The sequence below is a fragment of the Glandiceps talaboti genome, chromosome 20, assembly GCF_964340395.1.
Source record: "Glandiceps talaboti chromosome 20, keGlaTala1.1, whole genome shotgun sequence".
In the NCBI taxonomy this organism is placed as follows: Eukaryota; Metazoa; Hemichordata; class Enteropneusta; family Spengelidae; genus Glandiceps; species Glandiceps talaboti.
In genome coordinates, this window is record NC_135568.1 from 3,298,971 (window position 1) to 3,356,997 (window position 58,027).

Consider the following 58,027-nt stretch of genomic DNA (forward strand, 5'->3'; position numbering starts at 1 on the left):
CGTGATTTGCTCTTCGGCAACCATCGGTCTTTGCTTCTTTGTTTGGTGTTGCCGTGAAAAGCAAAGGCCGACGATAGCCGAAGAGCAAATCACAGTTTTCTCGGTAACCTTCGGCGTACATTTGAACAATAGAAAGCCTCGCAAACTACAAGAGACGATTACAGAGCTTGTAATCCACGTATGAACACATCGGAACCATACCCATTACCTCTAGGCTTCTATCTTTACTGTGGTGCTAACGGATACGTGTAATTTTCTATTTCATCGCCTCATGAATAAAAAAAATCAGAATGTCTTAAAAACTTCTCACGATTAGACTCTGACCAATACGTGAGGGCGCCCATTACAACATACATGTACTATACTGACGGCCCGAGCCGGGATGGGTTGATTCTGGTATCACCAGCTGTTGCTATTGGCAAAACAAAGAAACTGACATTTTTCACCTCTTACGTAATAAGTTGTTTTCCCTGTGCCCATGACCCAGGTCAATAATATTTTAGAAGTTTTTAATGCACAAACATAACATTTAGAATTGGTTTTTGATAATTTAAGATTAATATATATCTGCGATCGGAAATTATTAAATGAAATACAAACATGAATATAAGCTAGATGACAGTATACATGACGAAAGTCCATTCCTCCACGGAGGTAAACTAAAGAAAAGAAAAAAAGACGAATAATCTATCTGTATGGTTGGCCGTGATTGGGCGCCCTCGCACATCGGTCTCTTGTCGTGAGAAGTTTCTAGTTTCTAAGACATTCTGATTTTTTTTATTCATGAGGTGATGAAAAAGAAAATTACGGGTATCATTTAGCACCACAGTAAAGGTAGAAGCCTAGAGGTGATGGGTATGGTTCCGATGTGTTCATAGGGGGCTTATAAGCGCTGTAATCGTCTCTGGAAGTTTGCGAGTGTTTCTATTGTTCAAACTTACGCCGAATGTTACCGAGAAAACCGTGATTTGCTCTTCGGCAACCATCGGTCTTTGCTTCTTTGTTTGATGTTGCCGTGAAAAGCAATTTCCGACGATTGCCGATACATTTCAAATTTGAAACAAAGAAGAGTTGCACAGTTTTGGTGAAATACATATATACGTATAGCTCGACGAATTAAACGCTACAGAATATTTCATTTCAATCATTCCCTTGATATCCTTTGATATAAGTTTTGCTTGCTTTTTGCTTACTTGTTTGTTTGTTTGTTTGTATGTTTGTTAGCTTGCTTGCTTGTTTGTTAGTTAGTTAGTTTGTTTGTTTGTTTGTTTGTTTGTTTGTTTGTTTCTTTCTTTGTTTTCTTCTTAACAATTATTTATACATACCTTTGAAGTGCAGTACCCAGACATTCACTGGTGACCATTTTCCATCAAATTCTGACAAGTTTGAGTGTAAAGAAAACGAAGCTTCGTGCAGGGATACTCAAAACATCAAGAGATTTATCATGACATTTGATTAAATTCTACTGTGACTATTTATAATAATTAATATCAATCATTCTATGCATCTAAATATATAGAAGAAGAATAAAAGTCTATCAGAAAGAAAGAAAACTAATTATCAGTGATGACAGTCCAAGTGACAATGTGAAGATTAATCCGACTCTTTCTAAAAATACACTGAACGTGTATGGAATACTAGTAATCAATACCTGGTCTGAGGATGCACAGAAAACGTTCTTTAATGTCTCTTTACAACTGGGAGGAGAAACAGAGAAATTCCGTCACTGATCTGTTTATTCCTTGTCTGTGCTCCAAACTGATACCTGTAATTTTCTGTTTCATCGTGACATGAATGAAATAGAAAATCTTGTAACTTTGTCATGATTAGAGATCGATATGTGATCATTGTCCCATCACAGCGTACCTTGAGATTTAAATGTTTAACCACAGAGGGCGCTGTCCTCGTCAGGTCCACTGCCTCATTTCTGACGCTGATGGCGCTACACTTTCGTGAGTGTAGCGCCAGCAGCGGCAGAAAGGAGGCAGGGGACCAGACTATACGGGATAAACAGTGAGCCAAAATTAACATCTCGGATAGAGGTTATAGAAAAGCACTTTGGTTATTTATGGTAAGCATGCGACCCATTTCTCAGAAAGTTAAAGTTCTCTGGGAAATTAGTCAGTGACGACTTACTTCTCAAAACTGTGCTGTATGAAAACTTTCAGATCCTGTCAAAATGTGGGGGTTTGGAGGAAATATACAATGTTGTATTAATCGGTGTCCATTGAGTTTTAAAATGTTTTCATCTTATTTTCAAATACTTGTACTGTCTTGTAACCATGATTGTTGGAGAATGGGGTTAGAGTTTTAAAGATTTTCATTTCCACACTGCAAATGTTAAAGGGATAAAAAATATTAAAAAAACTTTTAGACACAGACATTAGTAGAAAAAATCCAAAATCCATTTTTTTTATTTCAAAGTCCAACAAGACTACAATATCATGATCTAGAATGGAAATTATTCAATAAAATATTCAGTTGAATATATCTACACTACGGTAACACTAGTGTTATTTTTAAAATCACAAAAACAAATTCTCAGGGGAATACAAGTAATCTTTTTGAAAATGAAAATATTTTTCAACTTCAAAACTAAATGATCTAACCCCCTAAGAAATAAACTGAATATAAGTGGAACTTCCTGATTTGTTGAATGGATCTAATCATCCAATTATTTGGCAGTAATAATCTGAATCAACCAATCAAAATGTACATACAAAATACTCAAATTAATTACAACCCAACTTGGATGTGCAAATGAAATGGCAATATTTTGGAATCGCGGTGAGAGCTTCTATTTGATGGGCAAATAACGGGCAAAATATTTCAGTTCTGGATAGATACCTGCTGATGATGATCAGTAATTGTATGTCACCCTGTGTCTGAAATGTTTATATCAGAACACCACAACAGACTGCATTGTAACATTGTAACAAAAACAGATTCCAAATTTGGGATGACATACCTTATATGGAAATGCATACCATATTTGGAAATGCAGGCTACATTTGGGAATGCATACCAGGTTTTGCAATGTTGACAAAATGTAAAACTGCACACCATATCTCTCAATTCACACTATTCGATGCCTACATTTGGGAATTTGTGTCAAATTGAAAACTCTATACTTAATTCAAGAATTCCTATAAAATTTGGGACAGCATCTTATATATGTAACTTCTAACAAAATCTGTGACTGACTACAGAATCACTTGAAAATTCCTCCCAATTTTGACTATACCATATTTGGAAAACTGCACTCTCAGACCAAAGACCATATACATGGAATGACTCCCATATTTGGACAACTGTACTTTAAGACTTGATACCATATATGGAATGACTCCCATATTTAGACAACTGCACTTTTACACTTCATACCATATATGGAATGACTCCCATATTTAGACAACTGCACTTTAAGACTTCATACCATATATGGAATGACTCCCATATTTGTGAATACATGTAACAGTGTGCAAGACATGCCTTCTTTTTTGATTAGTTTTCATTCAAAATACTCTTAGCTATATCACTATAAACACAGTCTTCGCTAATTGGAGAGAAATACACCTTATAAATACCAAAGTTAAATACATAATATTCTGAGTATAAAAAGTCTGTAGAGTTTTAGTACTTATACTATTTCATTCAAACAGTACAGTTATAAAATAAACACTGTAGAACAAATGGCATAAGACAGGCAACCAAGACAAATCTGTCAGAAAACCTAACAATTCTATAAATACAAGAAAATTCACATCTTTCTTTCTGTACTATACATTCCAGTACACTTTCAAAAAATATTTGAATGGAAAACAGAGAAGAAAAATTCAGGAATACCATACACTGAAGTAGAGTAAAAGCTCAGAATATTATCAATAAATATACACATACAAAGCTAAGGTATGGCTTCAGTGACATCACAGAATTATAATTTGCATGGCAATTGTGATTGGTTCAAATCAACAGATTTGCATATTCATATTACTAATGTTAGTTTTTATATAGCATTTTCCCACGCTGCTAAAAGCTCTTTACAATTATTACACTGGCATGGACCTAAAGTGGAACAATGTCCCTTTCTCAATTCCCTGGGGAGCATTAATCCGTTGCAGCCTCTTGAGTTCATAGGACTAAAACATTCACTTTGCAACTTCTATCCTACCAGGTCCCTAATAAAACAGTTGGGTTGACAGGGGCATAATAGTGATTCACATCTTGCCCTATCTGCACATGATATATTCAGAAGCAAACGGCTGCGGCAAGGCCCAAACCTGCAACCTGCATATTCCGAACCAGCCACTCTAACCATTTGTCCATCATACCTCCACATATTCATGTCGGTCAATCACCTTTCAGTACTTTTACACCTATTTGAATACCATAGTGACCTGTTACCTCTTAGTTAGCTTGATTTTTCTGACAAGATCTTAATTTTCAGATTGAAGGACTATGAGCTTAAAATGTTAGATTTGCATATGAAAAAAACCCACAACTAGTATATCACAAAACTATACACCAAAAGGTGCAAAGCGAGTAAAAATTTGAGGAACATATCAACCCATAAACTGAAGCATGATGTAGAGATTACATAGAAGGTAACCTTTCCACCCCTATTTCATCTAAGAATTAGAATCACCCATGAATAAACAATGGGGGTCATACCATATCACTCTAACAGTAGGGGTTTTTTGAAGGAAAACAATGTCTGTGTTGTCACTAAAAGATTACAAACATTGCATTGTCTTGGCAAACCATTAGGTAGTAGATTTAAGAAGATCTAAAACATGATTCACAGAAGATATTGCTATATTTCAGTTAGTTAATAATGATGATGACGATGAAAAATGGAACATGATTTTTATACTTGAAAATAATATTCCATCCAAATTATTTCTCTCCACAATTTCATAATCAGTGTTTACATATGATATTCTAACCACCCCTATAAATACAGAAGTGGAGTGATCCACTAATCTATTGACAACGAGATCATACCAATCAGTGAGAAAATGGGTGTAGACTGCTATGGTATGGTGAATGACAAATTCAGGTATTATAGAAAATTTGCTGGAAAACTACTATTGCGATATTACACAGTTTTGACCCAGGTTTAGAACCCTAGTCTTTGAGAGAATGAAATCTGTTAAATGTGTATGGTTTCAAATATGCTGCATCATAATCTTGATTGGGAACCAAAGGAAAATAGCATGTAAAATCAGTAAAATTTTGCAACTTGCTTTCCTAAACAAAAACTCTACTAACATGTTTGCAATTTACAGTAAAATTCTTATCAGGAGACATGATTTAGTTTCATTTATGTAATTATCAGATACCATTCAGCAATCAAGTACCAATAACTTCTTCTTTTTTTTGTTATTTCAACTAAAGTTAAACTTTGCAATAACTTTTCTTAACACCCACATAAACAAGGAATAAAACATACACATAAATGCCCTAAAAAGACCTCACATTCTGAATGAAAAATATACGAAAAATCCAAAATGTTAATAAATAAGAACATCCTGTAAAAAGATTTTAAGTTTTCAAGTGTCATTTCTTTTTGATGATGACAAACAACTTAGATTGGATTTTGAAACATGTACAAATACACTGTTAGTTATATCTATAATCTATCAAGGAAAAAAAATGCAATGAAACCAAGCTATCTTGACATTTTTTTGATAAATTTTTGACAGCATATCAATTTCTACTCTTTAGCTAGTTTGTCATTCTAGAATAATGCTATGGATCAGTAAGTGGTGTTGAAACTTCTGATCCCATGGAGTTAAAAGTAGTTTTTGTTATTACAAAGATGACGTTTATTACCAACATGATAAACACTTTTAGAATCATGTGTATTCACAAACATAACTTTCAGGTTAGCAACATGGTTATCTACAATGGGAGTCCTAATAGTAATACACCAAAATCTGGTTATCAGAAAAACAAAAGAATGTACAGTTTAGCCACTAGGAGTGCTGTTAGGCCATTTTCTCCCTACCAGCAAAAAACAAAAGATTGTGCAGTTTTACCACTAGAGGCGCTGTTCAAGATCAGGTTTCAATGATCAAAAAGGCAAATAAACACGTACTCTATGGAGATAGATAGCTTGATTTCACTGTCAACATGTACCTTACCCTGGTTACCAAATTGATTACTATCCTATATCTACTTCTACAACCGAATATCATATTAAAATGCTCCTCAAAATCATCACACGGTCCCTCCCTTTGCAAGGACATAAAGTGATTTGATTGTACTTTTCCTGTTTATCTGTAGCTATATCAAATATTACACAATTAAAAATGATCTTAGTAGTTCAATGTTTAGTTGAATTCCCCTGGTTTTAGTACTTCGAATACAATAATCCTGTATATATGGCTATAAAAATAAACCACTCTGAAAAAGCAACCCTTCCCATCCCTCTATTCCTAGAATGGAATGGTCTAAAATGAAGACCATTCCAAATAAGGAAACGTAGCAGTGCAAAGTTCAAATGTCATGTGAGGGTATATTTTTTAGCACATGTTGTTAGTACACCCAGTTGACGGGTACCCATTGCGGCTCAGTACTAAGCTGTTCCACGGCTTTGGCAAGCTGGTCGTAGGCGTCATCGATGTTTTCGTTCACTATTGTCAGATCAAAGAAGTGGTTGTAGAGGCGCTGGATACGTGCACTCTCTTCAACGGTTTTCTGAAGGTCAAGATCCTGAAAACAGAAAAGATTATTGTTTAACGAGAAAATCTTGTAGCAGTAGTTTTGCTACATACCCAAAGATACTAATCCATCCCCCACCCCCACCCCCACCCCCCCCCCCCCCCACACACACACAGTATCAAGGGACACATTATTTCATATCAAAACAGCAAATTCAAAATAACACTAACACGTTTGTCTTCATGTACACAAGACAGTCTTTTCTCATAACATTCTAAAGTCAAGGATGCCATCTCATCAAGTTCAAAAGATATTGTATGTTGCATGTGTGAGATATGACTTATTACAGACACAAAGACATATGGATGGATGGATGGATGGACAGAACCCATTGTAACAGTACCCAATTCAGGAGACAACAAATTCAAATGGTTAGCATAACAATATCGATAACTGTTTCAATGATTGTTTTCAGGAGAGAAGTTTGAAGAATTTGTTATATAGTGAAGTACGTCTACTTGGTCCCACATGTGGTAAAATATACCAAATTTTGGTAGGATACTAATCTTTTTATGGTCAAAATTTAAAACTGATAATTACCGTTACAGGTTTTGTGGTCGTTCCTTCTTTTTCTGCAGCTTGATGTAATGCTCTTAAAACTTCCAAGTCTGGGGCAGCAACAAACACAACAAATGACATGAATTCTGCTGATTTCAGAGTTTTCAAACACTGTAGAAAGAGTTAGAATGAATACTAAGTGAAAATATGGACTCAACAAAGCAAAACATATCATTTACAGGGGTGAACAAATCATTTTGTGAACTGGTGGTCCCCGGACCAGTGCCTTAAAAAATCCAGTGGTCCTGCTGAAAGAATTAGTGGTCCCAGGTCCCGCTAATGTGAAACATTAAATCTTACCTATGAATCTGTATATTCAGACGACTTTTTAACACAGTCATTAACAGTAAGGTACTGGTCCAACGGACCAGACAAAGTAAAATTTGTGTGGTCCGCCCCAAAAAATCACGAGTCCCGGACCCAGGACCAGTGGATTTGTTCGCCCCTGATTTACAAGGATTCAAGTTAAAATCTCAACACATTTTCAAATCACTTGCTGGGCATTTTGCAGATATACATATTATTTTTTAAGGAGTATTTTGCAGTACTGCATCTCATCAACTTGACTACTGAGTATCATTTCAAGTATTATGTCTTAAACTTGACTTTCACGTGTTTGGTCAAGATCATGAAATCTTATGGTAAAAAGTATGAAGAAAAATTCAATGTGTTATGCTAAAAACAACACATTTCCTTGTTTTGACAAAGAGGGCACTGTTCAATTTTGAAATTCAAAGTTTTGATATTTATGTAGCTATTCCAAAATATTGTAATTTTTTAGCAAAAGGATATTCTGAAATGGACAGAGTTCATATTTACAAGGAAATTATTGGAAAATAAAACCACAAAAGACCTGGAAATTCCTTGAAAAATCAATAAAACAGGAAAAGAAAGTGATCAGCCATAAAAAGTACAATTTACTTCAGATTTGTGATCTTGAAAAAACATGTAACATATGATTATATCAAAAGAAAACACTGCCCTCTATGGCAAATGCGTGAATTCTCTTGTTTTCATCATTTCTTACCTGTGGATTGACATCAAGCACACACATTTTACCAGATCTGATGATACCACGAATGGAGTCCACTTTTGTTCCATAATAGTTGTCTTCATATTCACCATATTCTAAATATTTCCCCGTTTTGATGTCATCCTGCATAACAGACTTGCTGACAAAATGGTAGCCTCTTCCATCTTCTTCACCTTCTTTGGGTTTCCTTGAGGTATCTGTAATGCAAACCAAGATAGTTACATTAGCTGATGAATATACAAAAATAAGCAAACAAGTCTTTGTAGAAGAGTCAAATACTTTACTTCTTTGTGACTAATGCATGAAAGAATTGCAGTGCATACATGCACATAACATACCAAGATGTTGCCACTGTCCTATTACCAACACACACACACACACACACACACACACACACACACACACACACACACACACACACACACACACACACACACACACACACACACACACACACACACACACACACACACACACACACACACACACACACACACACACACAACATGCATGCATGCACACATGTACACATGCACACATGTACACATGTACACATGACTACCAAGATGTCACCACTGTCCTATGACCGACCAATACACACAAATACATGTGACATGCATGACAATGTGTACACATGACATACCAAGGCATTACCACCACCATAATCACATTTGTTAGCCAGGGTTAATGTCTACAAACTTCTCTGATATGTACAAAATGTTGTCTACTGACAAGACATCACGGTTTAAAAAAACCAAGTAATAACTATGAACACAATATTATAAATTCAAGATAATCTTATCCTTGTCTACAAACTATAGTTGATTTTACGGTTCCAAGATTCATTGCAGCAGAGGACAGCTTTTGTTGTTACAGTTAGTCTTGAAATTAACATTAATCAGGAAATGACGGAAAGACATGTTGACCTCTTTGATTATGAGTGATTTTATAGAACAAAGACTAAACGCCATCAATTACAGAGAGAGATTTGACGGGTGAACCCAGGGTAAGGTTATGTGACAACCATCCCATTGAGTAGCATGTGCAAACCCCTCAGTGCATACACTATGTATGGCATTGTATAGAGAGACACGCAATGCATCTTGGAACTGGCAACATGTCTATTGACACTACTTACAAGGCATAGTTGTACCAAATCGTGTTGGGTCATCATTAATCATTTTGTTCTTCAATGTTCGCCGTCCAACACCTTGTGCTCCGATAAGTACAAGTGTTTTACGTTGGAATGGTGGCATGCGAGCAACCTCTTCATAAATCAATAACTCATGTCTGTCAAAGTCTTGGTTTCTACCAGCTTCATACATACTCTTCCTCTTCTTTTTAGTTGTGATGGTTCCACACACTGTTCAAATGACGATGACAAAAAACAAATATTATTGCCTGATTACCATTTTGGTCACATGACTGGACATACGGTACGAGATAATAAATATTATGGGTCTATTGAGGTAGCTAGGCAAAGTCTAAGTGAATCATTTTGACCAGAAAGTACTTTACTGCTTACTATATTTGTTCAAATTAAGCTGTGTACAGTATACTGTAAACCTAGATATTTTCACCATTAGAAAATTTTGCGATTTTATAGTTTTCAGCAAGTTCTCAAAGAATAATTACCAGATTGGTACATTGTGCCTATGTACAAGAAGACATTTTAGTCACTACTTATTTTTGCATATTTGTTGTTCTGTGAAATAAGCAAAAATAAGTCTTTAGCGAAAATTTCCAGGTTTATGGTATATGTTATACTAAAATTTTATACTATATGGACAATCTTAGGTTTGAGAGACAAGGCAAAAATTTCACAATATTGAAATTCTGGCTACAACAAAAGAAAGTCTTAGATTGAGAGACAAGTCAAAACATATTTGTGTAGTAGAAACAGGATTTAGCTGGACAAAATCACATATGGACAAGTCTAGCTTTCAATTCTTTACTTTATAATCACCATGGTTACTTGTGTACATATACATCCCTACTGTGTGAAGAACTTCTTTTGCATTTGTTATTGTTTGTGTGTGAAGACAAACACCTTGTCTCAGCAGTGAAACATCCGCAAGGCATCGTCATTTAACTTACTTTTTGTACCAGTGTAGTCATACACGTGAGGCACAAAGGCTTTCCTTCTTTCTTCTAATTGTTGACTTGGTATCAGACCAGCTGATGACGCCTCATCTAAATGGCGTGCCTGAAAAAAAAAAGTAGATAATTTAATATTAAAATTAGTCATTATGCAGAAAATCTATTTGTGTGTGTGTGTGTGTGTGTGTGTATTTGTGTGTGTGTATGTACATATGAATGTACGTACTTACATATGTACATACATATGTACGTACACACAGACATGCATACACCCTCGCCCACACTCATACACATGTACATGCCAGTGTGTGTATCTATACCTCAGTATATGCGAATGGCAAGTGTATGTGTATGTACATAGGACTTTTACAGACTTCATCAACTTTCCATTCTCTCATGTTGCTTTAAATCAACCAGCTCTGATTATGTCAAATTTTCCAACAGATTTCTTGTTGTAAGATTACCTGACATCTGCAGTTGTATCAAATAGAAGCGTTGTGACTTGCCTTTTTACTATCTATAGAATATCATGAGAGTTATGACTTACCTGCCACCAGTTAGTATCATCTTTGTCTACTATCTGTAGAATATCACCACGTTTGAATGCTAACCCTGCATCTTGACATGGACTGAGAGTATCTTTCCTGGGCTCATAGTTGAAATGACACTTGATGAAGACCTGGGTGAAAAATCACAAAAATATCTCTCATAACTTCAATGTGCCTGTAGGTAAGGAACTACTATTCTTCATCATAGTATTCCCAGTATCTCTTCCTATGTAATTCAATGTAGCCATTGAAACTACACTGTGATCATTTTCTGTATCAAGCTCTGGCACACTTTGAACAACTATTGTAAGTGGTACACATATCAATATTTGTTCATTCTGTGATTTGATTTGGATTTTTTCCCCAATACTTTACGTTTCTGAGCATAAAATAATGTCTCCCCCCCCCCTCATAGTTGACACGTACAACTACTATGTAAGTGTTACCTGTGAAAGCATAGGGTTTTCTTGATAACTTGGTAGTATTTTCAGTGTAATACTTCCTGTAGCTTCTTTCATAATCTGTTGAAGTCCTTCTGGATCATTGGTGACGTCAACACCGTTCATTTCCTTAATAATATCACCAATGTGTAATAAACCTAACAAACAAAAATATTTACTCGGTTCAATTTGTCTTTGTTACAGGACCATGGCAAAAGATGTCAATAAATGTCATTATAAAGTATTACCAATAACATGGTGGTCAACAGTTTACTACACTATACTTCATTTGCTTAAATTAAATCACAATATCCCACAATATAAAGATCAGATATAAAATAGGGAATTTGCAATCCAGACTGAGCATGCTCAGATGCAAAGGACTATGGGATTATCTGTGGTTATCGTAATACCTAATCTGGAGCTACTGATAAAATTAACCCCCCACAATGGTCATGGTGACTATGAATTGATTATTTGTGGTAAAAACCTATTGATTGTTATTTATTATCACATTTCCCATATCACATTCAACATGGCGGGTTTGCAAGTTCTCTATTAGTACAGCTTCTGTGATGTTTCTCTCTCTCTCTACCAATTCTCAGTACCTCAAATAGAATATAATACAAACACTGATAGCGTGCAAACATATAAAATGATACATTTTATCTCACTGTGAACGCAAATCAACATCACTGTCGTGGATGAAGCAAGGAAGATTGAAACACAAAGTTGTTTACTTGTGTTCACAGTGAGATAAAATTGAACATTTCATGTGTGCTCTCAATGCCTGTATTTTGTTTGTGTAATTCGTAGCAAAAAAATGTTATGTGAGTTTGATGTAAAAACACAATGTGCCAACTAATTGAGACGTACTCTATCATCTTTCTGGTTTGGTAGTATAAATTCAACTTTGAATGTTTGTTATTTTGAGTCAGACATACCTTGTTTGTCAATCACACTTCCCTGAAGAATTCTAGCAATCACTAGTTCATCATTTTCCTGTTTAATTGTTAAACCCTGTCAAAAAAAATAACATTTTATCAATTCACAGTAAGGGTCAGAAACAAATATAAATTTACAATATGGATATTACACTGAATAGAACAACTCTTCTAAACTTCTCTTTCCAAGTACTCTGCAAACAATTTGAAAGTCCGTACCATTTTTTCAGGAATTCACCACCCTATTAGCTATAACTGGAACTATTTCACATTGATTTTTGTTGTTGAATATATGGTTCATGGTTCCAAGAATCAATAGACAGTAAAATAGTTACTATTGTGTGATCAATGTCTGTAGTAGATGGATCAAAATGTCGTATAGAACTATATTTTACTCTCCTATTTACGTTGTACTCACTGAATCACACATGATCATCACTTCCAAAATCCTAGTAGAATATAACAGATTAAAGCATCCCAAGCTGACTTTGTAAGCTTTTTACTCGCATGAAAATACTTTGATAAAACCCACATTCCAGTATAATGTTAATGCATGTCTTCTGGCATTGATAGAATAGTTGACTGTATAGTAGGGAATTCCTGAACATTTGTTGATACGTATGATAACCTATGTCATTAGATTGCTTATGAGTTATATCCTAGTACCAGGTTTGAGTTCAGTCAATTACATGTGATGGTTAAGTATGCTTCAGTGAGTGGACACTAGAGGGCGGTATACTAATTATATAAATTACATCATCAGATTGTTTATGGGTTATATCCTAGTAGTACCAGGTTTGAGTTCAGTCAATTGCAAGTGATGGTTTAAGTGTGCTTCAGTGTCACTATCATCAGCCAATTACAGATGTTAAGTAGTTTGATGCCACTATATCTGTTGATCAAGGAGGCTGTCAACATCAGATGCTACATAAAATCAACAGAAACAGGGGGCAATGAACTACCTAACAGCTACATTGTATTATCAGCTGATCATACCGCCACCTAGAGGTCAATTGTAACTATGGAATTTGTCATTCTGATGACGACCATCAACAAAGACAATATGAAGTGCCCTTGCATTAAACCTTTGCATTAATTCATTAAATGTATTGTTCCTCATCTCTATGCCCTCTTGTAAATAAATTCTATGAAGACTACTAACTTACCAGTGGTTCATCTTTGGATTTACGGATACCAACCATTCTAATGGCATCACCTAGACCATTGAATGGTGGGTAAGGAGAAGGCAGTGGTATTGGTGATGGTGGTGGTGTTTCATAGGACCTGGCAGCCACTGCATCATGTGTCTCTATTAGTGACTGAATGGGAACACAAATCAAAAAAAGTATGTAATTGTGTGAAAAAACAATCCTGTTTTTCCCAATTTGTATTTTTTTGTGTACAGAGAAAAATTCCCCCTCCCATCCCGTTGAAGAGGATGAATTATAAAAATTAATGGGTTTAACTTTTTATTGCACAGAAAATTTACAATTAGCTCACAAAAGCTTTTGCCAGGTATTCACCATGGCTTCGTCAGTGTTTTCTTTCTTAAGTCACGACGCATGCATGACTTCACACAATGAATTATGCTGTCATGTGTTATACAAACAGGTTATAATATGCTATTTAATAACGCTCATGTCATAAGCAAACTGACGCAGCCATGCATCCAAACAGACATATACAAGTACACACACACACATGCAGTACACATACACATGTACACAGATGCATGTATGCATGCATGCATACATACATACATACATACATACATACATACATACATACATACATACATACATACATACATACATACATACATACATACATACATACATACATACATACATACATACAAACATACATACATACATACATACATACAAACACACACACACACACACACACACGCACGCACACACACACACACATACACATCCGTCTGTCCATCCATATATACACTCAATACAATGTCACACAACTCAAATTATAAAACACATGCATATCTCAGCTGACATCCATTCTTGAAAACCAACCTGAAAATGTGGTTCTGTCAGAAGTCCAGCTAACTCTGCAGCATCATCTTCTCCCCCTATGATTGGTTCAATATCATCGATGACATCCTGTACTAGTTCAGAATTATTATCACGAACAGCGGCTAATTTGGAATCCTCAAGTCTGTCATGTGCCTACAACATAAATAGAAATAAACAACACACATGTTAAATGGTGAACCTACAGTCTAGTGTGACTGACAAAACAATACAAATTTTATACCTACACACATCATCAAAGTTTCAGTCACCGAAATTTGAGACTTGACAAAATTCAACAAGCCAATGTACACGTTCGAACAGAAAATGTGGAATTTATGCCATGGTCGCTCAAAGTCAAAACAACAGATGTCTCCATCATTGGTTCTACAAATGCTCAAAAAATGACTCAAAACTTATAGAATCAGAATGTTCTTAAATTAAGCTGACACGGATATAATAATATTGTTCTCTAATATTTGTCTTTAGTCAGCTGGAAAATATTTGAAACCCAAATGTTTTGTCACTAGTCATCTTCGATGTGACAACCCCCCCCCCCCCCCCTATTTTAATTCACATTTTCCTTGGCTGAACTATGAACAATATTCGAGAATGATAATATTAATAGCTAAATACAATTTTGTGGTGTAATTTTATGTTACAACTTATTCATCACTCTGATAAATATTGCCAATGACAGTTAAATTGAGTTTGTGGTGGCAGAAATTAATGACAAAAATTATAACTACTGGTACATTCAATAATATTATACTTATCAAATATTTACAATTACCCTTTCCATATAACCCAAATACCTTGACTTATAGTCATAAATGTCCTGTTACCAACCACACCTATAATTGCCAATAAATCATATTAATTTATGATATTATAATAGTTATCAATTCTACTAATCTAGCACAAACTCAGCTATACATATCTAATTAGTCTAATTACTAGAATGGTTTAAAATTCCTCTCCTGAGGAGACTTCCGTTTTGTAAGTAGACAATTATCACTATCAATCATATAGTATTCCCTAGGCAATCTACAAATCATTACAGCATTTGATATATATAAATAATAAATAATTATATCAGACATCTTTCTGGAAAATATCACGGAGGCTTTAGATGTGAATGTTGACATGAAATAGATCTGAACAGAGTATTTCACTACTGCAGTTTATTTTTAATGATTTGTACGTATCTTGCACTACAACAAAAAACTGTATAAGGGGAATAAACATACATATTACATGCTCGCAAGCCAGAGTTATTATTTCTAAAATAAAATTCACCTGTGGGAGGCTCATTAAGAACGTTGCCGTAAAACAGGCCGTGGTTTTGCGACGATGACATATTAAGATGTCTAAGATTCTATCGGTGAAACCAGCAAAAACAGCAAAACACAAGGTATATTGGGATTCAAATGTATTAAATATTTGCATTTTCACCATTGCATTCACATTGTTTAGTACAGCACACACCATAACCCTTGCATACATTATTTCATCAAGTGTACAAGATACTGTTTACTACAGCACACACCATAACGTATACATTATTTTATCAAGTATACAAGATACTGTTAACTACAGCACACACAACAAGTATCATATATGCATTATTAATTCCGTCAATTCTAAAATATTTCATTTTGCACAGTACACATAATTCGTGTATACATTATCCTGTCAAGCATGTAAGATTTTGTTTTGCACGACACACACCTTAGCCCTGATTCCATCACGTATAATTAATGCAGTGAATCCCCTCACTCCCATAGTACAAAATGTAATGTGTATAATATTATCCAAAGAAGAATAGCATGTTTTCCATGAATTTAGACAATGCAACATAAAAGTACAGAACACAACACATTCTGTCTCTTCTGAGTTAAATACAACTACATATGTATTAGAATTGTACTGGCACGGCTGACGTTGATAGCAAAACTCTAAAACTTGTGTACTGACATTTCTAGCTGATTTGTTAAATGCATCAGATCCACAGAGAATACAGTGCAGTATACATACAGGTAGTATTTATGACACATTACTTTATACATCTCTTGTATGAACATTGCAACACGCTCAAAGTGACTACTACTGTCAAATATTATATTTTTGATTGTTTTTTTTTCCACTGAAAAGAGAAATTGTCTGTATTTCCTGGACCTAATATTCAGTATTTTCAAGTCACTTTATTTTAGCAGAAAACCACACAATGAAAACAGTGAAAATAGATTAATTCCAAGTGAAAATTTACTATTTCATAGTATTGTGAAATGATGTTACTTTAGCTGACAACCATGCAAAAGAAAACGCTGAAATTAAATTCAAAGTGAAATTTACTATTTTACTATTTCCCAGTAGTCAATCCAGCCTATCTTTTTTCTTTCTCTTCTTTCAAAGCTTTAAGCATTATTGTGAAAGATTCAATCTCCACTGCCTCATTTCAAATTTATCATCACTTGACAAATGGCCTGCAGCCAGACATATCTTATTTCCATGACAGTACTTGCCATGGCAACCGTAACCTTAACCAGTGATTTGGCATTTAGTTGTATATGCCAAATTTGACAATTTGCTCCGATTTACAATCCAGCATTGTTTATCAGAAAAGCTGTCATAACACTGTTGCCATAGCAATAGCAGTGTCCTCCTCACCAGTAATGTCATTCAATCTGAAATATCACATTCAACTATCTCTAGACATTACAATCTAGCATCAGAGATTGACGTATTTCTTGACGACAGTGTTGCCATGGAAACCATAAGCTGTACTTGCCTTGACCTGAAACTTGACAGTGAGGGTATATCTATTATACCTTGAGGGAAGTTACACTTGTCATCCTCCTGAATTCCAAACCCTAGCGTACAATGATAAATGTATTTCCTTGCTAACATCATCACCATGACAACCATAGGTGGTACTCACCTTAACCAGGGACTTGACAACTGGGCTATCCATCAGACCTCGTAAGAATATGAGATCGGTATCGTTAGCTCCAGCAGAGTGTAAATCACCAAGGTTAGCCATCACTGTCTGTACGGCAGCTGTAGATGACACAGGGAATAGAAATCACTTTGTTAGTTTAAGACTGTCAAACTCACAAATAAATCATTTATTTTCCTGGATATGAATCAGCAATACAAGCTGAGTTCATTTGGGACTGCTTTCTCTTATACATTACAAGTGGTGTTTTTGTTACAAGCAGCAAGTAAGACACCTATCAGGGATCGCTTAGTGTTTTACAAATACCACATCTATTGAAATTTTTCTGTACATGCCAAGTTGAATACATTCAAACAAAACATATGGGAATGATACCCTGGTCATTCTACATCATAATAATGCACATCTATGTCATTAGTTGAGGTGCTTGTAGTATGAATCAAAATGATCAAAATGGCCATTAACCTTCCTGATTTTTCATAAATTATGCTTATGCAGGTATACTGTAATTATATCATTCGCCTATACTTTTCATCATTCAGCTGGAAATACTCATGACCTAGGGGGCCTTGTTACTTCTCGTCCTAGACTCAAAGTGACAAGTCTCCTTAGGTCACTCATATTTGTTCTTATTGGGGAATAATATCTAAATACAGTTTAGTAACAGCACTGTTCCTTTACATTCTCTGTACATCCATAAAATCGGCAAATTATGAGCTAAGAGACTTAACTCTCTCAGCTTAACAATGCAGTATACTGGACAAAACAGATTGTCAAGTCAGTTGGCCACATCAATCTAAGCTAACAAATTATAGTCAAGATTAAATCAAGGCTCGTCTTAAGTACATTTCTTCTAAGAATCTTCCAATATAAAATAAGGAATAATAAGATGGTCATCAGCAATGCTGAAAATAGATTCTCTTATCTCTCTCTATTTCTTATTCCATTAGTCTGCCTCTAAAAGCTTTCTAAGTCTCAGTATTTCCTACATAGTTGTTTCTAAATTCTACCTGTACAAATAGAAATTACAAGACTACAATCAACTCAATGTCCTAAATCATCAACATCATTATACATTTTTTGCACTACTTTGTTTGGTTTTTACCTTTTTCAGCCATACTTGTATAATTTTTTTCATGCAGTACCTTTTGATTTATTTCAAATGTGAAGTGCCTATGAGCACTGTAGTGGATATATGGTGCTATATAAATGTTTTATTATCATTATTATAATATTACACAGAGCTAGACAAATAACTTTCCATCAACTTGCAATTTCTACCTTCCTTTAAAACCCAAGTACATAAAATTTCTGCTTTTTTTTACTAGTTACAAAAAACACAATATCACGCCCAAGTGGCTAAAACTTTTACAATATTTTACATTTTTTTATGAGTCGGAAAAAATACTAGACCATTCCTACAAACACCCTGTGTTATAGGTCATGTATTATAATTCAGTATAATTCATTAAAATTGCAAGAATGAACGTTCATGGACTATGGGTTCATAGTTAAATAATACTGAGAATTTCTTTAAATTATTTCTGGGAAGTGAATCCAAAATTTTGCCAACATCTTGTCAGTGTCGGCAACAATGTACCACAGCTATTGCCTACAATAGGCTATTTCTCTCAAGTTCGTTTCAAGTGTCTCTTCCAAGGCATGTGACAATAGCCCATTCCAGTAAAACCCTAATGATGCTGGCAAGACATCAACGAAAATTTTGCAATTCACATCCAAGAAATATTTTGACCCTGTGAGTAGAAATTTTCATTTACTCATTTTTTTTACCAACATCTAAGAGCAACATAATAACTTGAAAATACGGACAAAAACTAAACAGAAAAACTAGTTCCTCTTACAGCTACTTAGAATCGTAAGTGTATTTTAATGTCTACAAAGATTAGACAAGGAAGTGCTTCTTAAAGTGTACTAAGTAGAACAGTTTTAGGATTATTATTCGTTGTACATACATGGTAGATTTTCCATTCTAATTACAGATTACGCTTTGTAGTTGTAATTACAGATTTCGGTTTTATAACTGAAGTTTTGCCTTTTTTTTCTTCTCTACATTTAAATTTACTTCCAAGATGTGATCAGAATAATGTCCTCAAATTGTATAAAGTGATTGCAGTCTTAAATTTACCAATTCACTTTTCTCTTTCTGGTATTCTCACAACAAGGCAAATTGTCACTATGACACATACAAGCCAAGCTGTACACATTCAAACCAAAAATACACAATTTATATCCTTGTTGCTGTATGTCATGAGGTTTCTGTCACTTACTGATTCACTTTTCTCATTCTGGTATTCTCACGACAAGGCAATTGTCACTATGACACATATATGTACAAGCCAAGCTGTACACATTCAAACCAAAAATACACAATTTATATCCTTGTTTCTCTATGTCATGAGGTTTCTGTCACTTACTGATTCACTTTTCTCATTCTTGTATTCTCACAAGGCAATTGTCACTATGACACATACAAGCCAAGCTGTACACATTCAAACCAAAAGTACATGATTTATTATATCCTTGTTGCTCTGTCATGAGGTTTCTGTCAATTTGTCATTGGTGATGTGGAGCTCCAAGCCCAAATATAAGTCAGAAAATTCAAAAATATTTTCCCAAAATTCATAACTTATGTGTACAGATATATGTCACAAAACATGAATGTGTGCATGTGTGTGTATGTCACTACATGTGTATTATGTATTATATACATGTATGTTTATAAATGAGGTGAACTCATATTTTGAAACATTGAAATAAGCATTGATTTTATATTCCAATTGAAAGCATTCCAACAAAAATTTAACTCGCATACATGATTTATGTATTTAAATTTAATTCTTCGTAGAGACATGTTCATGATACACAGGGGAGATCTATAAGACATGAACATGTCACAATTTCTCTGTTCACTGTGAGAGTAGGATATCTTTATTCATTCAAGCGTTCAACATCCAATCTGTTATGGAAAGGCAATGACAAGATAAGTGGTGGCTCACGACAACTCACATCACTTCTAGCATGGATAGATGTCACATCTAGACAGCAATGTGCAATAATTCAGAAGCTAAGTACTAGTAACTACATTCTTCTATACTGTTTATTCTCAAATGGAATCTGTCAACGTTTACACAATAAACAAAAATATGTTACCAGACACAGCAGTAACTGAGTGTGTCCTAAGCCTCCTAACCAGAGTTCTCCCCACACCGACCAGCACTGTAACTAACACTCGTGAACCAACAAAGAATGTTCTTTTTTCTTTCCAGTAATAAAGGCAATTTTTTTTTTTAATTTTAAAAAAAGGGAAATTACATGTATATTTGTAAGTATGAATTATACACGTTAATGGTGGCCTACAATTGACAAAGTAAGACTTAATGAATTTGAATTCTCATGAATATTCATGACCATAAACCAAACCCTAGAACTAATTTACTTTCAAGTTCAACAAACACTATTGCGATCTTCCATCTATAATATCAACAATTTTTTTTCATAAAACTCCAGCGCTGCCTTGAAGTTGTACACATTTTTTCTGACATCTTAGTTCTAATTTTAATATTCCATCTCTGTGACCTGTGACCTGTGACCTGTGAACTGTGAAGCGCTAAGAATACAAGAAAACAACTCGTCCTTGATTGAACCAAATATACGTAGGTTCCCAGTTAGTCAGTCACCAAAGAAGACTACCAACTGCTGTGCTCCATGCTAAGAATAGTAACCATCACAGTTGTAATTAACATGGGTCTGTTTGGGGTCAATGTACATGTACATGTATGTTGACTTCGGCTTCATCAGCTTGGCTCTGTCACTGGGAGTAGTCAATTTTATCTGATCATTGACTATACGTCATAAAAATGGAACACATTGATATTTTCTCAATGCATATATTGCCCATTTCATGCTACTGTTACTCCTCACTGGCTCTGTTTAATACAAACCACACACGTTACACCATACGATAACAAGTGTATGAGTGAGTACAATATCATTTTTTCTAATGAAATGAACTAATGTGCCACCATGCAGACATCAAATGCAGGCATCAAAACATTGATGTGTGTCTCTGTCTAGTTACAGTACATTTAAATCTTTGTTTTTTTTTCATTTATACAAAATTAAAAAATTGCAATTTTGCTATCTTAGAGTGTAAAATGTGCAGTTTCTCATTGGTTTCTGTATGGTTGTTTCAAACCAGTGCCGGTGAGCACTAGCATGTCACAGGCAGTAGTTATACAGCTAAAGAAAGTGAAACAAGTGATCTGAAAGTGAATCTAGTACATTGATGAAATTCTTGAGTACAACTTTAATTGAACAACAAACATGTACAAGTAACTTAAACAGTGGATTTCAAAAAATGATTTACTTTTTTCTAAATTACCAATTTCTCAGTTTATACTTTGTTGCATTCCAGTTGTAGTTTTGCGTGTACATTTTTTCATCGTTGTTCCATTGTATGTTTTCACTTTCAGATTCCTGAACAAAGTCTCTTGTGTGAGACCGAAACGTCTGTGTACTTTCATAAATTTTTTTCGGAAACTCAAGCTTGTTTACCCACTACAAATTATTTTCTTTTTATCTATACCATATATTCGATAATAAATATTTAATGACACATTTTAAAAGTCAAGCGTTCAGCTTGTATTTCCAATAAGTGATCCCCTAAATGCTGGCTGGCTCTTAAAGATGACGAGATTAAAATTCATGCCATGATGAGTATTCACTTTTGATGTTAGTCTTTAACCTTAATCCAGCCAGACTGACTGCCATGAACTAGACCTGAAGAGGGTTAATAGAATATTAAGCTAAAACAAACTGAATCCCAGTCACTCTTACTGCATGTGATAAATGTATAAATGCCAGTAGCTATAATAATAATCAAACAGTGAAAACCAATATATACAAATGGGTGGGGCGTGCACACATCCAGCTGGTCATTTGACATTAGGTTTGCCCATACTCAAATTGATTCAAACTAAATCAATTCTGTTAAATCGGTTTTGAAATCGGTTTCTGTCCCCACTAGAAAACTGAGCAATACATTTGAATTTATAGAGGTTGGCTTTTGCATTGGTTCTTTCAAAACTGAATCAGTTTGAGGTCACTCCCTTGAAGAGGTTTTAGCTGATTCAACTAAAATCAACACAAATAAGTTTTAATGCATATGGGGACAGGAAAACTGATTTTGATTCAATTTTGAACCAATTCACAATTCCACATGGGGACAAGACTATTGTTTCTGCTACATGTCATCCAGTCATATTGTGATGACGAATCTTGGTAGCATGACTCCGCTGCACTGTTGAGATACATCTTTAGCTGGTCATACCTCCTACCTTTCATTTGACAAGCGAACGATTTATCTCAGCACAGTGGACAGGCTAGAACCTTGGATAAATTTGTGAGAAACTCAGATAAGTTTTACCAGCTTTAATAGCAACACGACAAAAAACATTGTCAACAGCTATATGTAACCACAATTGATATTCAGGCAAGATTCTGAAGAATCCTCGCAATCTTGATGACCCTGAGCAGTACAATTCTATACAACTAATTCACAAGCATAAAAAGCTTGTACTTTCTACAGACAAGCAGATATTTCTATTCACCTAATTAGCTATTGACTAGCTTGACAGGTTGGGTACATGTACCACAAAACATAACACTCCTCAGTTGACGTGTCAAGGTACATGTACCACAAAAGGCAGACACCTCAGGTGACATGTAGAACTCAGCATGCTGTCTCTATCCTGCTTGTATAAAACACTATACATATGTATGAACTATGATGCATCAATGTAGAAGTTTCTACACAAACTACTATATTACAAGAATTTCATTATTTTTAATGTGGACCTCCGCACGTAATCAGTGTAATACCACAGAGAGATAAAGACACATGAGTGAGTGTATGTGTGTGTGTGTGTGTGTGTGTATGTGTGTGTGTGTATGTGTGTGTGTGTGTTTGTGTGTACATGTATGTGTGTGTGTGTGTGTGTGTGTGTGTGTGTGTACATGCACATGTGTGTATGTGTATGAGTGTGCGAGTGCATGTGTGCATGCGTGTATGTATGTATATATATATATATATTTATTTTTGACTTAATTTTCTTCGTTGCGTCCATTTATGAATTTGAATTAATCTAAAATTGAATGTACGGGCCATGGACACGACTAGTTCTGCTGAACTATTTTCATGGTCCCCATTAGATAACACATGTATATTTCCATTTGTCCAATTTTTTTGAAAGTGTAATGTATTATTTATTTATTTATTTCTTGTTTTGTTTTTGTTTTCTGATGAAATAAATTTCAATTCAATTCAATTCAATATACAATTAGTCAATTTATTCTAATTTCATATATATTACCAAAATTGTTCACTTGCTTCTTCTGTATTGCAAAATGGGTTTTCATTGCCTCGGCACAATGGAATAGACATGCCAGTGTATATACAGATTGGTATAACATACACTATACATGGATACAAATAAATTAGCCAATCTAAGCACTACATTATAACATGCAATTCTCATTATCCCCAAATCCTTCACTTGCTTCGTCTATACTGCAAGATAGTGTGCCATTATTTTTCAGGCATACCTCAGCATGAGGTACATGTACCTAACACGACAGCAGAAATAAATAAAGCTAGTACACGGATATATGTAAATCAGTCCATTTATTATCATTTCATCCTATATTACCTAAATCTTTCACTTACTTCTTCTGTACTGCAAGATTACAAATTATGTTTCATTATTTTTTCAGGCAAACCCAGCATGAGGTACATAACATGACAGTGGATAGCTAGTACACAGATACATTGAAATCAGTCAGTTCATTCACATCTTATACAGTATTATCGAAATCCTTCACTCACAAGAATCAATTTATCCTTCTCAAACTTACTTAATTCCCACTATAAAACTGTGAATTACATTCAACAATTTAGGTCAAGGTATAAATGTTTTCACAATGTTCTTATTTTGTCTGTAAACTCTACAGATCCTTTTATTTCTCATGGAACAGAAGTTGGATTTTTTTTTTCAACCTAGAAAAAAAAATCCTTAACAATATAAGTTCCATCACAGAATACTATCATAACAATGTACTTTTTAAACAGTACATGAGTAACTGTAACCTAGATATTTTCGGCACTTGAAAATTTAATGATATCAGTCTTCAGCTAGTTCCCCAAGACTAATTTTTACTAATTACAGACTAGTGCATTGTGTTTATGTTCACAAAGGCTTTTAGTCACTACTTATTTTTGCGGTTTTTGTTTCTAGAGAAATCAGCAGAAATAAGTCCTCAGCGAAAATTTCCAGGGTGACAGTAATAGATTAAATATAGTGCTTGCATGAGGAAAGGTTTTCTTATTTCTTGGGGAGAGGGGGGGGGAGACATTTAGGAGACCTCGATATCATCAAAATTGTAGATTTTCACACAAAAAATGTGAACATGGGCACTAATTTGACCTTTGAAGAACCTAGTAAGAAATTATAAATAAACGACAATTACATTTTATCAATTTTCATTATCACCTTTGAACCAAGTTTGAATGATGTCCCTCAAGGAAATAACCATGTTTTATCAATGGCTATATGGACAATATGAACAGTAAAGTAACATGGTTACATTTATTGTACAATACCTCCTTCCTTCAGGCACTGTCTATTAAAAGCTAAACATGTCACTCTCCTTAATACTGTACAAGTCAGCCCTGAGCAAAATTTCCCCTCTCTGTCTATTTTTAGTTTCTTCATGAATAGCAGTAATATATGTAAAAGCATCATTTTCATCGTCTGCATAATCTTCATCATAAATGTAATTAATAGCCGTGCTTTTGCTAAGGTCGGGAATTCTAGTAACGTAAGGGGTAAAAGTTACATAGTTTCAAAGTTCATACTAGGTACCGGTACTTTGAACATTACACTCCTTAAATCTATGCTCTTTGAAAGTTTTCTGTCAATCGGCACACTGGTCTTGTCAAAGCAGTTGCCAAACTGGCCAAAATCCCTTCTTGAAGTCTAACTAAGTGTCAATATACATCAAACACATGCTACACAACAATCATAGAACATCATGCAATCTTAAAAGTGAAGATAAAACCTGTATGAACAGATGTTGAATTTCACGAAGTACGAATGGCCAAATTTTCCCATTTTACATTTTTGTCATGCGTAGTGTGCCCGAAAAGCCAATTTGAAATGCCGCAATTCTTCTGATGCATGAAAATTTGGCATTCACCTATCCTTAACTGTGTGGTAACTCATAAGAAAACCCTTCTGTCTATCAATTGGCGGACAAAAATACAACAACTGTCTTTTCTTAAGAGAGCACAGTCACCATTATGCAAGTAGTATTTGGAGTTTTCAAAATTGTTTTGTCAGTATAGAGACCATTTTGAATACAAACAATTTCGTTTGTCCCAATCCTTCATTTGAATTCTAGCTCAAGCTACAGCTCGCCTGCATGTCTACAAGACTATAACACTAGATCTATGACTCCTGTCTTCTATCAGCTTGTTAGATATCCTATAAGAAGTGTATAATATGATTTGAAAATATTCCTATAAGCTGCTTGCAACTAGTTGCAGTGTAGTGGGGATTTGAGTCAGAACCTATGTCAGACTGTTTGATTATTCAAATGAAGTCATTATGTAAATGAACACTCAGGCCTTGACCCAAAGTATGCAACGAATGAAATGTCATAATATAATAATTTACATATAATTTATATTTAACGTAATAACAAGTGAAATATGGGTATTCCGATAATGACTTTTGGGGTCACAGTAGCTAACTTTAATCAGTTTGAATGGCTGCTAGCATTAGGTGTGTAGCAAGCAGACAGTGAGTGCTAAAACTAACAGTGCAGAGATCCAGTTCTGTAGGCAGGCTACCCATTACATGTAGGAAGGCAAGCTACCCAACCAATCCTCTACAGACCAATTTGTATGCTTTTAGTCGTAATAGAAACAGACAATATGTAAACTTAAAAGTGAGTAAAATATTTGCCTAGACCTATGGAAGGAATTATTGCATCCATGACCAAACTATTGTCTATTAAATTCTCATTTCCGATGTTTCCAATACTGGCTACATTAGTATAACAACCCCAAATGACTTAATGCCGCAGTCTATATGTTCCATTCTGACATCCCTTCCTGTGACTCTACATATAGCTTTGTCTTATTTCCTGTTCTAAATCCTGTCTAGTCCAGTCTATTTCAGGTTTCAATTTCACTTCTACCATAACATACGCAGTCAATTGAATGTCTAATTTAACCCCTACGTAGGCCGTATTAATGTCTTCAACCCCTACGCAGGCTGTATTAATTTTGATGTCTCTGCGTAGGCTGTATTGTAATTTGTATTAATTAGTAGTAATGCAAATAATTTAACTTCAATTGCACTCAGAAATTTAGCCATGATTCTAGGCTATGTGAACCAAATCACCAAAAATGTAGACACTTACCTTTGTATCACTATCAAAATCACTTGATTTTACATAAGATTCAAATAAGTTATGAACCAAGCCAGAAGGTTTTAGCACCAACATGGAAAAAAGATCTGTTAAAAGCTGGGTTATCAAAACCACATGTATCTATTTAGCCTTCATATTAAAGAACTGCAGCTAACATAACGGAACTAAATGGTTTAGAGATAAGCCCTATCACACAGACAGATTTATCATTCTAAGCAAGCTTGGTATATTTACAACTCCATTTCTGTATGGTTCACTCACCGATTCATTCATTCAATCACTCCCTATATAGAATGATTTATCAATGAAACAAATTGCTTTCAGATCACAGATCATTATAAGCCTGGCTATTTCATATACACTACATACTCCAGATATAGAATCGTATCTAACAACGCTATTTGTACCGTGCACAAAGTTATCATCTTTAAACCAAAAATATGGGTTAAATACCCTGGTTATTCTATGTCATGACAACCTGTATCTACGTCACTGGTGCTTGAAATAGAAGTCACATGTTTCAAATCACCATTACTAGTATTTTGCCTGAGTTTTCATAAAATGTACATTTGTGTAATTAATTTCATTCTTCCCTAGCATTTTTCAGTTAAGTTCATTTCAGTTTGTCACTTACTACAAATGTAGTCTAGTAACTCATAGTGACAAGGCCCCTTAGGTCATTTGTATTTGCCAATATGGTCCTTAGTTAAACAAAGAAAAATATTGGGGAATAATGTAACAATGTCCTCAAACCGAGATACACCCACGAATGTATTAATAATACATCAACATAATAAATAATTTATAATAAGTAACATAGGAAGATATTCATTTCCTTTCACATAAAGTAAAATGTCATTGTCTTTTTCTATGAAAATTGAACAAAAACAAGTACTGATAAAGATGCTTCCTTTGAATATTCAAATAACATAACAGATGACGACATTGCCAGACATGAGAAACATACCTATGTGTACAAATGAAGTAGGTGTGATCCTATTAACATTATGGCAGCCAATACAGAGATTGTAAGGTTTACGAATGCATATATATGCACGGATATATTCATACAACGTATGCATACACAAGTTTACACATACATCATGCATGTATACATATATACATACATACATACATACATACATACATACATACATACATATATACATACATACATACATACATACATACATACATACATACATACATACATACATACATACACACATGTACATACATATATACATACATACATACATACATACATACATACATACATACATACATACATGCATGCATGCATGCATGCATGCATGCATGCATGCAAGCACGCACGCACGCACGCACGCACGTACGTACGTACGTACGTACGTACACACATACATACATGTACATACATACTGTACTTACATACATACATTTGTACATACATTTGTACATACATACATACATACATACATTTGTACATACATTTGTACATACATACATACATACATACATACATACATACATACATACATACATACATGCATGCATGCATGCATGCATGCATGCATGCAAGCACGCACGCACGCATGCACACACGCACGTACGTACGTACGTACACACATACATACATGTACATACATACTGTACTTACATACATACATTTGTACATACATTTGTACATACATACATACATACATACATACATTTGTACATACATTTGTACATACATTTGTACATACATACATACATACATACATACATACATACATACATACATACATACATACATACATACATACATACATACATACATACATACATACATACATACATACATACATACATACATACATACATACATACATACATACATACATACATACATACATACATACATACATACATACATACATACATACATACATACATACATACATACATACATACATACATACATACATACATACACAAATCACCTGCAAAAATTATACTCTGCACATGTAACCCATATAGAACAAATACCTCTATTAATCTGCTATTTTTCAATTATTCAATGTACATGTAACTGCATATACATGAATCATAAAATTTCACAAATTTGAATATTAGAAAGATAGTACGACATAAGTTGTTTAAACCACTGGATTACTTGGAAAAAGACAATGTACACTAGCTGGCTTAGGACATTTTATTAATGATAAGAAACACATTATTGGATTGAGAGAGATTTGAGAATTCAGAATACAAGGGATTTGAGGGAAGTCATTCCCCTTAAATGCCACTCTCATCAAAATTGACAAACCAAATCACAATTGAAAATAAACACTATTACTTGAATTTGTATCTCTACGAATATGAATTTAGAGTATTTTTTTTGGGGGGGAGGGGGGGGACAAATTTGAATTTAGAGTACTCTTTTGTGAGAGGGAAAGTTGAATTTGTCATAATTTCTTGTCATAGTCAACCAGATAACAATTTTCATTTCCTAGTTAAGTAGTAATTATAGGAATAACAAACATTTATCAAATATTTATTTTTTTAAATTCTATAAAAATGTTCATTTAAACATAAATTTGTGAAGTTGCCAAACCATGAATTTGGCAATATGTTAATATTTTGCTTATAGCACTGTTCACAACCTGTCAAGACTTCAGTAAGAAATATGACTGAAAGACAAGCCTTTGGGCTCTGATTTTTAATGGTTTTTATGAAATTTTGTCTATTTTTTCTCTCAAAATTTTGACATCAATACTTAATGACTGATAATTTCTATGACTACCGGTACATTCTAAAATTAAGATCAAATGTTCATAAAAAGTGACAAAAAAAATTGAATTTGTTCTCACACTTTTGGTGGGAAAATTACAGCATTTTCATACTGCTGCACCTTTGGACCTGTCAACTTTTCTTTGATAAGGTACGACAGAAAAAATATTGACTCTTACTGATGAATGTTTTGTAAATATAATCCCTCTCAATTTCAAAACTGATTAATAACCAATGATTATTTCTAGTATTCTAATCTTGAACAAAGTTGAAATGTATAAAAAAAAATTCACAAAAACTCATCTCAAACTTTCAGCAGGAAAACACTCTCATTGTCCTTTTTAATATCAAAATTTCTTTTATTCCAACCTAAAAATATGTTAAAATATGCCAAGAAGTTACTGAAAAAGTGAAATTTGTTCTTTAAATTTTTTGTGGGAAAATTTTGAGAGATGGAAATGCATGTCCTCATATTTTGACAAATTTAAAATCAATAAAGTTATATTGAAATACAGTCTATTTGCATATACCGGTACATATACATATACATTTGTACATATCTGTACACTCAAGGCCTCTTGGGTATCTGCAATATTTTCTGTGCATGCGTTTCCCGCCCACGTCCTACACGTAAATTGTCACTGCATTGATTAAATCACTATGGTTGTAAAGTTATATTGTGACTGTCATGGAATACTCACAAATTGATTTTGCAAAGTTGCTAGTCAGAATCAAATGAGAAATACATCATGTCGACACAGACGCTGTGACAAGGCAAATTGGTTGTTAAATATAGCAGTCAACCAACAAATCCCAGTCTGGTCATTCTTCAAACATAAAACCAACACTAAAATCACAAAATAATTTTGCAGGCAAAATTTTATACCATTCTTGTGTAAAGATAACAAATTTCTATCCAAAAATATTTGTGTTAGGCTACGTTCTGATACATATCTGAAATATGTTGATTGTCTGAATGACTTGCTACAAGTTTGTCAATCTGACTAGTTTTCAATATTTCTTGACGTTCAAAAATCAAAATTTTTCCATAAATTTTTATTTCAAATCTACAAATTTTTAGACTCCTAAATTCAGAAATCCTTTCAACTTAAAATTGACAAAAAATTATACGAACAAAAAACATCATTTTATAAATTTTTCCAAAAAATCACATCCATACAGTCACACTTTCAAATTTGGTTGGCTAGCTGATTAAAATTAGTAAAGTCTGAAAAATTTTGCCGATGTCTGTAATATATCTCAATTAAATTCACAGACACAAAAAACACATTACAGTTAAAACTAACTCTTTTCATTACTACATCTTATTAAAAATTTATGTATCAATGCATCAAAATTCAACAAAAGTGTACCGTCAGTAAAAATACCAAATGTTATTATTGCATCTTTTGTGGTAGAATCAGTGTTTACATACGCGACGCAGAATTGGTAGTGACATGTATAAAATAGCAACACCATCTAAATGTCACATTTATAGCAATAATATAACCCAGTAAAACAAGACTCACTCATAAATGCTTGATTTATTTTAGCTTTCACAATTTTCACAACGCATTTTTTTTCAATTTCTATCATCACCAGAATAAATACACTGATCATTATAGTATATCCCTACTTGGGAGTTGAATTTCAAGTCACAATTTCCTACAGCATTGAAAACGTATATTATATAACAAGGCAAAGCATTCAATGAACACTTACTACGCTAAACTGATATCGCCATGGTAATCGTTGCTTTCATGTCACTTCACACATTTGCGTATGAATGGGTTCCGTTAGACCGGCAGAAAATTCAGACTTGTGTTTGGTGCACACAATAAACACTAAGACATCTATGTTCTTTACAACCATGTCACTTCTTGAAATGTCAAACAGTTAACGACGAGGAACCCTACAGCAAAAATTTCAATTTTATCACGGCTGTACTGGAGAGATGCACATGTACTCATACATTTGTATACATCTGCGGGATAAGACATGAATTTTAATGGCAATAAAATCCTACTATTCTTCAACTAAATCAGTGTCTTACCTGATTTTTGCTTTCACTTTCTGACTGGATTTGTCCTCCGAATGAGAAATATCACAATATGGAGCTGCACTTTAAAACACAGCAGAGTGTACTGATATGCTGAGAAATACTGTGAAAATCTACTATTCCCTAGGGGGTCATGTCAACTCATCATGGCAGCCTTGCTCTTAGTAGGAAACAACCATTATTTGTGGGGAGGACAGAGTGATAACAGGGGTTCAAAGTAAGCATCACAACTTTGTCACTGGAGGGGAAATACTCATATATTGTAAACTAAACCCAAGTGATGAATGAAAATCCTGACCTTTCAACTTTGAACTGATCTACTTCCAGTAATTGATGATAGACAATCAAGTGAGTATGTATAGCAGTCAATGCAAACAACTGCCCATTCTTGAGCCACACTAAAAAGTGATGATTGACAATGGGTGTTACACATATAGTGACACAGCCTCTATGCAGTCTTCCTGTGTATCAATGACCTTGACCTGGTAAGTATATATGACTGGAGGACTGACATAACATCTTTGACAACACACAGCTGTTTACTGGCACATGTGGTCTTTGTAATCTGAGCTAGTATCTAATTGTCTCATTATCTTGTAATTAAAATGGTTCAACACAGTTAACGATAAAACGACAAAAATACATCTTGCTAATTTGTCTTGCATCGATTGTACTTAAGAGTTAACATGTACGGATGTCTGCAATATTCTTATTTCAATAAAACTATACAGAGTAAACTAGACAGAGTTAAAAACATTTCCTAACTTTGATATTTACTTTTTTCTTTCACAAGAATTTGAAAACTCCATTTAGTAATATTTCAAAGTTGTTATCCTTACATACATTCATCAGTTCGATACAAAATAGTAATACTTGGTTTTTGTACCACGACTTAAACAGTAAGGGTTCTATACTTACAAATAACGTACATTTGTATCGCCTGTTCAGGCTTTGTCAAACTGTCTATTTGCTGGCTTTACCGCTAGACAACATAGAAATTAGAATCCTTGGTTGCGATACAAGAATTATTATTACTTTCAAAGCTATCATTCGGTTTAAATTAAAGCAATAACGACATACAAGTCATCATTAATATAATCTACTTCATTTTTAAATTTTTTGATGGTCAGATTGTTGTCATCAAGGCAAATACATTTTCCAACATTTCTTAAACTTAACGTTCCCAAATATAATTTCATAATGCAAAAAAAATTCAGAGCTGGACATGTGTCTCTTACGAAAAGACTTGAAGAGACAATGTTACAGTGTAATTGAATGGAACACTGCTATAATACTTATAAATAATTACAACTATATATATACCGTTGGAATTTAATTATTCACATTGATATGCATGTATCAGTTTACAAAACCTAACAGTGTCAGAGTTTGTTTATTCTACAACCATGACAACGATTCTATTGCTAATTGATAAAATATTCATACTGCATATATCAGTTTACAAAACCTACGGGTGTTGAGTTTATTAACTGTACCACTGAAACAAATACTTTGCATTATACTTTGTTTTTTTATCAGTGCTTATGAATTACAATGTACATATATATGTTTGTTGTGATATATATTGTTGGAATGTTGATTATACAAGCACCTCCCCCAAAATGTTTGCCGATCCTATTTAACACGATTTCAAAATTATCAAGTTGGTTACAATCAAGCCATCTATATTTATACCAAAACTACTGTGTCATGGTTATTAATATTTTCACTCATGCATAGTCTGGATTGATGCCAATGTGGTCTCTAAACCACTGGAGGTATGTATTGTAAATGATACCGTATACTATAGGGACCAGACTAGACTCTCTCACAGTCCTCGGAGCTTCGCCTAACACATCAACAAAACGTTGGTTTCTTGACAAGTAAAATTAAAACATCTCCAAACCCCCACCCCCACCCACACACCCTGACAATAATTACACTATGAATTTGATGCATCATATCTGTTACTGTAGCTTATGATTTCAAAAATCCACATCACCAAATTGTTTTAAAAATAGCATACGATTGCTCATCAAATTACCCTATAAAACATTCAATTTATAGCAAATTTTATCCACAATGTATCATGAAATAATGTACAATTGAATTATGTACAACCATATTCTGTCTCAATATAGTTTTCTTTGAAAATATTGATGACTTTTTGTCATAAAACATTTCATATCTTTCTACTAAAGACAACAATACATCCTTTGACATTTCTATTTCCATGGTTGAATAGAAAAATAACAAAGAATCATATCTCGTTCCATAATATCAATTTTCATTTCTTTGTTCACTCTACAAGATTTCACTTTTCAAAAATTACTAGCTCGATATTTCATAAATTATGAATAAAAATGTCATCATGATCACAAATATATCATGCACACTATCTATTAAAATGATAGCAATTGTTTTATTACCATGGTAACATTGAGATCATTATGTAACCGTAAGCAAGCAATCTTAGTAATTGCTTGTTCTCATTAAACATTTAAAGTGCAACTGTCATAGTGACCTGAATAAACAAAAGTATTATTGCATTATTTGGTTGAGGGCGCTATCACCTATATGACTGAAAAAATGTCAATGTAACAACTATATAGTCCTTGGATAAAGATTTGAAAAGTGAAACATTCATTCAATTATTTTCCGACTTCATAGAAAATTTAATAAAATATTGTGTAAAAAATTCACCATACATATTTATATACAGCATACATCTGAGTTGTATTGTACTGCAAACATTAGATTGGTCACTTAACTTGAATTGTTTGCTGTTGAGTATTTTTATATATATCCTTAGTTTACACTTGTGAACAGTATATGTTTCCACCTATGTAGATAATCAGCAAATCTAATTCACCTGGTTTTCCAGTCATTTTTGTTCATTATTATTTACTCGTTTTATGTAATGTTTTGGCATAAAGTCCAGTGTCTTGGCTATTTGACTTGACAGTCAATTGCCAGAGTCAGTACATTGTATGTCGCACCAGAACCCAAGTATCTAGGCTATTACTTGCACAGTCCAAGATCTTGGCTATTTGTTGTTTGACAGAGTCAGTATGTCAAGCCAGAGCACCAAGTCTCTTAACTAACAACTTTATAGTTTGTTGATGAAATGGCTGACCATTCAGACCATTTATATCTACTGTTTACACACAGACATCAAGCTAGTGTACAGTACCACCAATAAATATAGTTACAGGTAATACACAACCAGTACAAACATATCAATGTCAGTACAAGTGTTAATATTCAAATAATGGCACATGACCTCTGAACTTACCTTGGCCAGAGTCTTCAGATGCAACAGGCATGTTTGGATGTTATTGTGATCAACAACTTACAAGATTTTCAAATCTAGTTGCCAGTGGAAGACAACTCCAAAACCTATAAATAGATAAAAACATGAAATTTAGTTTTAAAAACCTTAATATGTACTGAGAACATTAAACATTAGACCATAACTAATATTGTATAACACTGTGCACGATTAGAGTTTTACAGCATCATAGGGTTGGTTGGCTGCCCTCTATAGTCAGAAGTTGAAAGTCAAAATATCGTTTGTTTTTACTTGTGTTTACAACAAGAAATGTATGTGCATCCAAGGTATCCTTTGATGTGAGAGTGGTTGTAATGTTTCCCATATTCTGAAATCACATGCACGATTTTGTGCCAGGTTTGAAAGAAATCAGATATTGCATGTCTGAGAAATGACAGACAGACGCACAGACAGAGCCCATTGTAATACTTGGACTAATAGGCTCTCCTTCAGGGACTAAGAAAACAGTTTCAGAAAAAGTTCACGTACAGTTTTAATTTTAATTAAACTTGTACACATTTTGATGAATTCACTGTATAAGGACAACTCAAAACCAGTATATTCAATTTCAACAAAATAATATTTTCATAATTATCACTAAATTTTACTTCATATTCCAACTTTGAAGAATATGCTGTTATGTACACACATGTAAGATACTATCACCTCGTTAGCTAACAGACTTTGCTATCTGATACAACAGATAGACTTTTCTAGCAAATGATCATATCAAGCCTAACAGGCAAGTTTCTGGGTAGCCTGAAATCCATGCGGATGGGGATTTTGAATTTGTTATTTCCCCATGGGAAGTCAAAATTCAAACCCCAATCGCCTAGATTCTACGATAGTTTCTGGATTACTTAATGAAGAACTACTTGATGAGAGTAAATTTTTCTAGAAGGGCAACGATATAAAATCATGTACAGCTCAGTTACATACTGTTTGTATTATGGCTAAATGGGATCTCCCTTACAATGTATATTTCATGATTTCATGCAAATTTTGTTGAATTCACGATCAGTCATGTACATGTATTAGTGTTTTCCTTTGCCAATTCATTAACACTAATAAATGCTGTTCTTACTTATTTTGATTTTTCTATCGTCCCAAACCTCATACAAATCTATTTCACAGACACTAATTTATTGATTTGTGAATGACTCCCAGCTTTGCAGTTTGGACCCTTAACTTTCAGACTTTGCATCCCAATGATCCCCCCCTCCCCCCCAATCCAACCCACCATATACAAATAAAATACTATAATGAACATTCTATTAAAAGAACCTCACTTTCAATACATGCTTCACTATACAGACCATCTCATTATAACAAACCTTTTACATGTCTCCCAGCGTGTTCATTATACAGAGGTCATAGCAGATTATTTGTTCATGGAAAACCGCAGGAATCGACTACTGGCATACAACGTAACATTTGACATTTCTTTGTATTCATCCAAACTCAGCAAGGATAAAAGTATTGTCAGTTCTGGTGCACTTATCGTCTCCAACACAATTTAGAACACACTGAGTGAGCTATGGGAGTTCTGGCTTTCTATGTTGTCTAGTTCACTCAAGTCAGAGTTGAGTAAGGTGCAGCTACATGTCTTAACAATGATACCTAAGGGCAAGCTAACATCACATGTAACAGTGTTCTAATATACGTGTACCTACAATGTAGCTAGCTACATGCAGAATATTGAATTTCCAGAAAATTAAAATCAGACAAAGTTAATTCAATTTCTACTCTACCCTGAATTTTTAACTACATGTAGTTAATATTATCTTTTTTGTTTTAAAAAAATTCTTACAAAATTGTCTTTCTTATTCTTAACCCTTTCCTTGCTTGATGAAATTTAAATATTTAATTCAACAAGTTGTCATCTTCCCAATGATTGATTTGATTTATGACTGTATAGTGCCAAATTTCACCATCTATATCATCAGAATTTTGCTAAAGAGACTGAGTACTCGGCAATGACAGGCAAACATTGTAATATTGCTAAAATATATTTTTAATATTATATGTGTTATCATTTCTATTATACTGACTTCTCATTATGACTTGTGAATTTCATACTTAACTGACTATTTCAAGGTGGAAGTCAAATGAGTCTTTTTTGGACTATAAAAATAGTTTATCAAGTAACATGCATTGCCTAACAAGATGTTAAATATCTTCTATCATACACATCACCAATATTCAACCCTTTTAATAAATAGACAAAAAGTAATAATACAAATATTATATGATTAAGTGAGTAGAAATAGACTATAGGGTGATTGCATATCACAATACAAATATTCCATCCCCAATACATACACAGAATATTGTTATTACCCTAACAGGTAATCTACTATCTATCAATCACTAATTATACATTACAAACACATCTCAGCTGGCGGCCATCTTGCCGTGGAGGTAAAATACAATAATTGCGTCTACAGAAAACAAGCAATTTGCTAACTGATTTATTATACATAAAGAATGTTTTCATGGCATAGTGCCATCATATAATTGTACAAAGACATTGTATCAATTAATCATACATATATCTTATATTAATAATTCACTCCTACTTAGTAATTTATTATTAAAACATGACAAATAAGTATACCTAAATATATATATTCTATGGTCGGAATAGGCCACGTCATTTGAGAGTTGGGTTTCCCTTGAAAATAACAGTAAAATAGTCGGTAGTGCCTATTTACTGTGAGAATAATTCAAAATGCTTTAAAAAGTCCATTCATGGTGCGAAACTAGTCAAAGATTCAAGACATTTTTGCACTGATTTACTACTATATATACTATATATATATATATATATATATATATATATATATATATATATATATATATATATATATATATATATATATATATATATATATATATATATATATATATATATATATATATATATATATATATATATATATATATATATATATATATATATATATATATATATATATATATATGAGAGTAGTTGAATTAAATAGCCAGTGTTCTCCCCACTATAGAGAAAGCATGGTATAAACACCGTCCTTGTCATCTAGGTCGCCATACTTGACAGGTTTCTGTCATGCTTCAAAAGTGTTCTACCATCCTTGAGCTTTAGTAATCTTTGATTTTTTTAAATTTTTGCTCATCCTTCACGAGCGAAAATTCAAAGAAATCAAAATGTCAGTTAGGATAACAAAAATATTGAGGTAGTGTTAGTCCTATATGTCTATAAGTAGCCTAATACATATTAAAGTACACAGGAAAAGATATTCAATACGATAATAAAAGTCAATTTGAATAAAACTTTGAAACTATAACTGTCAATATCCTATCATTAATGTCATAATTACCAACCTCCTGAAGTCAACCTACGATTTTAGACAACAGGCGATGTCACCATGTGCAGTAGTGACCTAAGAACAGACATGCTTTGTACTTGTAGTTGTACATGTATATCATTTTATGGCTGTCAAATTTTAATTTTATTTCTAGAAACGCACAATATCGACACTGTACATATCCACGCCACCATGACCTGTGTTGTATGTAAACTATCGATGATTATGACAGCTGCTCTTATCATGTCCTCAATACAGAAATATTAGAATGATCAATTGTTAAATGATTACCATATAACATGTAATCTGTTCTAAATAATCCTACATGATATCAGTAATATGTCACTATTACATATGTATATTATGTAACCTTTGACCCCTGAGTGGCAAAGAACAAGCCATGAATGTTTGCTGGTATTGTTGGGGTTTTTTTTCAATCCAACACAATATCAATAGCTGTTTTTTTCTTTCCAATCCAACATTTTTTTTTGCTTTCCAAGACAACATAATTTCAGGCACAGTTTGGAAACTATATTAGATTTTCACCAGCGGTACATGCTATTTTCGACCAACAAACTGAATAACATACCCCAAATGACAGCACAATGTTTACGTAAAGTGCAAATAATGGTACTCAAGGTGACATGTGGTTCTCTTGGTAGCAATCATGTGTACGTAAAGGGCAAATAATGGTACTCACACTGCATGTGGTTCTGTTGGCAGCGTAATGTGTATGTACAGTGCAAATACAATTTGCAAATACAAGTGTAATGGTACTCATGTGTCATGTGGTTCTGTTATTTTTGCATTATAAAAAACAGCAAATTTCCTGAAAAATCATACTGTGCAATCACATCATTGTGCATGGAACGAAGGTGCCCCTCATTTGCATATCATTTGCATACATGTATGCAATAGTGATTTTTTTGGTATTGTACTGCCAGTGGAAATATCACTAGTATGAGCACTCACCAATGCAAGTACCCATTAGTACAGGTAGACAGTAGTAGACAAAATGTACATACAACTGCCGACATCAAACCATGGAAAAACAAAAACTATTGCAAACAGGGAAAGTAAATAAGTGAATTGAATTAATAACACTTGACACAACATGTTGGAACAACAGAGACTTGTATTACATTTCATGGTTTGATAAGAACAGCTTTATGGCCTCTTTATGTGTACATGAAATGCCAGGGGAACTGGAGATTTGTTTGTGAAACTGAACTATAATGTAAAGTGGTCATAAAACTGTCTTATCAAATGAGGAATGTAATACAAATCTCTGTACTTCCAACATGCTGTGCCAAGTGTTATTATTAGTTGTTTACTCAACCTGTTTGTAATAGGTTCTGTTTGTCCACGGTCAGATGTCACCAGTTGTAGTTTCTGTAGTACGTGATAGACATGACGTATGTCGTGTTGTACAACTACAGGATCTATAGTAGACGACATGTCATCATAACCAGGAAATCTCATTTCCAATCCCATACATTAATTTACAATGCTATTTGCATGATTGATAACTTTCCTGTTTTCTACATTCAACGTAAGAAAGAACTTCTTTGACAGTTACATGACATGTTTTCCTATCTGTCTGGTAAATTGAAAAGATTCAATAGACTGTTTGGAACATTAATGCGATAATAAAATGTACTCTTCGATGGTCTACTGCACACACCTGCTGTGAAAATCTAAAAACATACTTTATGTTTGCATGGCAATGCATCAGCTGGAATGCAGTGAAAACCTTCCCATCAGTAAATGTTGGTTGGCACTATTTATAAATACAATGAAACCATTCCCCTCTCCCTCAAATAACTGTGATTGTAAGATTCTTACAGACACTCTCCCAATTCAACTTGAAGGACATCAAAATAATTTTCCCAAACAACCACAATAATACTCAGCGTTGCCATAACCAATTATTTCAACTGAAAAGTTACTGTTTATAATTTGATCAACTTTCAGTTAAAACACGTTCCTTTGAGTTAAAAGTGGGTATTTAGTTAAGTGTTGCACAAATCAATATTTTCATGTCCTTTCCTGGGAAAGAATTCATGGAAAATTTTAATAATGATCTACTGTTAATATAATTAATCGATATAGTACAAAATATGAATTAATATCCTGTAAACCCGAAATCTTTTGCTAAAAACCTATTTTGCTTATTTCACTGAAAAACAAAAATGCAAAAATGAGTACTGACTAAAATATTTCTTTGTAAACACAATGAACCTGGTCAGTAATTTGTAAAAGTTAGTCTTTTAGAAATAGTTAGACTGTAAAATTGTAAAAATTTCTAGTGCCAAAAATATCTAGGTTTATCGTAATATGTATTTCTATAGTATGTGAAAAAGAATCTTGATTTAAACTGATAATATATTGTAAACCTGGAATTTTTTGCTATAGACACATGTATTTTCGCTAATTTTTTTGGAAAACTGAAACGCAAAAATAAGTAGTGATTAAAATGGCTTAAATACAATGTACATATACAAGTACCAGTCTGGTAATTTGTGAAAATTATTTTTTTGAGGACTAGCTGAAGACCGTAAAATCACAAAATTTTCTAAAAGTGAAAATATCTTGATTTACAGTATGCAGAAGATAAATAATACACTATCATAATCTAAGTATTCAAAATATTAATACATTATATTTTACTAAGAAATTATAATCAGTATGCAGAAGATGAATAATACAATATCTAAGTATTCAAAATATTAATACATTATATTTTACCAAAGCAATTATAATCGTAGCAATCTATTTAAACTGTTGAATGATATCTGGAGATGAAGACTCAATAGTGGAGTAGTATTGAATATATCACTCACACCGTGACAACTTTACAAGAATCCCTGGTGATGGACATCCCTTCAGGCGTGAAATAGGGTATCTACCCTTGTGACCTACAAGGGTTAAGTCACACACTGCTCTGTCATCTTTGCAAATGATTGCAATAAAAACTGAACAAATAAATTGTTCTGACAAAGTTGACTTCACTTTGTCAGAACTGATGTACAAGTTTTTCAATTTAAGACGTGTTTGCAAGTCAGTTTTAAGTGGCAGCTGATGATAGCATCGGCACAAATGTCATATCTTACAGATGACAATCTTCACTACCAGAGAGTTGCACAAGTTTGTAATTCAATGGTGCATTGTACACATGTATATGTACATGGTCATGTACAATATGGTTTCAAAAGATATACGTTATACTTTGTATTAACAAACTATTATCCCGGTAAAAAAAGTAACAATTTGTCTGGACTGGTGTCTGGTTAATATAATTTTTTTCATGAGTGTTCTTTTCTTTACAGAAAGAGAATTAAGAAATGCAGGTGCCCTTTTGTTCACGTAGAACGTTCACTATATTATCAGAACTTCCTCTAGGGAAAACCATTGGTATGGATCCATTGTGAGCAGTTCCCCTTTTATGAACAATACATAAAGTGTGTGTGAACTACACAAAACTGAACTATACTTGTCCCTTCCACAACATCAGCTTTAAATTCTACTCAGGCTCTGTCCTCATAAAATTTTAATCCCCAGACTGTATCATATACAGAACACCCTGTATATAAATTAATAATACATAAAGTAAAGTCTGGCCTTATTTTACAACCTACTGTTCTGTTACCAGACATTATACAATCTAGGGACCTCTGAATGACCCTGGATAGGATGTCCTTTGATATTAAACCTGTAGGTTTCATAACTTTCATACACTAGTCTTCAAGTGGTATGTACCATATGTTTATTTAGCTATCAAACCACAAGTAACTGAACACTTCTGTCAGGGTTATTGATTACTTCCACAATCTCACCACTTGACAACACTAAATCAACTCCTTCAGTGCACTGAATTACAATTCATTCAAAATGTCATTTAAAAAAAATCGATTTTTTTTTTCGAAGCTTTGTTATACACCTTAATTCATATTTGACAAGTCAAACAAAAAATTATTTAAAACTTAAATCAACAGAAAGATTCTTCAATTATTTTGGAAATTTTGGTTCACAATTATCCTACACTAAATACTACCCAATGACATATTTCCCACCAGCACAGTTCAAATAACAGTTATTGTTTGTCTGTATATATTACACCTGATGTATGTGTGTGTGCAGTTATTAATGTGTAACCATTTTTTAGCCTCTCACCCTTCAGAAAATCTTAATATGGGTAAATAAAGATTAAAATAGGTATAATTAAACACTAGCAATAAGCAAAATATTAAATTTAATATAAAAATTGCATCAATTTTTATGTTGGCACATATTCCTTTGTGTTAGAAGTGGTATTGATCCAGTGTTATACAATTCAATATTGTACATCCTTACCACTGTACCAGGGATGATAATAATAACATGGAATTTACATAACTAAAGAACATATTGATAATGTATATATTGTTAAAAATCATACGGTGCTGACCACTTCACTATAAAAAAGCCTGACGAACACACCACACGATATCTCATAATTATTGATAGTCAAATCTATTTTCTTATTATATCTACAGAATACTACAAACATGGAAATTTTTCGCTAAAGACTTCCTTTCGCTTATTTCGCTGGAAAACAACGACATAAATAAGTAGATACTAAAATGTCTTCTTGTACATGATAGAATGTAAGTCTGGTAAATATTACCGTAGTAAAAAATAGACTTTGAGAATACTAGCTGAAGACTGTAAAATCACAACATTTTCTTGTGGTGAAAATATCTAGGTTTATAGTGTACATATAACACAGTGCATTTCTGTCACTGTGACTTCTCAATAAAGGGTATAACATAAAGAAAAGCATTACAATCGTTGCCTTGTTATATTAATCCTAACTGGAAATCGTGCTCAATTATAGAAATGTCCTGCAGCACAAGTTGTCTATCAACTTTCAAGCTATGTTGTGTAAGCCCAAGGGCATTTCGAAATTTCATTCAAAAACCCTCTATAATTGTCGGTTTTTCTTCCCCTTTCAAAATGTCTACATCAACTAAGTCTTACATTCATGATTGTAAAATTGAGTCACATCACCCGATGCTCTTTGATAAAAGATTAAAAATGTTGGCATTTTAAACTGTGATAGTATCAGGTCTCAGAATATTAAATAAATGTTAATCAAATAACGTATACTATATATCCAAAAGACGATTACTGATAACAAATGTCAGCAACTATCTTACATTCTTTTTTGGAATTTAGTACAAAATGAGATGCAATCTACAAAAATGTATAATTCCCCAAAAATTTTCTGATAAAAGACACTGACAATAACTTGTCTAATTTATTGTTAATGTTAGTTCTTGACAAATCACTTTAAAACAAAATTAGATGCAACTAGGTTATCTACATTTCCAAGAAAAACAAACCCCATGAGCAAACTGCTCATTTTTTTTTCAATATATTTTATGTGTATACTGTGTTACTCAAATTTCTCTGACATCAGCACTACACTATCCATTCCTAATGTGCTCTTTTTCTGTATCTAGGCAACACTTACATGTGTATGATTTTATACAATATTCTCAAAAAATCGAAGCTCTGGGGGATCAATCATGTTGTTATCTCCTTGTGGTCTATTTGTAGATACACATACGAACAACTCATTTATCAGCAGTACTTTTTTCTACAATTCTGGAACCCTAGTAACAACAGAGAGAATGCAAATATGATTCAAATATACAGCTACATTTTTCATAATTTTTGTTAATATTTTACAAAGTCTCCTTGCAATATATCACTCTGGTGAAACATGTCAAGTATCCATATGTACACGTATATTACAACTGAATGAAAGAAACACACTCCCAGGAACTCTTCATGACAGTTACATTGGAATTTACAAATGTGTCACAGTGTGAATTGGAAATTTGTTTTGATTTTTGTTATTATCTCATATTTGAATTCATTCTCAGGATCCAACATAATTTTTTTGTAATATCACAGACATCTATGGTTATATAAATGTATGCTAGTCATTACTAACATCATTTTTTAGCTTACCTGTATGTAGACTTGAAGGACTAACACTACTACACATTATTTGTGTTATCCTATAACTGACATTTTAATATTTTGAATTTACACTTGTCCTTCCATAAGGTAGGCTAATCATTTCCAGCTTTTGTGATAAAAGTGTTATAATGCTGTAGAAAACATGACTGATGGTCTTTATATAAAAAGGTCAGAATTAAGCATGCATAATTTTCACATAATCAGATTCCATCATAAAATAAACCAAGTCTATGTAATTTACAAGTCTACATAACACAATTCATATTCTTCACCTGAGCCCCTAGCTACATGTAGACCTGGGAGCAGTACCAGTAGCCAACTCTGGTAGGGGTGTGTGGCCAGTGCTGGAAACCCCAGGCCCCATTTTAGACCCACTTTGACCAAAAATCAAGACCCCATTTTAGACCATTACAGGTTTCTAAAAGATGAAAGTTTAGACCTAAATATATTTTCCTCAGGAAGCAACATTTTGGGGCTCTACAGCTCGAAAAAAAAGACCCCCATTTCAGACCAATGATTGTGTAAAGTAACACACTACTGCACCATGTGTAATCAATGTATTTGATGTTATTAGCTCAACTTTACTCCTCTCTTTACAAATATAAATACAATGTATAACTAACCAAAAATCTATCAAACACTTACTTGGAACAAGTAGAAGAGTAGATGTTATGTCAGCAACTAACCAAACTCTAGGTCTGTGGTTTACATGTTATGGTTGACATTAAACAAATACTCTGTGATAAAATCCTACCACGATCTGACAGACAGCAAGCCTTCCAGGCCTGTACTGTATTGATTTATTCTTAATGGATGTATGAGAGTTCATCAAATATTTTACCTTTTAAAGGGCACAGCTGTCTCTGGAAATATTAACTTGTCATTCCATGTTATTTTGAGACCATACTGCTATCGTGAAATGCACTTTAATAGTTTATTCTGTGCTTCTTTCACAAATTGTCAAAATTTTAATATTTGTTACAGATTTTTATTAATTTCAGTACAAAGAAAACAAAAAATTTGCAAGTTTTTTATGTGTTCATTTTATATTAATCACACACACTGTAAGGTTTTACATGTATTATTCATATTCATGATTAATATTTAATAAAATATAAATATCAATTCATTACAAATATGAAACTGTAAATCAAACCGAGTTTTCAATTTCATCTTTTTGTAAGTGTGGTTCTCAATCAAGCCAAAAATCTCATGTAAAAGTCACTACACAAATACATGTCCAAGATATTTTTACCGCAAGAATTTTGTGATTTCACATTCTTCAACTAATTCCCAAAGACTAATAATCAGAACAATTTTCTTAAGTGTGGTACACTATGTTTATAAATTATATACAAGACCAAGGTACATTTTTTAGAATTTTAGCACTACTCATTTTCACGTTGTTATTTTCCTGCAAGAGTGAAAATATGTCATTACGAAAAATTTCCAGTACTTTGAACACATCAACTTTAAGCCCGGATAATGGAATAAATCGAATCCATACATTTGGCATCCATTCTAATCCATGATTTGTACATTTCTACACAGCTGGACGGATATAAGAAGGAATTTCCTGCCACTCAATACATTCAGATCTTAATTCCTACACGAGAGTCAACCTAGCATCATATTTCGTTTTGCATTAACATTCTTTGTGAAAACATGACTAATAGTACATGTATATGTACCACTGTATATTTAATACACCAGTACATTTTGTACGTGAATATGTACAAAGTTAGAATGATTTCTTTGTTAGTTTGTATATCTAATTTTCAAAACGTTATCGTGAAAAAAAATTCCTTATCAAATTCACAAATTCATAACATCACAGGCTTGCATCATCTTTCTTTGTATATTTACATTTCTGTTGTGAAAATGGAATTCCACTGCAGATTCAATACACAAGTTTCTCTACTGAACAAAGTTTGAATAATTTCTTTAACATGTCTAATTTTTAAAATTTTATTGTGAAAATATAATTCCCTAGCTAAGGACTACAAGTTTATCTTTCACTTAATTTGCCAGTATGAAAGAAATTGGGTTATAAACGAGGGAGATTGTAGATTTTATTTCCCACTCTTTACTTCTGCAATCCAACATTATATGAGAGAGAGATTGACTGGGTGTTTTTATCACTACTTTACATTTCAATTTAAGTTTCTTTGTTCAGGAAGGTATGTAATTAGGGAACAGGTTCACTTGGGGTCATGTATGTTAACCACTATAATTTTCTATACACCGGAGGCAAACAATCATGGGAATAGTGCGATATTATTCGTCCTTGTAATAGCTACAGGTTCTTGTTACTTATTCAAGTTATTGGTCAATTCACAACAGATGCAGCAGCAGAATCGAGGTTGGTACAGTATTGCATTTCACTGACGTATGTGATGTTTTTTTCCATGAAGGTAAACACATTTCAAAGGTACACCAAGGCACCAGACACACACACACACACACACACACACACACACACACACAATAGGATCCTTAGCTCTTATATATACGATGTGGGGTTCCAACTCATCGTCTCTGCTACATGATCCTGTACCTAATCACAACAAGTGATAAGCATTGTTATTATTTCACAGTGTTGTAGAAGCAGGCTTCTGCTGAAAACATTACATATATGGCTTTAATGATTTTAATGGATTCTATTCATTGTATAATAACAAACATGGTTTTCATTTAATAAAGGGTTTATTACTAGATTTTATTACTTAATTAGATCGAATCATAAAGCTAGAGTAGTAGTAAACCTTTACTTTTACTACACCCACATGTACATGTACACTATTTTTAGGGCTACCAACATGTTGATCAATGGTTGGCGCAATGAATTGTTCATGTGCACTTTGGTATTCTAATGTGCAGCTAAACCTCTCCACTGATAAGTTGTGACATTCTCCCCCACCCTCGTCCATATCATTATGCCCTGTCAATGAAACTGATGAACCATCTATGCACAGCAATTTCTGGTGATCCATCACTTCAGCATTCATTTTGCCTCACGACAAAAACATTATCTTTATTTGGAGGCATACAACTATCCTCATGACAAACTGAAACAGATTTTTATTTTTCTCCATCTTTACTTTGAAAACAGGAACATCACCCCATTCTTCACAACAGTCTGATACTACATGTAGTCTAGAACCATACATTTGCAATAAGGTTGTATCTGCTATACAATTGTATAGGCAGATACGACATTACTGCACTGATGTGATAACATATGGTTTCATTTCTACGATCTCTCTCTCTACCGTATAGTAAAATGGCTTTCTCTAGCAAGACATTCCATTCTTACCACCGACATGAATAATGATATTGGAGCATTTATATAAACATGTTCAAGTTATCATGTTGTGATGTATTTTAAGACTGGAGTTTGAGTTGTAGTAAACTGAATGAAAGCCTAGTACAACCACCTGTCAGTGTGTGTGATGGATTACGGCTGACATGCACTATTCACTCTTTCCCCAGCAGGAGATTTGACTAGATTTTTGGCAGTATTTTTCCATTTGAGTATACATGGAGAGGGAGAGATTGTAGAAAATGAGCCCACACGCCGAGTTCTACACAAGTCTGGAACATGACTCCTCCTAGATAGAGTGATTTTATTTGTCTACATCACTACTTTGTAAACAGATATCTCTGCTTTGGATTCCTCCAAGGATAATGTGATCCTTAAAGTGGTTGATGCATTTGTTTTGACTAATAACAGTGTGTTGATATTCACATCTCTAGGGGGAAACTGTAGACTTTGTACAATATTACCAAACTCTCTGTCAATCAATGCTAAGTTGTGTGTAGGAAGAGAACCTCTCAAGAAAACTAACATTGTTAATTAACACACACAATAGACGTGAGTTGTTCCATCAAAAGGAAAAAACATCACAATCTATCAAAAAGGAAAAAAATCTCAGAAACATTTCATTCAAATTACTCTATTAAATTACATTTGTATATTTATATGGGGATGCCAATGTAATTACTGAATAAATGTAATGATGGTCGCAGTGCACTAAAAATTATTATTTCATTATTTATTTCCCAGAGAACACTTGTTGTTGTAACTTACACAAATTGTATGAAGCCAATAATCCTTAGCAGTTGACAGTGCAGAACAAAGACGTCATTTTTTGGAATTTGGCAGGTTATATTTATCAGAAACCAAAAATCAATATCTTTATGAGTGTTATAGTAATACTGAAGTACAGGATCAATTTACATTCCTGTTTTGTCAAGCATTTGAATACATTACTATATGACTAGTATGAGTTGAAGAGAACAATAATCTTAACTTGTTACTATATCAGTTGCACAGAAAATAACAATTTTAATATGTTATGATACGGATCCAACAGAGAGAACAATATAATGTTACTATATCAGTTGAATAAAAAAATAATCTTAAAGCTTATAGTGGTATAGATTTGATAATTTTAGCTTGTGGTGTAGATGTGACAGAAAATTGAAAAAAAAAAACTATTTTAGTGTGTACATGTAAGTTGAACAGAAAAACAGTCTTAGCTTGCTACTGTAGGGATATGACAGGAAAACATGAACACATTTCTAATCACATCTATATTTTAAAAATGCACAAACTAATTGATTGTGAAAAAACAATCCATTATTTGCACAGTGACAATATCGATGACAGGGTACATCGTGTTAATTTAGTGGTGCAGTAGTCTGGATGCTAACTGTGAAGGTAAAAATTGTAAACGATACTGAATAGAATCAAGATTAATGGTGTAGGGAAATCGTCATACTTTGATACATGTGTACCTCCAATTAGTGAATTACACCATCAAGGGGATATATGTAAGTTATGCTATCTCCACTTGCACAGATGTGATATATCTATACTGTATTATTACATATGTACCACAGAGATTACTTGCACCAGTGCACACAGACACATACATGTACTAGTAGTGCAATATAGAAAATATTATTGCATACCCCTGCATGATGCAAATAATATGCAAATGATATGCAAATGACAGTATGATCATTCCTTGTACACAAATGTGTATGATCGCACGGTATCATTTTTACAGAAATTTGTTGTTTCGGATAAGCAAATATAACAATAGCACTTATTAACAGGACCCAATGACATTCAAGTTCCAGTGTACAATGTAGGTATCTTACACTCATGTTTGCAGTGTTTTTTGTTGTACTCCCACTCATATACAGCCACAGAGAACAACACAAGTGTTGATGCAAATATGGAGGTCTGGCTAGCATCCATTTTATCCAATAATGGGAATCACTACATAGTATATCTAGACTTTGCTGCTATCAGTAGAGATATAACTTTCCTTTCAGATGTCTTAGCTTATGAATGGTATTATCTGTAACACTTAATTTCACAATAAAGTCAACTTAATCCCGGGTTTATTACCCTCCACTAAATTATTTTCCATTCAAAGCACTACTATACTACTCACTTAAATGCAACCCCTCACAACCCAAGCAAACAAAATATGCATGAAATATTAATACCCAAAATAACAAGTGCTGGCTTTATTAAGAATATGGTGACCATGTAACGCTATCATAAATTTAAAAATGAGTAATATCAACGCTATATTTTACAGTGACTCATGTAAAACACATTTTGTTTATCAGACCTATTTTTCAACATATCGTTTTTAGTTTTGAAGCAAACAGTGAGATAATCGTTACAGTTCATATTTGTGTTGCATACATTTCATGACATCTATGTACTTAGTTGTAACATTGTATAAATTACACATCATTTGACATTTCCTAGAACAGGATTTGAACCAATGAAGTCCAGTAAATCAATAATATCTACTATTGACCTTTGACCTAAAAACCAGCTGATTCACCCAGTGAAAGAGTTCAACATTAATGTGAAATATTTCTATTTTGATGGTCTGATATCATGCTACTAATATCATATAATACACTCTATGTTTTGGCTTGAGGCAAACTTTATATAATAATTTCAAAAATTGGTCATATCATATTACCATTCTCATAATAATTTTGAAATTATTAATTTCAGTACTTTATTTTTATGACTAACACTGACTTTAACAAACTTTGAGTGAAAAACAAGTAATTTCATTACATTGCACTTCTTTGAAATCATTCCAAAAGTCTACATCATATAGACTCATGAGAACTTGCTATCTGGTGTGTCAATGTCTTGTTGAGCCAACAGTAATGTGTAGACAGAATACTGATATAGCCAATGCTTGGGGCTATTTTGGTAGACAATCTCACAGGCTACTTTTTAATTAACATTTCATGGTGGTTAATTACAGAGGTGCTGATTAGAAAACTGCTACACTTAGTTAGTTTCAAGCACCTACCCAATGTATGACACTAGCAAACAATTAAAATACAGATAAATCACCTCTTTATGCAGTAGGAAGGGAGCATATGGATAGAAATACTCACATTAAACTGATGCTTACCAAATTCTCATAATAACACAAAATCGTAAAAACTAGCATTAAGAAATTTAATAATTCTGTGTTAAAACAAAATGATGCCAGCGTTGACATACCAAAGAGGTCAATGTAAAAATAGTGTATATACATGTAATCATTTCAAATTCTGTTTCCATACACTGTACCACTACCAACACACCTGTGGCAGAGTACGGACGGCTGTGCACAAAAATGAAGTACACGCGATCGCGCGATGGTTTTCTTCTAAAACTGAACACTGAAACTAGCCGTAATGTCGTACCATATGTAAACTTCGAGTCTGCCTGATAGGCAACGAAATTACTTAGTAAATATTGCGATTAGCGTAAAGTTTTCTACCATTTTGTGGCAAGTGCAACAGTGTGTAGCTGTGAGGGCGAGTCCTAGATCCTCGCGATCGAACGCAACTCTCATCTCAACGCACTATTTGTGAGTTCGTGTACTCGCTACTACCCCTGCTAATGCATATCAGTGGCGTGCCATGGACTTTGTCACCCTACAATATCCTACGACGACCAAGCGTGCAGGGCCCAACTACGAAGTAATCCAACAGGTATTTACTACGGTAATGCACATCCGCCATGATTGATTGACAGACACTCCGAACTCTAGTAAATTGTACACGAGATAAGGGAAAATCACATCCACTTTCACACCTAACGAGGTAGATGCAAACTTTATTTCATCGCCGATGATGATTTGCAATCACTCTAGTGTATCTAGTTCGAGAATTTAGAAAGTGAAAGTGAGCAAATAAAGAATATACTTACCCACCAAAACAGAGAGCAGATCGGGCGACGCCGTCAGAGGGTAGCTATTATGCTAATTACTGTTACGTAGAAAGCGGCTCTCTGATTGGTCAAATGCAATACGAAGGTCGTCCTGGACATCAGTGATTTTTCACAAATGTAAGGCTGTATTGCAACTAAAATCATAAAAGCTTGGAAAATTACATTTTTAGTGATAATACCGAGTATAGGCATTAAAATGTGACTTTGTTCTATAAATCTACTTTACTAAGAACTTTTTTTTTGCGCACCTGATTCAACCAATGACATTGTTTGTCTTTCATTTACAACTAAGACCACTTTCATTCATTTCAGATCACGTGTTACGGGGATAATAAAGGTGCGCGAGTGAGGCGCATAAACTGGGTCATGCATGAGGAAAAGATTCGCCAGGTGTGACTGAATATCAGATATCATACTGCACCCTCTACTGATATCACATATACCGTTTTACTATCGTCAACTCGGAGGAGCCAGTAATTTAAAAAGTGTTCCTTTACTTGAAGAGTTCAAAATTCCCAGTCTGATTAAAATCTGATGTAGTGAACTTGGAGCAATTTCTTTATTTACCTTCTACAATGACTTTTATTGTTTTTGTTATTTTTTGTTCTATGAGCGCCTTGTATTTAAACAATATTGACAAATTCAATAACATTCATAAGTAATATTTTAACGATTTTAATTATGTTTATTTAAAACCTGAAGTAGTGCAAGTGACATACACCCTGTAAACTGGCAGTCGAACATTTGAAACGATAAATTCGTAAACTACGTATACGTATATACTATCTTGTACCATATAAGCCTTACAAATTTCACTGAGTTTTCTGATATGTCCTCATAAGCGTATAAGTATGCGCCCTTATTGAATTACTTTTAGTCAAGAGTTAATGCTGATAAAATACCACGATTTATGATATCGACAAAGGTGTACAACTAAATACAATTACATTGGACATTCGAGAACAAACAGGCCTATTAAAAATGCCATGAGACAAAGACCATTATCACCGGTACCAATCATTTATGGTAGCCATGGTGAGTCTTATTTATGGGCACCAGACATACCCGAATAGGGTAAAATAGTGTCAACTTTGTTTCGTAACTAAACCACAGGAAAACAAACTTTCTTTAAAAATAAAAGAAGAAAATAGGATTGATTGTTTTAGTGCAAGCATCATTCATGTCGATAGCTATATAGCATGTAAGGGTTTTCGCTTGACCACCAAACAACGTCTGGGGTTTATAAAGGTGAAAACATCAGAGAGGTTGAGCGACAGAAACGAACATACCTACTAATATTGACGTTGTCGGCGCTGTGTAGGTGTAAATCATCATGGGTTGGCAATTTAGTCCAGTTAAGTTTAGTCAGCTCACACAGACAGTGGATTTGACATAACATGGACACCTGAGATTTAAAAACAAAAGTCAGCTAACTGAGATCATTGAAGTGTCAGGAAGGATCATAGGCAGGCAACAACACCGACTAAGCTTATTTGAACTTTACAATAGGAAAGCATTGGCTATCCGGCACCGACTACCAGAGTCTCCCACCCTCTGCATTCTCAGTTTGAATTATTGCCTTCAGGAAGGCGCTACAGAATGCCACTTGCCCTCAAGAACATTTTTAAGAAGTAAGTTTTACCAAGCGCAATAAACATTTCTTAATCCAGATTGATAATCCATTGGTATTTAGATTTAACGTATCAACATCTTATTGTGTTGTCGTTTAATTCTGATCTGAATCACTTTTCGTTTCAAGTTTTGTATGTAGACTTATACTCAGTATTTTGGTTTTCAGATGTGTACATTTTTTGTCAGTTTGGGGTGACGCAAAAGATAAATTTCCGATGGGGATAAAGGTTAGGCCTAATTTAAAAAAAAATGTGTGGTTCCGATTATGCTCAATTTAAGAATAGGTGGGGTCTATATATGTATTTTATTTTTATAAACATTTGTTTGTTCATGTGTGAGTATCTAGTTCATGCAGGTAGTCATGTGTTCCATTATTTTCCATATGGTCTCTGTGTTATTGGTTTCTTCTCCATCAGATGTACAGCCATTACAGATTGGAAGAACACTTTCCGCATCCACCATTTCTTGCGAAACTTCACAATTTTCAAGATATTTTTTTTCTTCTCAAATCTGTGAAAAAAAAGTTTAGGTGTGGGTCGGGTAACCGGAACCAAACAATTAACTGTTATTAGGCCTTATATACAATTGAATTCGATACTATTTTTTACCTAAATAAGGGCTTATAATATATAATTATCCGTGGTGGGAATACTCCCACAGTCTGGTGTACGTGGAAGTGACGACCAATGTTCCTGTTGAAATCATTTATGTCCTTGGATAAAACAACATAGTCTGGTAAAGTGTTCCATACTACACGAACAGGAAAAGGTTCTTTCTGGTGTAGTTTCAATATAGAAGATTTCTAGTGTGATTTAGCTTCTTATATGATGCATCTCTCCAGTGAAATAGAGCAGTTGTCAGTGTTTTAATTTATTTAGTCTACCTGTAGACTTGAACCACGATCGCTACTATTCCGCTAGTCCAACTGACTGATTAAAAAAAATCAAAATGTGCAGTAGCGATCGTGGTTTTAGTCTCCAGGTAGGCTAGTGTTTTGTAGACCTGCAGGGTGTCCCCTCGTATCCGACGTGTCTCGAGCCTGATTAATTATAATATCGATCATGATTGAATGCACATGCCATTTTTAACACTTATGAAAGTCGATACGAAATATTACATTACGAAACACGGCGAACCCACATTAAAAAACGATTACGACGCCAACAAAATTTGTTCACCGTAGATGGCAGGATTTTCAAAATGGAGGTCAGCGTATCACAAAGCCAGGCTGAGGGTAAATATTTGTATTTTTACAATTTTTACAAATCTCGGAGTGTAACAGAGATATGTCGGAGTTATCCTAGTTCATATATTTCCAGAGCTACATACTGTAGTGCCAATAACAAAACAAATCTTCCCGAACAGATCCATGTTTGAGATCGTCTTCACGTACAGTCCTCAGAATGAGCAGGGACGATCTGTTTATACGTCCCTGGAATGAGTGATGCCGTACTGGCGGCGCAGCAGCAGAGGGAAGTAAATGTGCCAATGTTTATTTCACTTCTATTTTATTCTTATCTTAAGAAGCCCTCTACTCTATATTGCAGAGACCTACTTGAGATAGTGAACACCCAATCTGATTAAAATCCGATGTAGATGTCGGCTATTATCGTTCATTGCTATTTTACCTTCGTTATTTTGCCTGAATTGACCTTCTTGCTTGGTACATAAACATGTTTACAGGAGGCGATCAGGCTAAAAAATGCAAACATGTACCAAGAAGGTCAATTCAGGCAAAATAACGAAGGTAAAATAGCAATGAACGATTAGCCGACATCTGCATCGGATTTTAATCAGATTGGCGAACACCGTGGATGTAAATGTAATGGACATTTGACTACTATAGTACTTAACATATACAAATGTACATCCATATGGAACACAAAGACAGGTGTCTGGACTATATTTGCCATTGTAATTACAATATGCCTTATGTTAATGAGAGCATACTCCATGATCGCAACACTGACAGTTTGCAGTCGGAAGACATCAGCTTATTACACGTAAATTATGGTCTGTGTGTAATTTGTTTAAATTTCTAATCTCTTCCATGTTTTTTGTATATTCAAAACAGATGAATTCATGACAAATTATTGTCATCATGGTCATGTGACATTGAAGGGGACCCAAATTGCAAATGAGGAAGTTATTGAAGTATTGGATACTGAAAATAGCAACAGAATACAGCATTTTGATGAGGTGGAAGGGAACCACTCAACAATATTGGATATAGGAAATGCTGAGAGGACACCTAGCTTGGATAGGATGGAAGGGAATCACACACTAGTTGAGGATGTTGAAAACCCTGACAGACTAGAACATTTTGAGGAGATGGAAGGAGAGAACATGAGTAGTTATCTGAAAGAACATGTGTGGACCAGCACAAACAAAAGACTATTTGTATGTAAGGAATGTGGTCACAGTTTCGCTCGTAGTGGTAGTCTGAAAGTACACATGAGAATCCATACAAGAGAAAGACCTTATGTATGTGTAGAGTGTGGTAAAAGTTTCACTCAAAGCAGTATTTTGCAAACACATATGAGAATTCACACAAAGGAAAGACCATTTGTATGTAATGAGTGTGGTAAGAGTTTTACTACTAATGGCCATCTGAAAGTACACATGAGAATGCACACAAAAGAAAGACCTTTTTTGTGTACTCAGTGTGGTAAAAGCTTTATTCAGAATTGTAATCTTAAGATACATATGAGGTCTCATACAAATGAAAGACCCTTTTCCTGTAATGAGTGTGGGAAATGTTTTATTACTAGTGGGAGTCTGAAAGTACACATTAGGATCCACACAAATGAGAAACCTTATTTATGTAATGAGTGTGGTAAAAGTTTTTCTCAAAACTGTGAGTTGAAGGTACACATGAGAAGTCACACTAAAGAAAAACCTTTTGTATGTAACGGTTGTGGTAAACGTTTTACTCAGAGTTGTCATCTTAAAGGACACACAGGGCGGCACACAAACGAGGGACCACTTGTGTGTAAAAAATGTGGTAAAAGTTTTACTCATTGGTGCAGTCTGAGGGTACACATGAGAAATCATAGAAAGGAAAGATCATATCTATGTAAGGAATGCGGTAAAAGTTTTTCTCAAAGGTGTGACCTAAAGGTACATATGAGAATTCACACAAATGAAAGACCCTTTCCATGTAATGAATGTGGGAAATGGTTTAAACAAAGATGTGAACTGAAGGTACATAATAGAACACACACAAATGAAAGACCATTTTTATGTGATGAGTGTGGGAAACGTTTTATTAGCAGTGGCCATCTGAGAGTACACCGGCGAATCCACACAAATGAAAAACGTTATTTATGTAATGAGTGTGGTAAAAGGTTCACTGGAGGTTCTGAGTTGAAAATACATATAAGAAGACACACAAACGAAAGGCCATTTGTTTGTGATGAATGTGGCAAAGGTTTTATTGTCAGGAGTAATCTGAAAACACATATAAGAATCCACACCAAGGAAAAACCCTTTTTATGCCACGAGTGTGGTAAAAGTTTTACTACAAATACTTATCTGAAAGGACACATTATGAGAATCCATTCAAATATTACAGTCAAACCGTTTTCATGTAGCAAGTGTGGTAAAAGTTTCACTGCAAGGTATGAACTGACGGTTCATGACAGAATCCACACAAACGAAAAACCATATATATGTAAAAAGTGTGGTAAGAGTTTTACTCAAACAGGTAATCTAAGGAGACATGAAAAGATATGTAGAGTTAATATAGATCATGTAAGCACCACAGATGTCTGCTAATATAATAAAACTCCAAATTTTCTTGTTTATTATCTCAAAAAGACCAGGAATAAGCTTTCATATGACAAAGCTTGGAGAGGTTTGAATGATTTCGATATCACTCCACTTTAACATAGCATTTTATGTATGAACAATTTCTCCATTTCACAGATTAGCAGTTAATTATATATTCATTCACTATGTAAATGGAGACTTCAGGTGATGACATCACCTTTCAATGTGATTGGCCATTACAAAGGTACTGAGGTGTTACGAATGCACTAGCTTCGTTATTTAAATGTTGCTGATAATGTTGATATTTATTTGTAATAGCTGAATTATGCTTCTTTTGTTGTAAAGGCGATGGGATGGGGGTTATGAAATAAATGTGTATGAGTTGGCTGGTAACCAATGCAATGTAAATATATGTGTATGTGTCTCTTTATGTGCAAGGTGAATGGGTATAATGATATAATTATATAAACTTTGTATTTTCCACCAATTCAACCACTGCCACTACCAAATCCCATCACTGCCACACCCCACCACTAACAAAACCCATCACTGCCACACTCCACCACTACACTACCAAACCCCATCACTGCCACACCCTACCACTACCACTGTTGTTCCATAGAATGTCTGAATGAGAACATACTGTCCTGTTAGCTGTGAGTATACAAGTGATTGTCACAGGAGAGAAGGGGGAATACAGTGGTAAGGTATTTGGGATAATGTCATGGAGCAGGAATGTTCACTTCAGTCCAGGCAATGTTGATGTCACTCTTGTCTAGTCTTTTCAGTCTGGCCTTCAGTTGCACAGCACAGGCTTATTAATATAGTACTGATACCTTCACACAAACTCTGTGGTGGTAGTAGTGGAAACATATGCCTTTAACAATATGGTGGCAGCTGTGGGATAGAGTCCTTACCAGTCTTGGTCTCGGTCTTCATTTCTGACAGCATTTCAACTTGTATTTTACATATTTGA

At 34.0% G+C, this 58,027-nt stretch overlaps 1 protein-coding gene across 1 annotated transcript; it reads right to left on the minus strand.

Annotated features, from left to right (window-relative positions):
• Positions 1 to 2,409: 2,409 nt before the first annotated feature.
• On the minus strand, positions 2,410 to 51,665 carry LOC144450460 (protein PALS2-like). The gene is made up of 13 exons (XM_078141070.1): positions 51,628 to 51,665; positions 34,963 to 35,066; positions 17,324 to 17,442; positions 14,386 to 14,538; positions 13,516 to 13,668; positions 12,350 to 12,425; positions 11,412 to 11,563; positions 10,965 to 11,096; positions 10,415 to 10,523; positions 9,456 to 9,680; positions 8,312 to 8,514; positions 7,267 to 7,395; positions 2,410 to 6,717 (listed from the first exon to the last, which is right to left on the minus strand). Exons 2-13 carry the CDS (start codon positions 34,991 to 34,993, stop codon positions 6,541 to 6,543), a joined length of 1,659 nt encoding a protein of 552 aa, XP_077997196.1. The 5' UTR covers positions 34,994 to 35,066; positions 51,628 to 51,665; the 3' UTR covers positions 2,410 to 6,540.
• Positions 51,666 to 58,027: the final 6,362 nt, after the last annotated feature.

Coding starts and splice junctions, on each gene's coding strand:
- LOC144450460 (XM_078141070.1), bottom strand. CDS start 34,993: ATGCCTGTTGCATCTGAAGACTCTGGCCAAG. Junction 17,443..34,962: donor ATCTGAAGACTCTGGCCAAG/GTAAGTTCAGAG, acceptor TGTCATCTACAG/CTGCCGTACAGACAGTGATG. Junction 11,097..11,411: donor AAAACCCTATGCTTTCACAG/GTAACACTTACA, acceptor TTTTTCACCCAG/GTCTTCATCAAGTGTCATTT.